The sequence below is a fragment of the Crocuta crocuta genome, unplaced genomic scaffold (assembly GCF_008692635.1).
Source record: "Crocuta crocuta isolate KB4526 unplaced genomic scaffold, BGI_CrCroc_1.0 scaffold132, whole genome shotgun sequence".
Taxonomy (NCBI): Eukaryota; Metazoa; Chordata; class Mammalia; order Carnivora; family Hyaenidae; genus Crocuta; species Crocuta crocuta.
This window is the reverse complement of record NW_027528611.1, coordinates 5,164,440-5,231,899: the sequence shown is the minus strand read 5'-3', so window position 1 is coordinate 5,231,899 and position 67,460 is coordinate 5,164,440. Positions and strand designations below refer to the sequence as shown.

The 67,460-nt window shown below is 43.7% G+C and overlaps 2 protein-coding genes and 1 non-coding gene across 3 annotated transcripts in view; 1 reads left to right on the top strand and 2 right to left on the bottom strand.

The window, feature by feature from the left end:
- Window positions 1–8,708: 8,708 nt before the first annotated feature.
- Window positions 8,709–34,195, bottom strand: LOC144224021 (HLA class II histocompatibility antigen, DP alpha 1 chain-like). Its single transcript, XM_077754828.1, is given in 7 exon segments — window positions 8,709–9,152; window positions 9,253–9,393; window positions 30,035–30,046; window positions 30,049–30,167; window positions 30,388–30,669; window positions 31,049–31,294; window positions 34,132–34,195. Coding segments are annotated over 7 exon segments (1,308 nt in total).
- On the top strand, window positions 11,875–12,005 carry LOC144224097 (small Cajal body-specific RNA 20). The gene has a single exon (XR_013332906.1).
- A 27,980-nt stretch (window positions 34,196–62,175) lies between the features above and the next one.
- Window positions 62,176–67,460, bottom strand: part of COL11A2 (collagen type XI alpha 2 chain) — a 28,654-nt gene continuing 23,369 nt past the window's right edge. Inside the window, exons 56-66 of the mRNA XM_077754791.1 lie at window positions 67,243–67,350; window positions 67,079–67,132; window positions 66,867–66,920; window positions 66,509–66,616; window positions 66,319–66,372; window positions 65,986–66,021; window positions 65,741–65,794; window positions 65,358–65,625; window positions 64,656–64,768; window positions 64,080–64,286; window positions 62,176–63,326 (exon numbers count right to left, since the gene is read on the bottom strand). Coding sequence (XP_077610917.1) covers window positions 63,186–63,326; window positions 64,080–64,286; window positions 64,656–64,768; window positions 65,358–65,625; window positions 65,741–65,794; window positions 65,986–66,021; window positions 66,319–66,372; window positions 66,509–66,616; window positions 66,867–66,920; window positions 67,079–67,132; window positions 67,243–67,350 — 1,197 coding nt within the window. The 3' untranslated portion in view covers window positions 62,176–63,185. The remainder of the gene's footprint in view (window positions 63,327–64,079; window positions 64,287–64,655; window positions 64,769–65,357; window positions 65,626–65,740; window positions 65,795–65,985; window positions 66,022–66,318; window positions 66,373–66,508; window positions 66,617–66,866; window positions 66,921–67,078; window positions 67,133–67,242; window positions 67,351–67,460) is intronic.

Here is a 67,460-nt window from a genome sequence, read left to right as displayed (position 1 = left end):
TATTATCTATATCTTACCTATCTTCCCTCTAACCAGATAAGAACTTTAGCATGCTTTAAAATTATTCATATACTCCCTCTCTTCCTCACCAAGGTGTTTGATCAATGTTACTACTTCTCATCCTTTTTGTGGTATCTCTTGACATCTTTTCTCTTATTGAAATAGAGAAACTTCACTTCTTCCAAAAGTGTTTTAAGCATGAGTATTTCTGTGGCAAATCTCCTGAAACATTGTATGCTTGAGAATATTTTTTATTATATCATCACTTTTGAATAATGTTTAACTATGTGTTAAATTCTAAGTTGGAAGATGTTCTTTTTTTCTTTTTTTTTTTTCAACGAAAACACACTTGGGGCACCTGGGTGGCTCAGTTGGTTAAGTGTCTGACCTCAGCTCAAGTCATGAACTCCCAGTTCCTGAGTTCAAGCCCCACATCGGGCTCTGTGCTGACAGCTCAGAGCCTGGAGCCTGTTTATAGATTCTGCGTCTNCTGTCTCTCTCTCTCTCTCCTAGAAATAAATAAAACATTTAAAAAAAAATTTTTTTTTAAATAAATAAAACACACTTAAAAAAAAAAAACTTGATTGAAAGCCTTATGGTACACACAGGTTTAATGGAGCTGACCTCAGTTTTGTTCACACGGACTCCAGTGTTATATTTGGGTTTCCTATCCTTGACACTATTCAATTGCTACTGTTGCCCTTAGTTGGTTTTCTTTCAGGATCAAGGTGAGTGCTTTTACGTAAAATCTTAGTTTTTTTTTTTTTAATAGTTTATTGTCAAATTAGTTTCCACATAACACTCAGTGCTCATCCCCACAAGTGTCCTCCTCCATGACCATCCCCCCTCCCCCCCACATCCATCAGTCCTCAGTTTTTGTCAGCTTTCAAGAGTCTCTCATGGTTTGCCTCTCTCCCTTTCCCCCACCATTTCCGCCCTTCTTCTCCCCCTTGTTCCTCCGTCAAGTTCCTCCTAATCCTGCTATACTTTTAATTCCTCCTCTGGCAGTTCTCTCCTGGCTTCTTAGCTTTGCATAATTATACTCACAGTGGAGCCAACATCATCAAGTCACCAAGATAAAGCCTCCTACACCAACATCACATGATCTTCTGCTAGCTAACAAAAAATGTCCAAGGCCAGCCACAACAGATCCTAATGAACCATACAATATTAAATCTCATGCATAGGGAATGTTTTCAACATTAAAAGTCCTAGAAGCTTAGGGACACATGGATGTCTCGGTCAATTGAGCACCTGACTCTTGATTTTGGCTCAGGTCATAATTCCGGGGTAGAAGGAAGAAGGATCTCTCTCCCTCTGCCCTTCTCCCCTGCTTGTGCATTCTCTCTTAAATAAATAAATAAATAAATAAATAACAAATAACATGACATAAATAACATAACAAACATAACATAAAAAATAAAATAAAACCCCTAGGAGTTTAAAGGGCTAGGATAAGCCCTTGCCCTTGCCCTTGCCCTTGGCAGGCTCACAGGGCTCAGGTCAGGCAGCCCTGGGCTCCAGGGAGTGTTTTCCTCTTTAATATCCCAATGTCTTTTTGCATTCATTGTTTCAGTTAAGAAATCTGTCAATCTTTCTCTCTGGAAGCTTTTAGAATTTTCTCATTACCTTTGATCTTTTAAATTTTTGTTACATTGTACGTAAAATGGGTTTTTCCTTCTCTTGCCATAGGACATTATGGAACCTCTGTATTTTTCATTCTGGAAATTCATCTCTTTATTTCTGTAACACTTTCCTCCTCTCTGTTTTAATTTTTTTTCTCTTTATGAAATTCCTTCCTATTATCCCTATTTAGGCACTTCTGTCCCCCATCTTTTTTCACATCTCTACTATTTTCTTTTTCTTTTTTCTTAAATTTTTTAATGTGTATTTATTTTTGAGAGAGAGAGACAGCGTGAGCAGAGGAGGGGCAGAGAGAGAGAGAGAGAGAGAGCGAGAGACAGAATCCGAAGTAGGCTCCAGACTCTGAGCTGCCAGCACAGAGCCCAAGGAGGGACTCAAACTCACAAACCATGAGATCATGACTTGAGCCAAAGTCGGAAGCTTAGCCAACTGAGCCACCCAGGTGCCCACTGACATCTCTATTTTCAATTTTGTTGATTCTAGGAGACTTCTTCAGTGTAGTGTTCCCACTTACTCATTTGTTTTTCCGTTGTATGTCTCCCACTATTTATTCCCATTGGCGGGGTTTTTATTTTGACTTTTACATTTTTTTTCAGGCCTAGAACTTTTTATAGGTTTCCCTGTATTCCCTATGTTTTTTCAAATTATAGCTTTTCTTATTTTTAATGCACTTTTCATGCTCATTTTACGTGGCCATTCTATATTTTCTAATACTTCTTTAAGGACACATATGGGCCTGTTTGTTTTCCTTGGTGTGGAAGTCCCCAAAGGGTGGGAGTTATTATTTTGGCCGGTGAGTGCCCATCAGTGTCAGTATCATGAATGTAAAGGAAAGGAAGGGCTAGAGTCCTAGGACAGCACAAAAGCAGTTATCACCCTTTTTTAAAAAAAATTTTTTACAAATAGTTTATTGTCAAGTTGGTTTCCATATAACAGCCAGTGGTCATCCCCACAAGTGCCCTCCTCCATGCCCATCTCACCCCTCCCCCACACACCCATCAGGACAAATACCATACGTTTGCACGTATAGGAGGATTAGGAGGAACTTAACGGAGGACCATGGGGCAGTTATCACCCTTTTAATGTCACCTTGCTGGTGACAGTTCAGGTCAGGGCTTCAGGATAAGGAACATTGGGAGAGGCCAGTCCTCTCTCTCAGTGACCCAGCCCTGGGGCAGGTAGATAGAGTACTGAGGAGTGAATGACTATGGCGTCAGGGGCACCTATTGTCCTAGCCCCTCCCCACCCCAGCAGGGATTTCAACCTAGACTTTCTCCCCAACCCTCTACAGCAATATGAGCAATCAAGAATCTTACCACTGTTTTTTGCATTATGGGGCAAGCAATAATTATTCAAGGTCAATGCTGGGGGAAAGCAAGAGCAGTTTGCTTCTAATGAATCTCGTCACAACAAGAAACCCATCCTAAAACAATTGACAGTGTCACATAGTTTCCCTTCACAGTTTCTCCGGGGTTGGTTTTTAAGAGTTGCGAGCCAAGAACGCATGCAAATGTATCATGGCAGGAAGCAAGTCTCTCCATTATTCCCTATAATATTTATGTATGAACTACATTCCCCCCATATAGAAATGTCAAAGGGTCATGGTTCATTGACTCTTTGTTATATAAACCCCTCTCTTCCTGGAGATGCTAACACGGTATTAAATAAATGCTTGTCAAATGAACTAATAGGTGATAGCAAATAAAAATCAATGAGGTGAGGGGTGCCTGGGTGGCTCAGTCGGTTAAACGTTCGACTTCAGCTCAGGTCATGATCTCATGGTTTGTGGGTTTGAGCCCCATGTCGGGCTCTGTGCTGGCCGCTAGCTCAGAGCCTGGAGCCTGTTTCAGATTCTGTGTCTCCCTCTCTCTCTGACCCTCCCCTGCTCATGCTCTCTCTCTCTCAGAGATAAATAAAACATTAAAAAAAAAATCAAAGAGGTGAATACCAGTGGTCCTAGAGAGAGACATTCCAGTACTGGAAGCAAATTCTGAAAATAAAACACAGGCTTAACATCTGAGTAAAGGGTCTGCTCTTTGAATGTGACATAAATTCAGTTACTCTAAATTGTCTACAACGTTGACTTTGAAGTACACATAGTTGTATCCACCATGTTCTCTGGAGCATAAGTTGAAGTAAGTGTTAGGAGATATTAGTCATTAAACACATGTCTATGGAACACCGGCTGTGTCCTGTGGACACAGGGAAGAGCAGGACATGGCCTCTTCCCCCTAGGATTAGGGGAATCCTAATCCAATATAGTCACCACCCACCACGTTTGGTCATTGAGCCCTTACAATATGGCCGTCCTGAGATATACTACAAATAGAAACCATTGGATTTCAAAGACTTTGTAAAAAATACATGTATTATATTTTTTAAATTATATATAAAGGAGAGTCTGGGTGACTCAGTTGGTTAAGCATCTGACTTCAGTTCACACCATGGTCTCACAGTCGGTGAGTTCAAGCCCTACATTGGGCTCTGTGCTAACAGCGCAGAGCCTGGAGCCTGCTTCAGATCCTCTGTCTCCCTCTCTCTCTCTCTCTCTCTGCCCCTCCCCCAATCGCGCTCTTTCTCTCTGTCAAAAATAAACATTAAAAAAATTAATTATATACAAGTAATATAATCTCACCATTAGTTTTTATATTAATCAATGTTTAATTGGCAATATTTTGAATGTATTTTTTTAAATACATTTTTAAATGTTTATTTATTTTTGAGAGAGCGCAAGTGGGAGAGGAGCAGACAGAGGGGGACAGAGGATCCGAAGAAGGCTCTGCCCTCACAGCAGAGAGCCCACTGCAGGACTTGAACTCATAAACCAAACCGGGAAATCATGACCTGAGCTGAAGTCAGCCACTCAACCAACTGAGCCATCCAGTGCCCCTAAAATATATTACTAATTTCGTTCTTTCTTATTACCTTTTTAAAGTGGCTCCTATAAAATCTGATACTGAATATTAACTCATTATATTTCTACCGGACAGTGCTGCTCTGGTTACTCATGGTTGGCTACCAGTTAGCCAATCAATTATTTTCTTAGATTCTTCCATTTCAGCCGCTTCCTTGCCAGGGGCTGGGGGTCTTTTCCTGTGACCACCCAGAGATTCCACCAGAGGGCGATCTTATTTTTCACTGTTTCAGTTTTAGACCTTAGATCTATTTTATGTATGTATATATGTATTTAACTACTTTTGGTCTGTTTTGCTTCAGGCACTGTGCTAGGCTCTAGGACCACAGTTATGGTTCCTACCATCCCGGATATTTCAATTTATCAAGAAGGTAATAAACAACTAATTATGATGTGGAAAGCAAGAAGAATCAAAGCCTTTATATTAATGTGTAACAACATGAATGTTCATCTGGTTTTCAACTTTATGGGGTGATCCTTTCTTAGTAATTAACTAAATAGTTCCAGTCCAGATAATTTCAGGAATTCAAGTAGTCTAGTTCTCTGCCCAGAATTTCCTAGAAAGAGAAGTGACACAAATGTGTGCTTCCAATATGCCAGGTGCTCAGTATCTCTTGCTCCAACTCCTGCTCCAGGCACACTGTGTCAGCCATTTTGAGGCTGCTCCCTACCCTAGCAGGTCGCGTACTGGCCATGTTTTCAGGCTCTGAACTTCTGTCGTGTTGCTGGAAGCTGCTTGCTTCCCCTAGAACTTTCCCCTCCCATTTCCTGACTTCTCTAAATGCCAGAGCCCCAGCCTCTTATCTCCTGGGAAGAAATTGAAAATTTTAAGCCCAAATCATTCTTCTTTTGTATCTGCACATAGTTTGGAATATAAAATTAAAACTCATATGTGGAAAAAAACTTTAAAAAAGATATATATTTCTTTCACTTTTGATTATGCTGTTAGGTATGGGATTCATGGCTTTTACTATTTTGGGGTCATTTCCTTCTGCTCTTAGTTTGGTGAGTGTCAAAATTTTGTCAAATGCTTTTCTGTATCAATTGAAATGATCATTGGGGTTTTCTCTCCATTCTGTTAATATCATATATAACATTGATTAATTTTTATATTTTGAACCATGGCTGCATAACAAGAATAATTCCTAATTGGAGTGTAATTCTTCTAATATGCTGCTGGATTCAGTTTGCTAGTATTTTGATGAGGATTTTTGCTTCAATATTCCTAAGGGATATTAGCCTGTAGTTTTCTTTTCTTGTAGTGCCTTCTTCTGGCTTTGGTATCAAGACAACAATAGCTTCATTGAATAAGTTAGGATGTGTTCCCTCCTTTTCAATTATTTTTTTTAACGTTTATTTATTTTAAAGAGAGACAGACAGACAGAGCGTGAGTGGGGGAAGGGCAGACAGAGAGGGAGACACAGAATTTGAAGCAGGCTCCAGGCTCCAAGCTGTCAGCACAGAGCCTGATGCAGGGATCGAACTCACAAACTGTGAAATCATGACCTGAGCCGAAGTTGGATGCTTAACCTACTGAACCACCCAGAAGCCCTGCTCCTTTTCAATTCTTTGAGTAGGATTGGTACTAGTTCTTTACATTTAGTAGAATTTACTAATGAAGCCATCAGCTGTAGGGCTTTCCTTTGTCCAAAGATTTTTTATTACTGACTAAAACTTACTAGTTATAGTTCTCAGATTTTCTATTTCTTGTTGATTCACTTTAGGTAGGTTTTGTGTTTCCAGGTGTTTGTCCATTCTATACAGGGTATCTAATTTTTAGTCATCCAATTCATTGTTCATGATACTCTGTTTTAATCTTTGTTTCTGTGGAATCAGTAGTAATGTCCCCAGTTTGTCTCCAACTTGTAATTTAAATCTTCTCTCTGTCTCTTTTTTTCAGTCAATCTATATAATGGTTTCTCAATTTTTTTGAAAAGGCAACGTTTGGTTTTATTTATTTTCAGTATATTTGTCTATTCTCTATTTTCTTTATCTCTGCTTTAGTCTTTATTGTTTCCTTCCATCTGCCAGCTTTGGGTTATTTGTTCTTCTTTCACTAGTTCCTAAGGTTGTGAAGTAGGTGATTGACTTGAGGTCTTCCTTTTTTTTAAATGTTTATTTTTATTTAATTTTAATTTTTTTAATGTTTTATTTATTTCTGAGAGAGAGAGAGACAGCGTGAGCAGGAGAGGGTCAGAGAGAGAGGGAGACACAGAATCTGCAGCAGGCTCCAGGCTCTGAGCTAGCTGTCAGCACTGAGCCTGACGCGGGGCCCGAACCCACAAACCGTGAGATCATGACCTGAGCCAAAGTCGGATGCTTAACCAACTGAGCCACCCAGGTGCCCCTGAGGTCTTCCTTTTTAATGTGTTTACAAATATAAATTTCCCCCTTACTGCTGTTCTTAACGTACATTGCACTGTATGTTATGTATTAGTTTTTGTTTACCTAAATATCTTCTAATTTGCCTTATGATTTCTTCTTTGATCTTAGTTGTTTGCGTGTTTTAGTTAATTTCCACAAACTTTTTGCATTTTCCAGTTTGCCTTCCGTTGTCTCTAAATGGTATTTTAAATCAATGCATCACATTTTTAAAAATAGTCTGCTGGTATTTAGGTTAAATGCTTTCTGGAGGTTGTGATCATTTTCATTGATCAAGGTACGTTCCACATCTTTTGAGGTCAAGTCTCTCTACAGCAGTGCTTGAAAAGTGAAAGATATGTTAACTTTCAAGCTAAGAAGACTTTCCTACACCAGGCTTTAAGAAAGCTTTACAAAATTTACTTCTACATTTCCAGCATGCAACACACGCAAACAAAACAAAACAGAGGTATATTTAAGATGTAATACTGGCATAGAAGAGAGAACCTAACTGTGGAAAAGAGAAGGAAATAAGGGAAGGCTTCCTGGAGGAGGTGATATGTGGGCCAAGATTGCACTGGCACAGCATGAAGGGAGTCAGAGAGAACAGCATCATTCCCCATTTCCCCAACTCTTTCCGTCCCCGCTATGCCTCCTCCTGAGGCCTTTTCCCATTAGTGAGATTTTGCTCCTCACAGGACCCCATAGGAAATATCACCTCCCCCTCCTCCTCCAGCTGCCAGCAGAACTGATTGCTTTCTCCTTAGTATGACCACCCCTCTCTAAAGATCACTGAACCACCCTTTAGCATTGAGTCACATTTTATATATTTATGTATGTGTATGCGTGTTTATTTACTTAACTTTCTTCTGTTCCCTGTGAAGGACGTCTTGTTCAAAGCTAGAAAGAGCTTCAAAAATCATTAAGTCCTATCCTTTTATAAGTGAGAATACGAAGGCCTAGAAAGCTTCTGTGACTAAGGTCACCTAACTCACTATTTTAAAAGATGCTTTTTAAAAATCCAGCCCTGGGGCACCTGGGTGGCTCTGTCGGTTGAGGGCTGAGCATCTGACTTCGGCTCAGGTCATGATCTCACACTCTGTGAGTTCGAGCCCTGTGTCCAGCCCTATGCTGATAGCTCAGAGCCAGGAGCCTACTTTGGATTCTGTGTCTCCCTCTCTCTCTGCCGCTCCCCCACTCATGCTCTGTCTCTGTCTCAAAAATGAATAAACGTTAAAAAAAAAAATTAAAAACCCAGAGACTTTTGAGGAGGATGGCTAGAAAGGTGCACATTACATATAGCATGCTGTCAAAGGTTCAAAATAGTCAAAGTAAAAAACAATGAATCACTAAAGTAATTAGTAAAAATTTATTGTGTACACACCAAAAATGCAGTTTGCAGACCGCGAGCTCTCAGACCAGAGCATGGAAAGAGGCTCGAGAGTATATTTTTCTAAAGCAGCTTGCGCTGTGAGAAAGCAGTGACTGTTTATTCTTGACAAATTGGCTACAATATGAGAATTTTCAGTGGTTCCCTCGTATCAACCTTGAGACACAGTTCAAGTTTTGTTTATCATTTCCAGAAGCATAAGTCCAAAATGATCTAGGTCAAGTTAGCCATGTAAAATAAGCTAAATTAAGCTTTGTATGATCAAACTGGTTTGTCCGTTTAGAATTTTTAAGGCTGGCCTCCGTTCGGTTTTTATTTTAACAGGCCATCTCCCTCAATAAATGCAACACAGACCCTGCGAAAGCTCAAGGAATACAAAGCAGCGCTATCTGGACGGCACTAGGACCCCGGGGGCGCCGGGTCAGCGCTCTCCGCCGGCGGGAGGTGGCGCCAGTTTGCAGTGGGGCGGGAGCTGCTAGCAAAGGGTTGGGGGGAGGCGGGAGGATCGGGAAAGGCGGTCCTGACCGCCCTGCTCCGCCCGGGGGACCGCGCGGGGCCGACGGGTTTTCGGGGAGTGGGGGTCGGGCGCCCCCGGCTCTGCGTCTCTGCTGTTCGCAGCGCACTTCCCGTCGCGGGGCGGCTGAGGGCGCCGGCCGTCTCCCGGGGCGCGGCGTCCCGACGGGCACGTCGTAGCCGGGAGGAGAGAGCGCGCTTCCGCGGGGCACCGGGGAGGACACGCCGGGGACCGAGCTGGTGCGGCGGCGACGCCCGGAACGGGGCGAAGCGGGTCCCGGCGCGGACGCAGCCCGAGGGTCGGGGCGTGCAGACTGAGTGTGCGGACGCCTACNAAGCACAGCACCGCCTCCAGGCGCTGCAGGAAGAAACGCTGGAGGGGAAAGACCTGTGGGTCCCACATGCTTGAGGGACACAGGTGAACAGTTACTCTAAAATAGGGTCTGGAGCCCATGAGAAGGCTCTGGCTTTCGTCAGATATTCGAGGAGAGCGGATCCCGGGAGAGGAGAGCAAAGGACTGAACCTCAGGAACCTGGACAGCTGTTTGTGGTGTTGGCTAACCGGAAAAGCCTGGAAAGGAAACCGGAAAACGGAGAGCAGGTGTTAGAGGAGAGTGGGACAGAGAAATGTGCCAGAAGCTGAGATTAAGAGGGTGACTAAACCAATGGTAGCAATGACTTGCGAAAATGAAGTGAAGACAGGTTGCAGTGTGGGCTTGGAAATAGGGAGGCTTGGGGAGAGCAGGCAGCCAGGGAAAAGGACAGGCCCAGGGCCGGCTGAGAAGTAAAGCGGGTGAGGGCAAGTGTGGAGCCTAAGACCCCATGGGGGCTGAGATGGCATTTTAGTTGTCTTTGACTTCCCACAGCTGGCACAGGGTAGTTTGGGGGCTCAATTGTGCTGTTCTTTTAGGAATCGGTATAAAGAGAAGGGGAGAGCTGAGCTTCTTTCTGTCAACTTGTACAGACAGAGTAGACCAGAGAGAATAGCACTGAGGGATGGAGGAGTGAGCTGTGAACAAAAACAAGACCCTTGCAACAGAGACAAAGGAAAGGATGAAGGGTGGGAGAAGGGACAGGTTGTGGGTGTCCCACCTTTTGTTTCCTCTTGGGAAAGTGGAAAACAAGGTCATCTGCTAGAATGAGATGGTGGACAAATCGGGTGGGAATTAAGAGAATGACATCTTTTTTTTTTTTGATGTTTGTTCATTTTTGAGAGACAGAGTGTGAGTGGGAGAGGGGCAGAGAGAAAAAGGGAGACACAATCTGAAACAAGCCCCAGGCTCTGAGCTGTCAGCACAGAGCCCAACGCGGGGCTTGAACTCACTGACCACAGCATCATGACCTGAGCTGAAGTCGGAGGTTTAACCAACTGAACCATCCAAGTGCCCCCAAAAGAGTGACATCTTTTAAAAGTCAAATTGCTGGGGCACCTGGGTGGCACAGTAGGTTGAGCCTCCAACTTCGGCTCAGGTAATGATCCTGTGGTTTGTGAGATCAAACCCCACATCAGGCTCACTGCTGTCCGCCTGTCAGCACAGAGCCCGCTTCGGATCCTCTGTCCCCCTCTCTTTGCCCCTCCCCAGCTTGGGCTCTCCCAAAAACGAAATAAATTTTTTAAAAGGCAAGTTGCTAAGGTAATTAGGTGAGAGAAATGTGCAAAGACAAGTAATAGAAATGGCAAATTATTGAAAGTCATACAGATTTTGTAGGGTTGCAGATCTGCTGAATGACATTATTTTCTCTAGCAGTGATCAGCTGCCAGATAGCAGAGAGTGCTGAATGCCACCCTAAGGAGTTTGGGTTTATCTTCAAAGGCCAAAGGGTCCCAAGCCCTGCTCACTGGAATTTCCTACACATCTTCCCTAAAGCACAGATCTCCCAGAATCTCTGCCCAGAGATTTAGTGGGTGGTGAGGTCTGGAAATTTAATTTTAATTAGCTTCCTACTAATTCCCAAGTAGCCAGTTAAGTGATGGCAGACCCTGAAGATTTTTTTTTCAGTTTTATTGAGGTATAATTGACAAATAGGAATTATATAGATTTAAGGTGTCCAACTTGATATTTTGATGTATACGTTGTGAAATGATCACTACAACCAAGCTAATTAACATATTCATCACTTCACATGGTAGCCATTGTCTTTCTGCATGTGTGTGTTGAGAACAATTGAAATCTACCCTCAACAAATTTCAGGTATGCAATATGGTATTGTTAGCTGTAATTACCACACTGTACATAAGATCTCCAGAACCTATTCATCTTATATAACTGAAAATGTAAACCCTTTGACCAACATCTCCCCTTTCCACCTCCCCTTAGCCCCTAGTTACCACCATTCTACTCCCTACCTCTGAGTTTGACTATCTTAGATTACATATGTAAGTGAGATCATGCAGTATTTGTCTGTGTCTGCCTTATTTTAGCATAGTGTTAGCTATATAGCTAATTAGCATGTGTATTATGTATAATTATATATACAATATATATATTCATACATATATACAGTAGGTATATACTCAGAAATGAGGTTACTGGATCATATGGTAGTTCTATTTTTAATTTCTTGAGGACACTCCTTACTGTTTTCCATAATGGCTGTACCAATTTCCATCCCCACTCCCAGTGTACAAGAATTGCCTTTTGTCCACATCCTTGGCAACACATATCTTTTGTCTTTTGATAATAGCCCTTCTAACAGGTATGAGATGATATCTCTTCTCATTGTGAAGGAGCTTTCCTCCTATATTTTCTTCTGGGATTTTATGGTTTCAGCCTATGTGTAAGTCTTTAATCCGTTTTGAGTTGATTTTTATATATGGTGTGAGACAAGGGGCCAATTTCATTTTTCTGCATGTAGATACCCGATTTTCCCAGTAATATTTATTGAAGAGACTCTCCCCTGCTTTTGAAACTCCTGTTGAAGACCAATTGAACACAGATGCACTGATTTATTTCTGGACCCCGTATTCTGTTCCATTCACCTATATGTCGGTTTTTATACCAGTACCATTACTGTTTTTGATTACTTTGTAATCTGTTTTGAAATTAGGCAGGGCCTCTCTCCCATGGGGCTGCAGGGGGTCCCTTTTCTCCTCAGCCGGGGCTGGAGGACAAGCTCAGCCCTTGAGGATCATTGTGAGGGCTGCCACAAGCTGGCAGCCTTGTTTTCCTGCCTCAGACATCTGTGGTTGCTGGGAGCCTCCACTTGTTCTATACCAGACATGCCAGTCCCATAGCCAGACTAGGGTCTGAAGTGACAGCACTGGGCATGGGGCCTCTGGCTCTCATTAGAGAGTGCTAGGTTCTCATGAGCTGAACCTGGCCTGTGTTGCCCCAAAAATAGCTTGGCCCTTTGCCCCATAGGCAACACCTAACAAACACCTAAACAGGCAGTTATGTACAACAAAGATGCCTGTGAAGGAGTGGGGCCTCTCCCCTGGTCTCCTACTATACAACTGTTTTGGCCCCAGGGGATATTACTGGGAGAATAGAGGGTGCCCAAAAGTGGGGACTTCTGTTGTAGAAGGAGCATCTGAGGCTACCTAACTCAGAGAGAATCACCATTTTTCCCTACATGGATTAGCTTGGGTGCCAGCCAGGCTGTTCCATCCATCCACTCAGAGCTGTGTCTCCTGCCATAAGGTCCTGTACAAGATTGTGAGAGGTGGGGTGGTGAGGAAGAGCCATGAGTGGGTGCTGGAGAGTAAGGAGCAACACGGGTGTCAGGGCAAGGAGGTCAGACCTGGCACTGCCCATAAGCATAAGCCCCACTTGTAAGCAGTAACCTCTATCTAATTGAACAGTTCGGGCTCCACACAGTTGCAAGTGGGAAGTTTTCTGTGTTGAAGTGCCTACTTAATCAACTGACAAAATAATGTTTTAGAGAAGTTTTCAAGTTCTAACAGTTTTTCTTCACTAACAAAAGTTCTGAAAGCATCTTTTTTTGTCCTAAAAGCAAGAAACCACTTTCTGTGGAGAAAAATTAGGAAATGTGATGTTCTTGCTCAAAATTGTTTTGGCTACTTCGGGTCTTCTGTGTTTCCTGTGATGAAGATTATTTTTATTTCTTTTTTTTTTTTTAATGTTTTATTTTTTGAGAGAGAGAGAGACAGGGGAGGGTCAGAGAGAGAGGGAGACACAGAACCAAAGACAGGCTCCAGGCTCTGAGCTGTCAGCACAGAGCCCAACGTGGGGCTCGAACCCACGAACCGTGAGATCATGACCTGAGCCAAAGTCGGACGCTTAACCGACTGAGCCACCCAGGTGCCCTATTTTTTTATTTCTATAAAGAATTTCATTGGAATTGCATTGGAATTGCATTGAATCTGTATATCACCTTGAGTAGTGTGGACATTTTAACAATATCCTTCCAGACAAATATCATATGTTTGCACGTATAGGAGGATTAGGAGGAACTTAACGGAGGACCATGGGGGAGAAAAAGGGGGGAAATAGTGGGGGAGAGAGAGAGAGACAAACCATGAGAGAATCTTGAATACTGAGAACAAACTGAGGACTGATGGGTGTGGGGGGAGGAGGGGAGAAATGGGCATGGAGGAGGGCCCTTGTGGGGATGACCACTGGGTGTTATATGGAAACCAACTTGACAATAAACTATTTGTAAAATAAATACATAAATAAATAAATAAATAAATAAATAAATAAATAAATAACAATATCCTTCCAGTCCATGAGTATTGAGATCTTTTAACTTATCCGTGTCTGTTTGGATTTCTTTCATCAATGTTTTATAATTTTTGGTGTACAATTTTTTTTATCTTTTTGGTTAAGTTTATTCCTAGGTATTTTAGTTTTCTTTGTTGCCATGTGATTGTTTCCTTAATTTTCTTTTCAGAATAGTCTTGTTAGTATATGAAAACACCACTGGTTTTCATATGTTGATTTTGTGTCCTGCAACCTTCCTGGATTCATTTATTGGTTCTAACAGTTTTGTTGTTGTTGTTGAATCTTTGGAGTTTTCTACATACATAATCATGTCATCTGCAAACAAAGATAAATTTACTTCTTCCATTCTGTTTTGGATCATTTCTTTTTCTTGTCTAATTGCTCAGGCTAGGGTTTCCAGTACTAAACTGAATAGAAGTGGTAAGAGTGGGCATTGTTGCCTTACATCAGATCTTAAAAGTTTTCAGGGTTTCCTCATTGATCATGGTATAGGTTGTGGGCTTTTGCTATATGACCTTTATTGTGCTAAGTTCCTCCACCTCTATTTTGTTGATAGTATTTATCTCAAATGGATATTGTCAAGTGCTTTTTCTATATTCATCTATCATGAGATAATCGTGTTTATCTTTCATTCTTTTTTTAATGTTTATTTTTGAGAGAGAGAGAGACAGAGTGCGAGTTGGAGAGGGCAGAGAGAGGAGAAGACACAGAATCTGAAGCAGGCTCCAGGCTCTGAGCTGTCAGCACAGGCCCAACACAGAGCTTGAACTCTCAGACCATGAGATCATGACCCTAGCCAAAATCAGATGTTCAACCAACTGAGCCACCCAGGTACCCCTCTTTCACTCTGTTAATATGGTGTGTCATATTGATTGATTTGCCAATATGGAGCCATTTTTTTCATCCCACAGATAAATCCCACTTGATCATGGTGTGTAATCCTTTTAATGTGCTGTTGCATTAGTTTACTAATATTATATTGAGGATTTTAACATCAGTGTTCATTAGGGATATTGGCCTGTGGGTTTTCTTTTCTTGCATTGTCTTTGACTTTGGTATCAGGGTGATGCTAGGTTCATAAATGGTTTGAAAATGTTTCCTCTTCTATTTTTCAGAAGAGCTTTAGAAGGATTGGTATTAATTCTTCTTTGAGTGTTTGATAAAATTCACCCATGAAGCCTTCTGGTCCCAGTCTTTTTTTTTGTTGGGAGGTTCTTAATTATTCCTTCAGTTTTCTTATTTGTTATTGGTCTTTTCAGGCTTTCTATTTCTTCTTGATTCTATCTTGTTATTATCTAGTCGCTTTTCCATTTCTTCTAGGCTACCCAATTTGTTGGCATATAATTGTTCATAAAGTTCTCTATGATCTTGTTTATTTCTGTGGCATCCATTTAATGTTTCCTCTTTCACTTCTGATTTTATTTATTTCAGTCTTCTCTCTTTTTTCTTACTCTATTAAGGGCTTATCAATTTTTTAAATCTTTTCAAAAAATCAACTCTCAGTTTTGTTGATATCTATTCTATTATCTATTTGATTTATTTCCGCTCGAATCTTTATTATTTCTTTCTGCTAACTTGGAGTGTCATTAGTTCTTTTGTAGTTCCTTAAATTGTAAACTTAGGTTGTTTATTTGAGATCTTTCTTCTTTCTTCTTCGTCTTCTTCATCTCCTTCATCTTCTCCTTCTTCTCCATCTTCTTCTCCTTCTGCTAAAAATGTCCTTCTTAGTACTACTTTGGCTGCATCCCATAAGTTTTAGTACATTGTGTTTGCATTTTCCTTTTCTCAAGATATTTTTTTAATTCCCTTTTGACCAATTGTTGAAGAATGTGGTCTTTAATTTCCACATATTTGTGAATTTTCCCATTTTCTCACTGTTATTCAGTTCTAGTTTTATTCCATCATGATTGCAAAAGATACTTGATATGATTTTGATCTTCTTAAATTTGTTAAAACCTGTTTTTTGACCTAATATGTGGTTTGTTCTGGAGAATGTTCTGTGTATGCTTGAGAAGAATATATATTCTTATGCTGTTGGATGGAAAATACTGTGTGTATGTTTTAGGTCCATTTATTCTACACTGTTGTTTAACTCCACTGTTTATCGATTTTCTGTCTGGAAGTGCCACCCATTGAAAGTGTATTGAAGTCTCCTACAATTATTTATTGCCATCAATTTCTCCTTTCAGATCTGTCAGTACTTGTTATGTATACTTAGGTGCTCTGGTGTTGGGTACATTTATATTCACATGATATCTTCCTATTGGACTGGCCCTTTTATCTTAATGTAATGACCTTCTTTGTCTCTAAAGACAGTTTTTTACTTAAAGTCTGTTTAGTCTGCTGTATTTATAGCCATCCTTATTTTCTTTTGGTTATTATTTGCACAGAATATCTTCTTTTAATTCCTTCATTTCATCTTATGTGTATCTTTAAATCTAGAGTAAGTTTCTTATAGACAGCATATAGTTAGATCTTGGATTTTTTTTTATCCACTCAGTCATTCTATGTCTTTTCACTGAGGACTTAAGCAACTTGCATTTACAGTAACTATTGATTGGGAAGGATTTTTTAATTTTTATTTATGTATTTATTTACTTATTTATTTATTTTGAGAAAGAAACAGCACAAGTGGTGGAGGGACAGAGGGAGGGCAAGAGAGAGAATACCAAGTAGGCTCTTTGCTGTCAGCACAGAACCCAGTGCAGGGTTCGAACCCACTAACTGTGAAATCGTGACCTGAGCCAAAACTAAGAGTCTGATGCTTAACTGACAGAGTCACCCAGGCACACCAGGAAGGATTTAAATATTGCCATTTTGTTAACTGTTTTCTGTTTATCTTATAGTTCTTTGTTCCTCATTTTTTTTCTTTCTTTGTGTTCTTTTTTTTTTTTATTGATTGGCTTTAATTCTTTTCTCTTTTGTGTGGCTTCTGTAGGTATTCTCTTTGTAGTTACAATGGGGGTTATACAAAATATCTTCCAGTTATAACACTCTGTTTTAAGCTAATGACAACTCACCTTCACTTGCATACAAGTACTCTACACTTTTATCTCTCCCCTTTCCCCCACATTAGATGTTATTGATGTCACAATTTACATATATTTATATTGTATATCCATTAATGCAATTTTAGTTATAGTTACATTTAATGCTTTTGTCTCTTAATTTTTATACTACAATTAAGTGATTTGCTCACCATTGTTACAGTGATACAGCATTTCATATGTCTATATTTTCACCTTTACCAATATATTTCATACTTTAAGTTATTTTGCTGTTAGCATCCTTTCATTTCACCTCCTTCTAACATTTCTTATAAGGCAGATCTAGTGATGAAATCCCTCAGCATTTGTTTACCTGAGAAGGTCTTTATCTTCCCTTTATTTTTGAAGGACAGTTTTGCTGGATATAGCATTCTTAGTTGTCAGGGTTTGTTTTCTTTCAGCACTTTAAATTTATCATATCCCACTCTTTTTTGGCCTGTGGTGTTTCTGCTGAAAAATCTGATAGTTTTATTGAAATCAGTTTTTCTTCCTGCTGCTCTCAAAATTCTCTTTGCCTTTGCCTTTAATAATTTAATTATAATAGGCCTCAGCGTGGGTTTCTTTGTGTTCAACGTCTTTAATATTCTTTAGGCTTCTTGGATCTGAATCCCTATTTCCTTCCCCAGATTGGAAATTTTTAGCATTATTTCTTTGAATAAACTTTCTGCCTCTCCCTCTCTCACTCTCTCTCTTTCTTCTTCTTTGTCTTCATCTTCATCTTTGTCTTCTCCTCCTCCTCCTCCTTCTCCTCTTCCTCTTCCTTATCCTTTTTCTCCTCCTCCTCCTCTTCTTCTTCTCCTCTTCTTCCTCCCCTCCCTTCCTCCTCGTCCTCCATCTTCTTCCTCTGGAATTCCCATAATGCATGTATTGGTCCATTTGATGATATCTCAAGTCCCTTAAGCTATCTTCACTCTTTTCACTACTTTTTCTTTTGGCTCCCCTGACTAGATTATTTCCACTAACCCATTTTCAAGTTCATTGATTCTTTATTCTACTTGATCTAGTCTGCTATTGAACACCACTATTGAATTTTTCAGTTCAGTTATTATATTCTTCAGTTCTATGATTTGCATTTGGTAGTTTCAAATTTTTCTTTTTGTTGAAATTCTCACTTTGTTCATGCATTGCTCTCAATCTCAGTGATCTTAATCTTAATGACCATTATTTTGAATTCTTTGTGGGGTAAATCACATATCTCCATTTCATTAAGGTTGATTTCAAGAGATTTATCTGTTTTGTTTGAGACACATTTCTCTGTTTCTTCATTTTCCTTGACTCTGTGTCATGTCTGTGTATTAGACCAAACATTCACCTCTCCTAATCTTCATGGATTGGCCTCATACAGGACAAGACCCTTACCAATCAGCCCAGCCAAATATTCTGGGTGCTTTTCAAATTGTTATGTGTTTCCAAACCACTGTCTGTGTTCTTAGCAGCCATGAGGCTGTGACAAATGCCTGTATTCTCACTCAGATCACACACTGTCTGTTTGTTTGTTTTTAAGAAAGAGAGAAAGTGAGCAAGTATGAGCAGGAGAGAAGAGAGAGAGAGAGAGAGAGAGAGAGAGAGAGAATCCCAAGCAGGCTCTGCACTGCCAGCTCAGAACCTGATGTGGAACTGAAACCCATGAACCATGAGATCATGACCTGAGCTGAAATCAAGAGTCAGATGCTTAACTGACTGAGCCTTCCAGGTGTCCCCTAAGACCACACACTATTATGTCATTGTTTTTCTTTTTTTTTTTTAAGTATATAAGGAAGTTATATATATGTTTTTATGTTTTTTATTTCTGAGAGAGAGACAGCATGAGCAGGGGAGGATCAGAGAGAGAGAGAGACACAGAATCTGAAGTAGGCTCCAGGCTCCGATCTGGCTGTCAGCACAGAGCCCAACGTGGGGCTCAAACCCACAAACCATGAGATCATGACCTGAGCCAAAGTCATATACTTAACCGACAGAGCCACCCAGGTGCCCCTACATCATTGTTTTTCTCTCTGTGGTCCCTTGGGGCCTAATGAATGTCAAGCCCTGTCGTTCAAGGGACAGCCAAGCTCTCAGAGACTGGTGAGTTGGAAGCCAGTGTCTCCAGTAGCACCTGGAAAAGTTGGGAGGCTAGATATATAGTTCAGCTCCTTCTAGGGAGAGGCTGGAAGCTTCATTCCACTGTTGGAACAAGTCAGGGGAGGAGTTGTGGAAAGTGCCCACACCCCCATTCATGCTCCCAGGGAACTAGTGATTGCCTGCCCCATCAGCTCCTAGAAACAAGTAAGTTAAAGGCTAGACCCTTGGGCAGTAGTGAGAAAAGTCAGGATGCTGGTTGTGCAGTCTCACTCCTTCTGGGAGGAGCTAGGTGCTGGGCTTTATCACCAAAGTGAACTGGGGAAAAGGAACCATAGAAGGAGCCCATAGATGTATTTGAAACCACCACTTATTCTCTATAGTCCCCAGGATACTAGCAAATTCCAGACCCTGTCCTATGGACAGGCTAGTTAGGAGCCAGACCCTTACTCAACGTCTAAAAAAGCCAGTGTTATAGATGTCCAATCTAATTCCTTCCAGAGGGAAGTTAGGAGCTGGGTTTTATCAGATGCTCACTCTGTGCTGAGCCAGGAGAGGAACCACAGGAAGTGCTTATACACCCATTCAGTTTAGTTTTGTTATGATATTTTCTCACCCAGTATGCACAAAGCAAAAGTATCACACGGAACAATGGGCATAGGTATATTTACTGTACCTTTACCTGACCTGGATGCACCCTAGGATGTTTGTGCACAAAGTAGAAAAGAAGGAATTAAATTATTAAGGACATAGAAGCTCTGATTTGGGAAATTGCTCTGAATAGATTATTCTCTAGGGACACATGGACATTTTCTGCCCTCTGGAGGAAGGAAGGGTACTGGTGGCAGATGTCCAAAAGAAGTAACTGTACTGGACATCTGGAGGTCACAGGAAGTAGACATCAGCTTGGAAACTGACCTATGAACAGCACAGAAGATGAAGAAGGAAAAGATGGGACATCATAGAGAAATGCAGAGGCCCAGATACCACCTGATTATTTGTGGGATTCTTCAAGGAACCTGAGACGACATATTGCAGAAGAGGAAGTTAAAAACTAGAATTCCTACTGATGTAGCATATAGGGTCTCAGAATACTGAGTTTGGAGCTATCACTATAAATATGAAGATTTTTGATTTTTGTAGGGAAGACCAAAATATTTAAGTTATTTGAAGAATGAGTCATATCAAACTTGCTTAATTTCCTTTATTTTTTAATAAAATAAAGTTATTAGATTCGTATAACAAGATAATACCATTGCCTGTGTATTTAATTTTCAGAAATTATTTGAGCAAATTTTGTATCCTTTTCATCAAGATAAACATTGAAAAGGTAGGTCACCTCACAGCTTGTTATATATTCTTTTTCCAAAGACTATTATTACTCAGTGACTTACAGTTAAATTTTTTTTCTTTACAGTTAAAATTTCAGCTAAATGTGCGACAAAGTGCTGCCTTGTCTTTCTCCTATCCTTCTCAATCCTTATTATATAATTCAAGGTCATGAATATTCCATTTAGAGGTTTATTTCCATCTGTTCCACCTTTATCTATGAGCCTAATTATGTCATTTATATTTTAAACATCTAGAAATCAACTCTATGATGAAAATGTCTAAGAAATAATCTCACATGCCATTACCTTTTTTTTCTCTCTTTCCAATTCTTAGTCAAGCCTAAAGTGAACATCTCCCCCTTTGAAGAATGGATCCCTCCAGCACTTTGTCTACCACATGACAGATTTCTATCCAGGCCACATTCAACCCCACTAGTTCCTGAATGGACAGGAGAATAGCTAGAGTTATGTCCACCAACCTCTTCCATAATAAAGACTGGATCTTCCAGATCTTGGTGATGCTGGCAATGACCCTTCAGCAGGGAGATGTCTATACTCACCAAGTGGAGCATCCCAGCCTGGTTGGTCCTGTCACTGGAGTGGAGTGAGATTCCCTGATAACCATGTAGACCCTAAATTCTGGAAACAGGGTATGTTCTAGCACTGGGGTCCATTCATCTTGTCTTATGTGTCTATACACTGGGGTCATATCTTCTCCCATCTTTTTCTTAGAGAAACCCCTGCTAATAGTTCAGAGCTGGAGCAGCAGAGACTTGCCTGCTCTGACCTAGGGGATACTAAAGATTCATAGATCTCTGCTTTTGTCAGAAAACCTAGGAAACTCAGACACCTTCCTGAATTACCCTCACACATGGGAACTGTTCTCTGCTTTCAGCCTTTTAGCTTATCTGAGTGAGAGAGGCAACTACCAGAATTAGCATGTGTGCCCTTTTTGAAGTCACAGCCTAATTTCCAGAATTTGGAGGTCCTTTCTAAATTTCCTTCTTCTGAGTGCTGATGCATAGGGGCACATGTACCCCAATGTTCACAGCAGCACTTCCAACAATAGCCAAATCATGGAAAGAGCCTAAATGTCCATCAACTGATAAATGGATCAAGAAGATGTGGTTTATATATACAACGGAATACTACATGGCAATGAGAAAGAATGAAATCTGGCCATGTGTAGCAACATGGATGGAACTCGAGGGTGTTATGTTGAGTGAAATAAGTCAGGCAGAGGACAGATACCATATGATTTCACTTATAAGTGAAACAGGAGAAACTTAACAGACAACCATTGGGGAGGAGAAGGGGAGAAAATAGTTGGGGAGAGGGAGGGAGACAAACCATGAGAGACTCTTGAATACTGAGAACAAACTGAGGGCTGATGGGAGTGGAGGAGAGAGGAAGGGAAGGTGATGGGCATGGAGGAGGACACTTGTTGGGATGAGCACTGGGTGTTATATGGAGACCAATTTGACAATAAACTATAAAAAATAATAAAATAATAAATTTTTTAAAAATTAAAAAAATAAATTTCCTTCTTCTGCAAGGTGTGTACCTCTTGTGGCCCTCATATTGGTTCTACATATCAGGCTCCAGAATCTCAGTACCTGAAGGGGCTGCAGCAGGTAGAGGTGAGACTGCCACTGGGCCTCTGTTTCCCCAAGGCACACACATTCTGCCTAGAGAAACACTGGCTGGAACCTCGGGCTTGGTGCTGGGGCTCATCTCCCTTGTAGTAGGTAGCTTAGTGCATGTGGGGAACAAGAAAGGTAAGAAAACTTGAGAGGTGCCTGAGGTTTGGCTTTCCCCTGACTTATCCATTTTCCATGATAAGGAGCTGACACAGAAAAGCAATGCCAGAGAATTCTAGAGGCCCCTGAAATCAAATTGTCATGGAGGAAAAAAAATGGCCTGTGGGGAGAGAGAAATCTCCAGGCTGGAATCTTATCCCAACCAGGCACATGGGGTCTCCATGTACTTAGGTCATGCCTGAGTTCATTTAGTAATGGGTTAGTCTTCAACCAGCCAATGCCTTGATTTTCAGTGATGGGATCATGGTAATGGAGAGGAGATGGGAAAGTTCTTCTAATTGTCTAAGGTGCTTTTAATGGCTGAATTCATTCCCTCTTCTCCTTTCATTTTAATGTAATGAAGATCTTGAAAACTAGGTAATACTCTGCTTTGTTTTTCTTGATGGGTGGGTTGCAGAAAGTCCTTTCATTGCATTGTGACTCTGAGGTACCTACTAGGAAGAGGGTCTTCAACTTCATTCCTTCAATGAGTGTGGAAAATGAATGTTTCTTTGTTCCATTGATGCAGGAAGCCCAGAAAATCTTATTTTTCATCAGGCTAAGACTCAGTCTCTCACCAAAGTTTTCTTTCCTGAGACTTAGAGGAAGAGAGATAAGCAACCTGAGATAACTTTTCCTTTTACCTCAACAGGGTTCCTGATCTGACCCAAAGACCTGTATGTGCCCTGGAACAAGTATTTTTCCAGGTTTCCTCCATCCCAGAGGCTGGTTCTGGGACAGACTTCAGTCTCCGAAGAGGATGAAACTAATTTCTACAGTTATTCTCTTTGATTCCATGTACGCTTTCTCTCAGGAGGTACCTATCCAAGTTCCCTTCTTGTAGTTCCATAAGAAATAAAAAGCCAATGTTATTGTCTGTTTTCTCTTAAGAATATGCACACCAAATCATCTCTGCTGTTGCTTTTTTTGAGGATTTTGGTAAACAGTATGAGTTAGTGAAGAAGTTCATTGTTATGTATATATAAGGCAAGAAGGAAAACATGAAAAGGGGTATTCTAACTGCTGGGAAAGGCACCAAATTGGATATAGACCACCTCTGAATTCACGCTCTCTTTGCGCTGCCCCATATTTATGTTTTCCACCTTCATCCCTGTAGATCTGGGACCATCCTTAGTTACTCAAGGATGAGCCCACAGTGGATTTTGTGTTATACAACCTATGCTCATGCAGCACTGATTCAGCATATGATTCCAAAGAGCGTGTTTTACCATTACCACTCAGAAATCAAATTAGGATCAGAATTTTAAATTAGAAATATAATGTAATAAATGTAAGCCCTTTTGTTTGCATACCGTGATAAATAGTCCTTGACCAAACAAGGCTTAGCTTCTTTAATGCAGCTACATATCAAAGATACAGATTTATCTTTTAAATAAGTCTGTAGTCATCAGACTGACCAGGCCTCCCGTCCTAGTAATTTACTTGTGTTAAAATGTTCAAATCAATAGATGCAGTTCTCAATAGATGCAGTTCTCTTTTTTTAAACATAGATCTGCTTTTACAATCCAAAATGATTATGGGTTTTCTGTTTCATATGAAAATTATCCTGAACATCAAGATAGGGTCTAAGTGTTCCTTCTTGCATAAAGTATGGAGTATTACCTCCTGAGGCACATACTGAGCTCTCAGAAGATCTAGGACACAACAAGATGGAACCTCCTCTCTCCCTGGGTCCTTACAAGTAGCTCCGGCATCTTGTTTGCCAGTGGACCCCTGCCCCGTCAGTTCCCACTGCCTGTTCCTCTCACGCTGCTCCCTTCCCATCATGCCCTGCATAAGACCAGCTTCTCCCATTTCCAAGAGATTCGGAGGCTGAAAGTGCAGACCAAGGAGTGCTTGCTGGGGTCTGCAGAAAGGATGGGATGATTCAATGAGGGAGCCCAGAAAGAGCTGCCCTAGGCGTGATAAACCAATCGCGACTCTGATAACCCGTTAGGTGAGCGCACTGCTTCGTTTAGTCCTCATAAATCAGGGATGAATTTTTCTTTTCCTTATCTACTTCAGATGTATCTGCAGTGGCCACTGTGAGCCAGACAATAAGGAGAAAATGAGGCCGTGCAGGGCAGGGTGGAGCTCTGAATCCAGGACTTATATCCCTAGCTGGTGGAGGGAGAGGAGGTGGAAGTGAAATGGCTCAGTGGGGCTCCGCCAACCAGAAAAAAGGAGAAGGGACATCTTGGTGGCTGGGAAAGAGGCTAGAACCGACATTGCCCTGAAAGTCCCAACCAGGGTGGGGGTCAGGAATAAGAGGAAGAAAATCAAAATGGAGACATCATAATCACTTTCCTAGGGTTAATTGGAAATATGTCTTGGGAATTGATCCTTGAGTATTTTTTATTTGTAGTGACTTCTGTGAATGGGTAATTTTTTTCATGTGCAAGGCTCTGTTTCAAGAGATTCACAAATAAGTGAGTATTATCCCAATTAGATTTCCCAATAAACCAGTGACATAGGCTCCATAATAATCTCCATTCTACCTGAGAGGGAACTAGTAACAGTGGGCTAAAAAAAAAGAGGAACACATATCAGGAACCACATATAAATTTGTTTGTAGGGGATCATTTGGTGTTTGTTTAAAAGTTCACTACCACTACTCCCCCCCCAAAAATATTGAAGCAGTGCAGGGCAGGGTGCATTTCAAAATATTGAAATGCAGAGAAAGGATGGACCATGGGGTTTAATGGTAGGGAATCTAATCCCTCTAGATCTTCAACACACTGCTTAGGACTTGCTCCATCCCAAAACACATCCATGCAAGGGGGATGGTGTTCCATAGTGTTCCATGGTTCTCCAACTGAAACACATACATCCATAGTCCCATATTTTGCTCCAGCCCCAAGGACCTGGTAGGTGACGTGACCTTAATTGACAATTGAGATTCAGATATCAATAAACTGGCTAACATACTGGGATCTGTAAAGGTGTTTGCAGATGCCCCTGAAAAAATATGGGGGGAATAAAATAAAGCCTGGTGTATCAGAAGGTGCAGGTGTATCAGAAGGGCGGGTATATCAGAAGACTTTATACCATGTATGACTTGATATAAAGACATTGAGTCACAAAGGCCTTAACAGCTTTATTATGGGAAACTCCTGCAAAACAGTGTGTCTACTGGAAGATGGGTCTTTTTGTATGCCTAGAGGAAGACAGGAGTGCTGAAGGTCAGAGTCCAGAAGTGGTCAGAATCCTGGGTGAAGTAAAAGGAGGGTGATCAAAGGAGATTAGCAATGGGATGGACATGAGAGGAATAGTTCAGGGTAAATCAGCCCCACAGTGACACCAACCATATTCTGCCCTCTACTCCATGCTATAGGCTAGGGAAGTACATTCTCTAGTCCTGACAGGCTCAGAAACCGCAGTAACTACGTCCACATTACAGGACCAGGATATGTGCTCCTAGGGAATTAAAGATAGAGAGACCAGGGGAAGGCCCTAGAATCATAAAGAAGGTACCAGAGATGTCTAGCACACTCAGGTATTTCTTAGTCCTTGGGATTACTCTGACAGGATGCTCTATAGGGAGGAGTCTATAGACCAGGGCCTATAGACTATCCCATGTGGGAACCAAATTGTCACCATATGTCAAATTTCAGCATTTATTGAGTACTTCCTATACTTCAGGCCCTTTTCAGGGGCTGAGTGCAAGTAGAATCACAGACAAGCAGGAATTGGAAGGGTGTTTGGGGACATCCATCATTGGTGCTGAGGAACACAGAGATTCATAGACACTGGAGCTTTAAAGTAGATCTGATGATGGGGACTCTCCTATGTCCTCTTCTGCCACATAAAGGTTGTCACCTGCAATAGAACAAGCAATGGGGTTAGGACTCCTGGTTTAGCACTGAATTCTCCATCCCTTTACTCCTGACTCTTTCATTTTCTTTCTTCATCAGCCTCTCAGGAGAAGGTGGTCTTCCCAGCAGATGTTGCAGCTACCAGAGGGGGACCAATGAGAAGTCAAAGGACACCCTGAGAAGATGTCATTTCACTCTCTCCAGCTCTCCGCAGTCCACATTCTCTGAAACTCCTGAGACAGTGAGGCCCAGCAATGAGATGATGAAAGTCGGAGGTAGGAGTTGGGCACGGCATGTAAAGCTGCTCTTTAAAGGGGCCCCAATAGGGGCACCTGGGTGGCTTAGTTGGTTAAGCGTCCAACTTTCGCTTAGGTCATGATCTCGCGGTTCGTGGGTTCGAGCCCCGCATCGGGCTCTGTGCTGACTGCCAGCTCAGAGCCTGGAGCCTGTTTCAGTCTGTGTCTCCCTCTCTCTCCGACCCTCCCCTGCTCACGCTGTCTCTCTCTCTCTCTCTCTCTCTCCTAGAAATAAATAAAAAACATTAAAAAATTAAAAAAAAACACAACAAAGGGGCGCCAATAATCCTTCAATACCGGCCGGGTGGATACTTACCTTAGTTGCCAGATTATAAACATCTAACATCATTAGCTACTTCCTCCTTTCTGAAACTTCTGCTCCCTTGACTTAGGTGATGAAATATTCTTCTAACCTTCCTGCCACTCTGCTTCTTTGAAGTCTCTCTGAACACTTTCTTACATTTTTTGTAATCAAAATAAGATAGGAGGTGCTGATGTACATATCATGGGGTATCTAGCTTTCACTCATGCTACATGTCCAGTGTGCCATCAGGGTAGCTCTGCTAATTATAGTTACTCAGGGAGATGGACTAAGAGACCTTCTTCGACACCTGCCCCCATAAGTTCCCAAGCAGAGTGAAGGACCATAGTGAATCATACACTGGCTCTTAATGATCCTTCCTGGAAATAACATGTCACTTCTCACATTTTGTTATCCAAAGCGAATCACATGGCTGCATCTAATTTCAAAAGAGTTGGAATCTTTGGAGGTAGCAAAGTATTCAATAAGTACACATTAAATAAATAATATATTACTCACGTACCAGACACCTGTATAGAGGACCTACTTTGTACAAGCAACTATGCTAAGCCCTGTGAGTAAAAGGAGCTTCCAGCTCCTAAAAGGTTTACAAACTACCTACTGACCTAAAGAGGGCGTCTGGGGTGTTGGCAATGTTCTGTCTTAACCTAGGTACTAGTTACATGGGTGTTCACTTGATAATCATTGGCTGTGCCTTACTGTTTTGTGTATTTCTTACATATGTCTGCCAGTTCACAAGAAAAGGGTTTAAAAAGAGAGGTAAAGGAGAATATTGATAATTTGAGGCAAAATCAAGAAACCAATGAATCAAACAGAACTATTGAGTTTTAAGAATGGTTAGAATAAAGAATATTTAGATGAAACAACTGGTGTCATGTCTGCAACTGGAGAATAATTAATAAAGAAGAGGCCCAACAAAGGAATGCTCTCAAGGACAATATGAAAGATTAGGGGCGCCTGGGTGGCTCAGTAGGTTAAGCATCCGACTTCGGCTTAGGTCATGATCTCACGGTTCGTGGGTTCGAGCCCCGCATTGGGCTCTGTGCTGACAGCCAGCTCAGAGCCTGGAGCCTGTTTCAGATTCTGTGTCTCCCTCTCTCTCTGGCCCTCGCCTGATCACACTGTCTCTATCTCTCTCTCAAAAATAAATAAAACATTAAAAAAATTAAAGACAATATGAAAGATTAAACAATAGGAAATCTAAAATAAAAACGATGAGACATGAAATATAGAAACTAACATTCTGGCATCTGGATAATTAGACACCTAGAAAGTAGGGGAAATAGTAAAGAGAGATGAAATGTCTGAATAAAATATTTCTAGGCTTTATAGAAAGATGAAATCACTTTGACATGGTGCATTGATGACAAATAGATTTTTAAAAAACACATCTCTTTTAAAAACACACATATCTAAATACATTATAAGGCAACTGTAAGAACTTCAAAGACAAAAAGAAAATTCTCAACACTTGCAGAGAGAGAAGTTGCACCTATAGAAGAACAAGAGCAGAGGCACCTGGGTGGCTCAGTCAATTAAGTGTCCGACTTTGGCTCAGGTCATGATCTCACAGTCTGAGTTTGAGCCCCTGCATCAGGCTCTGTTCTGACAGTTCAGAGCCTGGAGTCTGGTTCAGATTCAGGTTCTGTGTGCCTCTCTCTCTGCCTCCTCCGCTCATGCGCGCTCTCTCTCAAAAATAAATAAATAAATATTTTAAAAAAAATTTTTTTAAGTAGTACCTAGGAAAAAATGTCTAGCTTTTAAACAAATGTTACCAGGAAAGAAATCCTGAAAACAAATGTGCTAATCATTTGCATTAAGAGAATGGAAAAGTAGAAAAACAGCAAAAGAAAAAAAAAATGTAAATGATAGAGACAAGGGCAGAATTCAGTGTGCTAGAAAAAAAAAACAGGGAAGATAAACAAAATCAAAGTTTGATTCAACAGAAAGTTTAAAGAGGTTGGTAAAGCCATTTGGCAACACCGTTAATGAAAATGTAGGAGATTCACAGTGAAAAGGAGAAACAACTCTCTATACACATTTTTAAATGAAAAGGACTTGTTATGATCAACTCTATTCCAATAAATCTGAAAATTTAGGTTAGATGGATACATTTCTAGAAAGACATAAATGTCAAAACTACAGGCAGGAATAGAAACCTGAAAATAGAGTAATGAGCATCAAAGATGGGCTTGGGAAGCAAAGAATACCTTCCCAACTTCCCTGTCCTAATGTGCCAGCTAGGGCATTTCAAAAACAAATCATTCCTCTCTTATACATGTTGTTCTAGAACACAGAAAAGGAGCAAAACTTTCCAAATCATTTTCTGAAGCTGGTGCATCTTTATTTTCAGAACCAGCTAAGGGAAGTACATGAGAAGAAAATTATGGATTAATGTCAACCATGTCATTGAATCCAACAGTGTACTACAAGCATCATTCATTTTGATCAAATAAGATTTATCCCAAGATAGTGTCAAATGTCTGACCATTAGATTATTTTATTGTAATCTAAGTGCCAGACATTAAGCTTTTGATTGCCAAGGCATTCATGTCAAAGACATCCATCAAAAAGACACATGTTGTCTGATACACAACTAGATAAAGAGCCAGGTGGCCCCTGCCCTAAGATTCCCCTTTTATAAATCCATAGGTGACCTAGATAATGCACCACTTGTGTGACCCTGCTTTTCCCTTCCTGCACTTTAATTCCAGCTCTTATTATGTATTAAATTCACCAATAGAGTGAGCCTGTGAAATCAGAGGCACCACTTCCTCAACTCCAGTAATGGCAGATCCCCAGGTCTCTCCTTCTCCCCAAACCTCACTGTGTGGCTCTGGGCTGCCAAGTGCCTTCCAGGACTTGTGAGTAATAAATTAATAAATCTTGGGTTGTTTTCAAAGTTTCATGATGGTTGTTGCTGAGGAGTGTCTTGCAGTCATAAGAACCACAAGGGCCAGTTGAGCCACAACATTGGTTCCTGTTTGGGGAAAGTCTGTGGGGACTTGCTACAGGTAGTAGGGACCCAGGCAAGTGCCCCTAGGCATTCCTAGCTGATCACCATCATTACTTTATATCAATAGGCTGAGACCACACAAAACACCTAGGAATGCCACGTGAAGTTTCAATATCAGAAAATCTATAATATGACCCAAAAGTCAATAAACCAAAAAAGAACATTCATATTAATTTCAAATGACTTCAACTCAGTAATTGCACAAACAGAATTTGATCAATTTTACCACATAGGAAAGATTATAAACCAAAAATCTATAGCAAATATATCTATGGAGAAATAAAATGCATTTCCTTTGAGATTATGCAAAAGGTAGGATGTCCTTTATTATTACAAATGTTTAACATAGTATTGAAGGTTCTAGCTATCACTAAGACAGCAGAAGAAAATCAAGGCTATGAAGATTGTAAGGGAGAGATAAAATGGCTGTAAATGACATAATCTACATATTGCAAAAGACTGAGCCTCTGGAACCCCAATGCCCAAGTTCAAATCCAGACTCTGTACCTATAAAGCTGTGTGACTTTGGACAGATTCCTTCACCCTCCTCATGTCTGCTTCCCACTCTATATGATGGAGAAATAATGGTACCAACCTCTAAACATAAGTGAAAACATAAAAAGCTTATAGAATAGCGCTTAGTAAATAGTAAGCAACTCAACTGATGTTCTTTATCATTGTATTGTTTTAATCTAGGTCAGTGATTCTGAAATGCAAAGTTTTCAAGGAACTCCTGTTAAAGTGTTTTTCCTTCCCTCCCACTACCCATACCATGTTGCCTCCTCTTTTGCACTGTGTCCCTAGTACCCCCAGCTCTGGGATGACTCACCAGGGCCTCTGCACCCAGGGATGCTGTAGGGCCACCTGGTCTTCAGAATTATGGTGCCAGTGATGATGCCCACCACGCCCACCACCAGGCCCAGGGCACAGACCACAGTCTCCATTGTCCCAGGCATCTCAATCGGCTCCTGGGCCTCTGGTGCACAGAGGAAAACTGGAGTTAGAAAGTGCAGAGAGCAGGAGCTGGCCTCAGGTTTGGGGGTATGAAGAATTAGAAACAATGAGATCACCGGTGAAATTTGGATAAAGTGGAAATAAAACACATGGAATTAAGGAAAGCAGATACTGTGGAAAGATGGATCCTAGATATAAAGATGGTGTCAGTACAATGCTGGCAAAGGGTGGGGGCTCCATACCCCAGTGCTGAAGGAGAGGCTGGTCCAGACCCCAGTGTCCCACCTTGCAGTCATAGACATCTTCGGCCATGGGAATGAAGGTCAAGTAGTGGAACTTGTGGAACCTGAATTCTGTGCTGGGCAGGAAGATGCTCTCAGCTATACCTCTGGTGACTATCTGCCCATTATGCAGCCATGTGACATTGAGCACAGGCGGGAAGAACTTGTCCACATGGCAGATGAAGGTGTTGGGCTGTCCAAGCTCCACAGGCTCCTTGGGAAACACAGCCACCTCAGGAGGCTCTGAGAAGGGACAGGACCTGGTGAATCTGCTGCCTTTGACTGAATCTCAAAGGACCCCACCACTCCAGCACCTATATTCTCCCAGTTAGGGGCCACCTCCCTCAGGCTGACCCTTTGCTCCCCCCACACACAGGCTTCCAGGTCAGTCATAGCTTCCCAACTCTTGACTGGCCTCCCTCAGCCCAGCCTTTTTCTTGAATAAGAAGAAAGTGTCTCCTTTGATGACATAAGCACCCAGCTTTGTAAGCTGAATATTGCTTGCTCATGGGGAGAGGTTCATTCATGAGTGGGCATCTAGGTCTCCCATTCTCTATGCAGCATATGGGCCCTCCCATCCCTGCAGTTGGGCAGTAGAGAAATAAGCAAGAGCAAGCAGTACCATTTGTGGCCCTGGTGTGGTTGGACCGTTGAATCAGGGTGTTCAAGTTCTTCTTTGCCATGACAATGTTGCCAATACCCCTCCAAGCATCAAAGTTGAAGGCATGAATAAACTCTGGCAAATGCCAGATGGTCTCCTTCTTATCCAGGTCCACATAGAACTGCTCATCTTCATCAAACTCAAACATATACTCCCCAGAGGGTGTGAGTGTCTGGACAAACTCGACATACGTTGACACGTGGCCCACTGCATGAAGAGGAAGAAGCGAGATCGGAGAACAGGTGACTATGTAAGGCAGTAAACAGAACACAGGAAGCAAGGAGATAAGGAAATAGTAATAACATGAATGAAGAACACAGAAAATGAGAACTGCAAACTGAAAGAAAAGAAATAGGAAGAAACAATGAGAGAAATGACTTACTGAAAATTCAGTTTGTTTCCCTTTATTCTCAAAAATTTAAGCATCTATCACTCCAGTACAAGAATCATGACACTGGACATAATAATAAGGTAATATTTATGGAGGACTTATTATGCATTCAATTTATTCTTTGCAACTTCATGCCCCAGGTAAAGCATTCTTTTGTATATTAGGGACCTGTCCATAGAGGTTAAATAACAAGCCCAAGGTAGCACGATTCCTGGTAGAAGAAAGATTGGATTGAATCATCCTCTCCACTCACACCCACAACATCTCAGAATCCTTGCAGGAGCAGACATATAAAGTTAATGATAAAGTCCCAGAAGGGAGAGTGGAATAAAAATCTTCCAGAGTGGAAAGTTTTTTAAATTGTGAAGGAAATGAAAAGATGTCCAGAGTCTTAGTGTTACTTACAGACTTTTAGTTACTTTTTTGGCTTTAGAATAAAATGGTAGGTCATGTAACTTTGTCCACAATGCTTTTATTTAAGGCATATTAAATTTTCAAGTATCATTCACACAACATTCACAAATGTCCTTGTTGACTTTATGTTTTTAAGGGTAGTTTCCACTGGAAATAGAAGTTGTTGCATTTGAAACACCTATGGGATAGCATCTTAGTTTCACCTGATGTGTAAGAAAGAGCAAAAGATTGACAACAACAAAAAATATATTAGTATTACAGTAGAACAATAAAAATGAGGCAGTTTGGGGCTGAGAAAAGGAAAGGAATTAGGAGGAAGTGACACTCTGGGGCTCACTGGTCTAACTCCAGAATCAAAGATTCAAAGATTTGCCCTCCAGCTCCAACATGAGAAGAACTAATCCTCTTCTTATATGCTTCTAGTGACAGGATCCACTGTGCATTGTGAAGTAAATTATACTCTTACAGATGTTTCCTTTCATTCAGTCAAAAAGGACTTTACTGTGAATTTTCACTTTCTAGGCACTAAAGCTATAACTCAAATGACATGGTCTTTGTCCTCAAGTTGTTTGAGATCCAAAGAATGAGAGAGACAAAGACAATTAGTATATATGTGGTCATCACTATGTGTTATCACAGGGTATACACAGGTGCTGCTTGGGAGCAAATGGAGAGCATTAAAATGCGATTGAAGTAAGGCTTCCTAAAGATGGTCTTTATATGAGGTTAGCCAAGCAGAGACGGAGAGAAGCGGTGTCTCTAGCAGGAAACATAGGAGCAGAGAGGCATGGGACTTCTTGGAGGACTGTAGGTCCTTGGATATGACTAGAGCTCAGAGGGTGTGGAGGGCTATGTTGGGATCTGACTTGTATGATAATTGCAGGTGTTTGAATTTGATCCAGAGACCCTGGAAAATAATTAAAGGGTCTTAAGAGAGTAACACAATCAGATTTGTACTTGAAAGTGGCAGCCGGAGAGATGATGGGTTGGAGGAGGCTCATTTGTAAGCAAGACAAGTAGGACTCTTCAGCAATTGGGTGACAAGTGATGAAGGTGTAGATGGGGCAGTAACATAGGGTAAGAATAAGAGAGGATGAGTGCGAATGGCATTGAAGAGATGAGAAGCCACAGGAATCTGTAAATGCTGTGGTGGAAACAGGGATACGAAGGAGTCCAGAATACCCAAGCAATATGGAGAATTGTGGCATCAGTGACTGAAAAAGTAACGAAGGACAAGAAAGTGATTGAGAGAAGATAAAATGTTCTTCTGGGGACATAATGGGTTTGAATTTCTGGGTGACCAAGTGGAGTTGATTTGAGGGCAGTTAAAATAATGGATGGATCTCAGGCTAGACTGGGCTAGTGACCTAGACTAGGAGTCCTCATGGTAGATGAAGTTATAAGCTTGGATTGGGTCACCCAAGATGTGTACAAAGTCATCATAGCAGGGTCAGAGTGTGTGATCTTGTGTCCTAGCAAATACGACATTCAAAAAGGGGGCTGGAGGCACCTGGCTGGCTCAGTCAAAGGAGCATGTGACTCTTGATCTCGGGGTCATGAGTTCAAGCCCCATGTTGGGTGTAGAGATCACTTAAATAAATGTTTTTAAAAAGAAGCTGCAAAGGAGAGGACTAATGAGTAGGAAGAAAACAAAGAGGAAGTGTGCACCTCAAGACAAAGAACAAGAGAAAAATTCCAGGAAGGAGGAAGTGGTCACATTACAAATATTACTAATGACACAGGTAAGATACACATGGAGAAGTGACCACTGGTTTTGGTTGTAGGGAGGCTACTAATGGCCTCACTGAGAGCAGCATCAGAGATGTGAGGAGACAAAAGAGAGAATGCAGTGGGCTGAGGACTGAGAGAAACAGAGGAAAGTCCAAAGCAGACATTGCAGACTCCAATTTCAAGAAGTTTACCTCTGAAATTTAAAACAGAGAGAGATTCTTCACACTGTGACATGGGGCTCATGAGACGTCTCTTATATCTCAGCCTTTTCATTTCCAGAATGAGAATAATAAATGCACTCCTGTAAAAGTTGTTGTGAAAATGAAATGAGAGTTGGCATTTGCTCAGTATTCAATAAACAAAGGTTCTTACTGCTGTCAGAAAGAAAAAAAGCAAAAGACCTCATATAGTAGGAAGAAGAAGGAAGAGAAATAGGAGAGAAAACAGCACCTGTGGGCTACAAATCTCCTTATAGTCTACACCCTCTCTGGCCCACCAGAGCACTCACCCCTGATGGCCCCAGTTCCATGGGAGCTCAGAAGGCCAGCCAGGGAGATGACTTGCAGGATCATGACTTGGGTCTGTCTCCTTATGTCTTTAAGGTGCATCTGCAGTGACTGTTGTGAGCCAGACAGTGAGGAGAAAATGAGGCAGTGCACGGCAAGGTGGAGCTCTGAATCCAGAACTTATTTCCCTATTCTGTTGAGGACGAAAGGGTGGAGGTGAAACAACTCAACCAAAAAATGTCATAAGGGGCATCTCTGGCTGGGGAAGAAAATGAGAGAACCACTGGGAGAGGAAGTGGGAGAGCTGTCAGATCCAAGGTGGCTCGGAAAGTCCCAACCTATGTGGGATTTGGGAATAAGAGAAAGAAAACTATAAAAGAGACATCATAACCATCTTCCTCTTTGCCTGGATGGCTCAGTCAATACAGCATGCTACTCTTAATCTCAGAGTTGTGAGTTCAAGCCCCTCGTTGGACATGGGATCCTACTTAAAGCTCTCTCCACGGTGAACACCCTCCCCCTTGCATGGACATGTTCCGGAACAGTACAAGTCCTAAGCAGTGTGTTAACCATTTAGAGGGTTAGACTATCCATCGCAGAACTCAGAATTAGTCCTGGGAGCTGTACAAGCAGTCACACAAAGCGTGTGGTGTGTATTTTCTCCTCTCAGCGGTTCTGTAGATCTTAGAAGCAGAAAGAGGATTGACTAAGGGTCTCTGGGTTATAGTAGCAGATAAAGCATGGAAGTAACTGTACCACTTTATACAAATTATTTGGCCTTTCTGGGCCACAGTTTCTTCATTTTTGAAATGGAGATGGTGGCACTGTGTATCAGTAATTAATTCTGTGAGGGTGACATGGAAGCATCCATATAAAATGCTTTAGAAACTTACAGATCTGAGAGCTTTGAATAGACCAATGAAGTTATCAAAGGCCATCCTCTTTTTTCTCAGTTCAATATGCGTATATATTTTGGTAACTTTTAAACACCAAACAATCCAACAACCAATACAGCTGGTTCCTGAAATACACTCCCTCAGAACACACAACCTAAAAAGACAATGACAAAACAAATATAATTTCCAATAAATGTATTAAGTACTTAAAGTATTGATGAACTGAGTAAAAGCAGATAAAATTATTTAAGTTTTCTATTAGGAAATTGTTTCTGATGCATTATAGCAAAATGGTCAGGCACAGGCTTCAAAAACCTGTTTCTGCTACTTCCTGCCTTTTTTTAAAGCCCACTGTGACTTATTTCTTCTCATGAAGAATGGAAATTATTATGCCATTGGCTTATTGTGAAATCTAATTGGGACGTGATACTCAGAATTTGTGAATCTCTTAAAACAGGCTTGCATGTAGTCAGGGATCAAGAAATGTTAATTATTATAATGCAGGACTGGTTCAAAGCTCATGAGATTCTTTATCAAATACAATGTATTATTTGATCCACTAGTATAAATTCTTTAGTTTTACCAATAACACCAGAGTAACTTTCTGTAGCACTCTCCTTTAGTGTGGTTCCAAACCCCTCTATAAAAAAAAAAAACAGCACATCAGGGAAAGATGTAATGTAATTAGACTTACTGTGAAATGATTAGGGAAATTGTCAGTAACAGCAACATTTAAATAAAGCTGCCTTATATTACCACATTCTATATGAAGAAGAAATAAAAGAGTAATAATTAGAAATGAAACAATTAAGGGGTGCTTGGGTGGCTCAGTAGGTTAAGCATCCAACTTCAGCTCAGGTCATGATCTCACGATTTGTGTGTTCAAGCCCCTCACTGGGCTCTGTGCTGACAGCCTGCTTAGAGCTTGGAGCCTCCTTCAGATTCTGTATCTCCCTCTCTCTCTGATCCTTGCCTGTTCACCCAGTCTCTCTCTCTCAGAAATAAATTTTAAAAAAAACATTAAAAGAAAGAAATAAAACAATTAAGTGTTTTTTGCTTTCTGCTTATCTGCCTGGAAACATCAAAGAATTCCTCTAAAATTATCAAAGGTATATATAAAAATTATCAAAAGCATAACATGGTAAATATAATATCAATTATAACAAATAAATTCCTGTATGATACTAAGAATCATCATGAAGTTTTGAAGAAAGGTTATCCATTCACAAAAGTCACTACCTATAAAAAAATACAAGATCAACTTCAATGACATATTTCAAAACAATATCATTAAGAGAAAGATGATTTGACTTTTTAATTTAATAAGGAATGGTGTTCACCATGGAGGAGGGACGATGTTCCTAGGGAGGAAAATATATAAAATAATCAAGCCTTATGACTTAGCCTGTTGCTCAAAATGAGACTCTCTTCCCTTATACTGTCTTCAGTGAATCTTACACCCTAAAGAATCATGTGCTTTGCCCCAAACTTCTGCCTGGTAAGTGACAATTCCTGCTTATTGGTTCCTTTTTCAGATTCTGGTCACACCCAGGGACTATGGAAGGTTTGCCAAGCTCTCTATATTTTAGGAGTGAGGCCCACTGACTGAGAGACGCTCTGACTGCAAGTCTCTCAGCCCCCGTCCTTTCCCAGGCTCCAGGATGGTGGTCCTGAGGATCACCTGGGCCTCAGGGATGGCAACTCTCATGATGTCCTTGGTGATGCTGAGCTCCCTTTTGGTTCAGAGCAGAGACACCCCAGGTAAGTGGAGAGCTGCTATTCTTGGAGAATCTACCTCAGGGAAATGATCTTAGGGGGCCTTCCATGTGGGCCCACTCTGTGAGAAAGGATATGGGGCTCTGACATCATGCAGGGGCTGCTAGTCTCACCAGAGAGAGAAGGAAATCAAGGCGTGTGTATGATGAGGACGATGGTACTTGGTGCTCTGGAGTGATTTGGAGGGATATGTTTCTCACAGAGGGGTCATCAAAATGGCATTTCAACATCAAAGATCAGAAAGGGGAAATTATGGTTAGTTTGCATTGTCCAGGATTTGAAGATCTCTCTATAGAATCAGTGCTCTAGGTAGGCACCCCTTCCGCAGAACCCTCATTCCATGATCAGTGATGGCCAGACCAACAGAGGAGGGTGACAAGCACAAGCTGTGGTTAAGGCCAGCAGGATACCAGTTGCAGCTGTCCCTCACATCAGACATCAAGAGTCGGATCAGGGCAGATCAGGACAGGGCCAGAGAAGAAGTGAGAAACAGGAAATGACGTCTTCTAGTTCCCATTCACCTCCAAGAAGACCATGTGTGACAGAATGGTGAATTTGCTTACGCTAATTCCTCAGCCTCGGGGTGCCTGGGTGGCTCAGTTGTTTAAGTGTCTGACGGCTCAGGTTATGATCTCGCGGTTGGTGGGTTCGAGCCCCGCATCAGTCTCTGTGCTGAAAGCTAGCTCAGAGCCTGGAGCCTGTTTCAGATTCTGTGTCTCCCTCTCTCTGTGACCCTCCCCTGCTCACGCTGTCTCCCTCTCTCTCTCTCAGAAAAAAAAATTTTTAATTAAAAAAAATTTCTCAGCCTCTTCATCCCCATCCATAAGGCCAGCCCCATTTCTTCCTAAGTATCAGGTACTATGGGGCTTTTTCCTCAATTTCCAGGTGTAGTAGCATCTGAAACTCCCAAATCCATCTGCTCAGACTCCATCCCAATATACCCATTTCTCAGATAGAGAGAAGAGAAAATTTCAGACATCTATGACTCAGATGGGCAGAGAGTTGGACAGGGCAGCTCAGCCATGCACGTGTGCTTACACATGAGAGAAGAAATGAAGAAGCGAGAGTCCTAGACAGCTGGAGGGGCTGTGGAAGTAGCTGGTGAGGTGGGATAGTGTCCCACAGGACATGAGAGGGGAGGCATTGCCGTTCTGATAGTGGTGAGTAGTGGTAGTGGCGGAGGTTCATATTAGTACATTGGAAATCAGGGCTAGGGTCTGCTTTGGAGTGAACAGAGAGTGGTGGGTGGTGGGAGGGGTGGGGTGAGGTGGAGAAGCCAGTGAGTTCAGATGTAAGAGGAACGAGTGGAGACTCCCTGCCCTGTGAGAGAGACACCTGGGGGTGGGGGTGAGTGGACCCAGAGCTCTCTGCCCAGCTTTGATGCTGAAGAACTCATTGCTGGGTGAAATGTGGAGTCCAAGAAACTTGGACCCAATGGGCTAGGCACATTCCTCCATTTCCTTCTTATGCTTCCAACTCCTTGGGATTTCTTCAACTTCCAACAGAGCAGAAATAAAAAGAGAGAAAAAGGGAGAAGCTGGCTTAACAGGGCCTGGGCGACACTGAAACTGTTAAGAAAATACTAGTGACTATTGGGTCATGAAGAAAATTGTGGAGAAAGGAAGCATCCAACTCATGGATGAAACAGTAGCTCTTAGAGCTGCTTGAAACATCCTTTGTTCATGGCATTCTCCATCCTGGCATTTAGGCCCTGAGCCTAAAATGGCCCTATCACACACCTGCGGAGCAGAAGACATCTGGGGATTTAAACTTTTGTTTACCCCACGTCTTCTATCTCCCTTTCCCAAGTGAAAGAAGAGTGGAAAGAAAAACTATCAGTATTAAGTTAATAAAAGCTTCTTTTCAAGTATTAATGTCATGCTTCAAAGGGCAGCTCCTTTTGAGCCATTCTGAACAAACCATGCTCTGGCCTTCATTTCTTTCTGTCTCCACGTAATCTACCCCATCATAGCTTGACAAGGGGAAGGACTCTAGCCTCCAGGGACCAGGGCCAGACTCTACGCTCAAGGTCTTATTTTTTCCTTGTGTTTATTTGTTTTGTTTCTTAAATTCCACATATGACTGAAATCACATGGTAGTGTCTTGTCTTTCTCTGACTGACTTATTTCACTTAGCATTATACTGTCTAGCTCCACCCATGTTGTTGCAAATAGCATGATTTCATTCTTTTTTATGGCTGAATAGCATTCCACTGTATCTATACACTACATCTTCTCTATCCATTCATCTATTGATGGACACTTGGACTGCTTCCATAATTTGGCTATTGTAAATAATTCTTCATTAAACACAGGGGTGCACATATCCTTTAATTAGTGTTTTCATATTCTTTGGGTAAATAGCCAGTAGTGCAATTACTAAATTCTTATTTCTATTTTTAATTTTTTCTATTTCTGTTTTTAATTTTTTGAGGACCCTCCATACTGTTTTCCACAGTGGCTGCACCAGTTTGCATTCCTACTAACAGTCATAGCAAAATTTTTCTAGAGAAGTCTCCTGAGGCAAGGGAAATAAAAACAAATTATTGAGACTACATCAAAAAATTTTTTAAAGTGAATTGCTTTTAAAAAGAAAGCATTGCAACCACTATTGGGAACTAACAGAACTGTGTCTTGATTGAAAAACAGGTGGGGAACCTTCTTAGTGGAACAGGAAATGGAGTTTGATGTGGGAGGGTAGAGCAGGCAAGGCAGGTAGAAGATAGATATCACAGACTCCAAACTGGATGGGGCCAGGGGCTCAGAGGCTGGGGGGCAGAGCACAGAGCAAGAAAAACAGGCTCAGGAGATCTGAGAGAAATGAAGTGCTGCACAGCCCCTAAAAGTTGAATGGGGCTCCCTGAGGCTTCTGTGGTGGCTCCCGAGGTTACTCCTCCCCCTCCCTGCCTGAGCAACCAGTTAAGCAACTTCAGATGAGGCATATGGAGCCCTGAGGGAGGACAAGGACTCTGACAAGACCACCCACCCAAATCAACTCTAGTCATCTCTGCAGTGACAGAGACTATAGCCAGACCCCCTCACACCCTCCTCCGACTGTTAGGAGGGCCTGTTTAGGCCTCTTGACAGCCACCTGGAAAGGGTCCTGAGCAGCAGGTGGAGCTTCATCTGGAGCTGGGCTCCCCAAGCTCAACCCTGAACTGACATAGTGAGCCTCGTGTTGACATGCTCTTCAAACATCCTTTACTTCTGAGACTGTGCAGCGTTGCCCTCATTTCTGTGGTCTGGGAAGCTGTGCCATAAATTCATTCTGGAGTTTCTGTTTATGATACATTTTAAGTCACATAGAGAAGCTGCAAATTAAAGACTTTCAACAGACAATTGTGGACCCCTAATTAGATTCCAGGCAGCCAGTAATGTATAATCAATTCTTTGCTGGCCAGCATTACCCTGATAACAAAACCAGACAGACGATACAAGGAAAGAAACTGCAGACCAATATCCATAATGAATATATATTCAAGATGCTCAAAAGAGGGGCATCTGGGTGGCTCAGTGGGTTAAGCATCCACCTCTTGGTTTTGGCTCAGGTCATGATCTCACGGTTGGTGGGCTCGAGCCCATGTTGGGCTCTGCGCTGACAGCACAGAGCCTGATTGGGATTCTCTCTCTGCACCTCTCCCCATATGCTCATGCTCTCTCTCTCTCTTTCTCAAAATGAATAAATAAACATTTTTAAATGTTTTAAAGATCCTCAAAAGATTAACAAGTAAACCAAATTCAACAGCATATTAAAGGAATTATACACCATGACTAAGTGGGATATATCCCTGGGATGCAAGGACAAGTGACGTAAACAAATCAATCATGTGATACACCACATCAACAAAGTAAAAGGGAAAGCAATACATGATCATCTCAACAGACACAGAAAAAGCATTTGAGAAAGTTCGACATCTATTCGTGATTAGACTCTCAACAAAATAAGTATAGAAGAAACTTAAACTCAAAGCAATAAAGATCATATGTGAAAAGCCCACAGCTTACCTTATCAATGCAGAAAAACTGAGAGTTTTTCAAGATCTGATTTAAGCAAGGATGTCCACTCTTGCCTCTTTTCCATAGTTACGGAAGTTCTGGCCAGAACAATTAGACAAGAAAAAGACATAAAAGATAGCCAAACCAGAAAAGAAGTGGAATTATCTATGTTTGTGGATGATAAGCTATTATAGACAGAAAATCCTTAAAGACTAAAAAAAAAAAAAAAAAAAGGCAATTAGAATTCATCAACAAATTCAGTAAAGTTGCAGGATATTAAGTCAACATACAAACATCAAACACCTTTTTATACACAGACAATGAACTATCTGAATAGAAGTTAAGAAAACAATCACACTCACAATAGCAACAAAATAGTATAAAATACTTAGGAATAAACTTAACCAAAGAGGTGAAAGACATGTACACTGGAAATTATAAAACATTTGCAAAAGAAATCAAAGAAGACAGAGGTAAATGAAAAGACTGGACTGGAAGAATATTCATACTACCCAAAATGATATACAGAGTCCATGCCATCCTTTTCAAAACCCCAATGGTATTCTTTATGGACAAAGAACAAACAACTAAAGTTCATATGGAATCACAAAAGACTCTGAATGATCAAAACAATCTTGAGCAAGAAGAGCAAAGCCTCACATTTCCTGATTTCAAAATATATTACAAAGCTCTAGTGATTAAAACAGTATAATACTGGGGTACCTGGGTGGCTCAGTTGGTTAAGTGTCCAACTCTTGATTTGGGCTCAGGTCATGCATGATCTTAGAGTTTGTGGATTCGAGCACTATGTCAAGCTCTGTGCTGTTAGCGTTTAGGATTCTCTCTCTCCCTTGTTCTCTCTGCCCCTCCCTTGTTCTCTCTCTCTCAAAATAAATAAATAAACTTAAAAAAAAAACCCACTATGCTACTGACATAAATACAGACATATAGAGCACTGGAACATAATAGCCCAGAAGTAAATCCACACATCTACAGTTAACTTATACTCAACAAGAATGCCAAGAACATACAATGGGGGAAGATAATCTTCAATAAATGATGCTGAGAAAACTGGATATCCACATGCAGAATAATAAAATAGGATGCTTATCTCATACCATATGTAAAAATCAACTCAAAAATTATTAGCGACTTCAATGTAAAATATGAAATTATAAAACTCCTAGAAGAAAACCTTCTTGACATTGGTCTGAGCAATAATTTTTTGGATATGACATCAAAAGCACAGGCAATAAGCAAAAACAAATAAAATTGCATTAAACTAACAAGCAATTTACTAAATTTATTTTCAAAATACAGGAACTCATGCAACTCAATAGGAAAAAAAAAAACTGATTAGAAAACCAGCAAAGGACCTAAATAGACATTCCTCCAAAGAAGACATACATTTGGCCAAGATGTATATGAAAAGATACTCAGCTTTACTAATTATCAGGGAAATGCAAATCAAAACCACAATAAGATACCATCTCACACCTATGGGTACTCAACTTTACTAATCATCAGGGAAATGCAAATTAAAACCACATTAAGATACCATCTCACACCTGTTAGAATGGCTAGTATCACAAAGATGGAAGAAGATTAATGATTCTAGGATGTGGAGAAAAGATAACCCTGCACACCGCTGGTGGGGATATAAGTTGGCGCAGCCATTATGGAAAACAGAATGAAGGTTCCTCAAAAATAAGTTAAAAATAGATGTGCATGGGTGGCTCTGTTGGTTGAATGTCCAACTCTTGATTTCAGCTCAGGTCATGATCCCAGGGGCCGCTGAGTGTGGAGCCTGCTTAAAATTCTCCCTCTCTCTGTCTCCCTCTGCCCCTCTCTCCTGATTACACTTTCTTGCTCTCTAAAAAAAAATAAGAAGAAGAAGAAGTAAAATTAGAACTACCATATGGTCCAAGATCCAACAATCCCACTTCTGGGCATATCTCCAAAAGAAATGAAATCTGGATTTTGAAGAGATATCTGAACTTCCATGTTCATTTCAGCATTATTCACATAGCCAATATATGGACACAACTTAAATGTCCATGGACAGATAAATGAATAAAGAAAATGTGGCATATATACACAACAAAATACTCTTCAGCCTTTAGCAAGAAGGAAATCCTTACATTGCAACAACATAGATGAACCTGTAGGATATTATGCTCGGTGAAATGGACCGGATGTAAAAAAGAAAAAAAACAAAAAACAAAAAAACAAGTACTGCATGATCTTACTTGTATGTGAAATCTAAAATAGTCAAATTCGTAGAAATGGTACCAGGGACTGGGTGAGGTGGAAAATGGGGAGATATTTTTCAAGGAGTACTACGTTTCAGTTATGCAAGATGAATAAGTTCTAGAGAACTATGTACAGCAATGTGACTGTCAACAATAGTTGACAATATTGTATTGTGTACTTGAAATTTAAGAAGGTAGATTTTGGGTGTTTTCGCTACAAAAAAAGAAAAAAAGGCAATTGGTAACTGTATGAGATGGTGAATATGCCATTTGGCTTGTGAATATTTCAAAATGTATACATGTGTCAAGCAATCAGTTTTTATACCTTCAATACGCATGGTTTCTTAAATTTTATTTTAGAGAAAGAGAGATAACGTGCACGAGCAGGGGAGGGAGAGAGGAGGATTGAGAGAGAGAGAGAGAGAGAATCCCAAGCAAGCCCCATGCTCAGCATGGAGCCCAGTGTGGGGCTTGATCCCACAATCTTGTGATCATGACCTGAGCCAAAATCGAGTCAGACTTTCAACCGACTGAGCCACCCAGGCGCCCCTATATGATGTTTTATTATCAAATACATGTCAATAAAACTGGAAACATTTTTTTAAAAACAAAATCAATTATCTGCTCATTCTCTGACTCATAAGTATTTTCTAAGGCCACTGTTAGATGCTGTATACAGATATAAACAAAAGAATAACTTGCTTTAAAATGTTCAAGTGTAAAGAACAGCACAAGACATGGGGGGAAAAATCATATTGTCTGTGTGTCCCTAATGTGATCACTGTGATAAGATTCTAGAACACACAGAGAATGCACCACCCTTTTTTTTTTTTAATAGTTTATTGTCAAATTAGTTTCCACATAACACTCAGTGCTCATCCCCAAACCATGAGAGACTCTTGAATGCTGACAAAAACTGAGGACTGATGGATGTGGGGGGAGGGGGGGATGGGCATGGAGGAGGACACTTGTGGGGAGGGCACCACCCTTTTTTTTTAAGTTTATTTATTTATTTTGAGAGAGAAAGAGAGCAAGCATGAGTGGAGGAGGGGCAGAGAGTGAAGGAGAGAGAATATCCCAAGAAGGCTCCCCACATGGAGCTCGAACTAATGAACATGAGATCATGACAGGAGCTGAAATACAGACTCAGATACTTAACTGACTGAGCCACCCAGGCGCCCCACACTTACCCATTCTAATGGGTTTCCCACATAGTTTTTGTTCCTATGCATTCTCCCAAAATATATATTTCTCATGTGCCTATATGTTTAACATTCCTACTTGATGTTATAAAGTATATTGTTTTCTTTTTCTGTCATTCAGCATAATAACAATAAGATCTGTCAAGGGAGTGAAGAGTACCATCATTTGGTTTCTTCTAAGGGTTGAGTAATATTCCATGGTGCACATGGACAAAAGTAGTATTTGCTGTCCCAGGGATGATCACACTGACTGATTTCTGCCAACTCATCAATTTCACAAATACAAAATCAATTTCACAGCCAGCAGCAATGTGTAACAAGTTGTGGGAGTGCTGGGTCATATGACATGTATCTCTTCAATTTGACCGAGTGTCCCCTGAATGCTATTCTGACCATCTGAGGTGGCTCCACTCCACCAAGCAATATGTGAGCTTTCTTCATACTCCCAGGCACCAGTCTGGGAGAATCCAGCTCTCTACATGTTCTGAGTCTGATAGATTTCAGCCTCATTTCCTTCTAAATTTTCGATTTTCTTTCCACTGATGAACCACAGTCTGCTTTGCAAGTTTCCTCTCCTATAAATCACCTCACTCCTTTCCTACTTCTCTATCACAGTCCTTTACTTTGCATGTGTTTTAGGAGTTGCTTATATATTTTAGATATGAATCCCATGTCAATTGTAGACATCGCAAGTCTACTTCTATTCCCTAGTAACTTCTTAGTGGTGGCCCTTGCTTAACTGAAGTATTAAAAATTACTGTAATTCCTTTCATTCTGTTTTTGCCTCGTGTTTCAAATTTGCTTAAGAAACCCTTCCTCACCCCCCCTATTCATTATCATATTCTCCTATCCATTCTGATATTAACCTCATAGTCTACTCCTCATAGAGCTTTACATCTACCAGAGGCGGAGTACTTGCTATGAGTTCAATGGGACGCACCGCTTCCTGGAGCAGTGTATCTACAACAGAGAGCTGTTCGTCCAGTTCGACAGTGACAGTGCTGCGGGGGTGTTTGTGGCAGTGTCTGAGCTGGGCCTCGTAACTGCCAAGAACCGGAACATCCGGAAAGAGTTCCTGGCGCTGAGGCAGAACGCAGTGGACACGGTGTGCAAGCACAACTTCGAGCTGGACGAGGGTTTCACGCTGCAGCACAGAGGTGAGGGTCAGGTGGGAAGGTGACGACTCTGGAAGGGGGTGGGCTTGGGCAGCAGAGGAGGAGGAAGGCCCCCCACCCGGTCTCAGAGCCCGTCACAATACAGAGGGGCCAAGATCAGCGTGAAAAGGGCCAGACTCCCTGCTAATCAAACATGAAAGAGCGAAAAACATTGGGTTTGTGAATCTTGTTACAGACTTTTTTTCCTGGTAGAAGAGGCTAGGAGACATATAGGTTAAAATGAAANTGGACTTAATGGGCTGAATAAAATCAGCATTTGCCTCTGGTAGAAGTCATCACTCTGAAGCCCAAAACTCTAGAGTGCTTTCCACCTCTGCTCCTTCTCCGTAGTGGCTCCAAGCTTGGCCTTATCCTCTTCTTTTTCTCTCCGCGTGGATTAGATCAGAGTCCAGGCCTCAGACAGGGTTTTGGGATTGTGGCAGATGAAGGCGAGATTGACCCTGAGTTCTGTTCTTCCCAGAGGCACAGTCTGATGCTGGCTGGAGTCGGAGGCTTCATGCTAGGGCTCATGGCCATCGGAGTGAGCTTCATTCTCTGTTTTAGAAGCCAGTGAGGTAATAAGAAACGTCTGGAAAGTGGTTTTTACTGTCTTTCCACTGTCTCACTCTCCTATTCTTCAGTGATGAAGTTATGACAAAAAAACAAAACAACATAGCAAAAGAGGCCACTGAAATCAGATTCTGTTAAGGCAAAGACAGCCTGTAGGGAGGAAGATGGCTACACTGAATCTGACCCAGTAAGATACCTGAGGCTGCTGGTTACCCTATTCCGCAGGGTGTTCTCTGAAGCCTGGGGTAGACTCACACCCATAGAGTGGGTCCTGCTTTCATTCCCAGTGACATGGGGACCATGGTGCACACATTTGGATAATTTTCCAATGTGTTGATGTTCTTTATTCTTTCAATGACCAAATTCATCTTCCCTCTTACTTTCATTTCAGGATAACAGAGACTTCAGCCAACAGGTGGTAGCTCTGCTCCCTTCTTCCTTCTTGGGATGGAAATCATTTAATTGCAACATAAGTTTGGGAGCATTCAGTGAGGATGCTACATTTAGGCCATGTCATAGGCAGTGCCCTGAGACTGAGGAGAAACTCTCAGACGCTGCTCCTTTTTTTCAAGTTGAGTCAAATTGCCCCCAACTCTTGGTCCCATTTTCATCTGTAGGTGGATGTGGCCACAAAGCATGACTTTGCCCCATTGCTGAAAGAAGCTCCAGAAACTCTTCAGTTTTTCTTAGGCCAACATTCAGCCACTCTCTATAATATTTTTCTCTCCTGGGACTCTAGAGGCAAAAGGAATATAGTCTTTGAGCTTAGGTTGTTTTACATTCTTCTTCTTCTTTTTACATTTATCTCTTTATTTTGAAAGAGAGTGAGCACAATGGGGGTGGGGCAGAGAGAGAAGGAGAGAGAGAATCCCAAGCAGGCTCCACACCATCAGCACAGAGCCCGCCATAGGGCTCTAACTCACAAGCTGTGAGATCATTGCCTGAGCAGAAATAAAAAGTTGGACACTCAACCAACTGAGCCTCCCAGACACCCCTTAAATTCTTCTTCTTCTTCACAGGAATCCTGAACTGATCTCAAATATCACACGTAGCCTTGGAACAAGCGGTTCTGACACTCCTGTTGTCCAGCAACCTCCCACTTCCAGAAAGGATATTACGGCTAAATTGCGTCACTTGATGCCAGTTTCTGAGTGTCCACATTTTAATTCAATGTACTTACTCTTTCTCAGGTTCTTCCAGTCTATTGAGGGACTTTTCCTGAGGAACATAAACCATCTAAATCCAATAGTGTTGTTCTTTCTTTTTGAGAAGAAAGAGATGGTCATGTGGCCATCCTTATGGTTGAAGGGTTTGGTGATCACTGGACAGGTCATTGTTGTTTTACCCAGGCATGGAGAAATAAACTTCTTGGTGGTGATTAATTCTCCTTCTTCAGTAAGAGAGCAACTGATAGAGGACCTCCTGAAATTTGCTTTACTTCATTGTAGATGACCAAATTCATTCTGCATTTTCACCAGTTGAGGGGTGGAACCGTTATTCCTAGAAACCCCAGATGGAGCAGACACTGAGCCTGGATTTTGCCATTGCCATTCATATAGGACTGATAAAGCATGTCAACCATTAAGCATATGCTTCCCAATGGGGCACCTGGGTGGCTCAGTTGGTTAGGCATCTGACTCCAGCTCAGGTCATGGTCTCGCAGTTCATGGGTTCAAGCCCTGTGCCTGGTTCTGTGCTGATGGCTTGGAACCTGGAGGCTGCTTTGGATTCTGTGTGTGTCCCTCTCCCTGCCCCTGCCCAGCTCATGCTCTGTCTCTCTCTTTCAAAAATAAACATTAAAAGAATATGCTTTGCAAGTGTAAAAACCAACAAAGATCAGAATGATAAATAACAGGTGCAGTACGTTCTTTTTTGTTTTTATATTATTCATATCAAGGTATAGAAACAGACTTACCCCATCCCATGACTCCATGTTTATCAGATCACCTAAACTCCTTTCCCTCTGAGTCATGCTGTAGGAGGTACATCTCTAGTTTCAAAAGCGTCAAAGATATGTGCATACCAGGTTTTTCAGACATAGGCCTGCTTTATAGAATACAGTTTATTATGATTTTTATAAATATTTTTAGTTAGTGTTTGAAACCAAGACAGATATCATATTTGCTTCAGTCATTTCATGGCATGGTGTGCCACCTAAGCCCAAACTTTATATAATAGTAATCAGCAAACCTCTAAGTCCTGTAATATTCATAGATTAGTATCATTTTTCAAAAATGACAGGGCCTTAACCAAGCTTAAACAATTTTCCTTTCTTAACTGACCTTCTTGCATGTGACTATGTAAAACCAGTTTTTTTAATGTTTATTTATTTTTGAGAGAGAGATTGACGGCGGGGGGGGAGGGGCAGAGAGTGGGAGACACAGAATCCAAAGCAGGCTGTAGGCTCCAAGCTGTCAGCACAGAGCCCAAAGTGGGGCTCAAACTCACAAACTGCAAGATCATGACCCCAGCCAAAGTCAGACGGCCAGCATACTCAGCCATCTGGGTGTCCCCAGTCTGATCAAATATCATCAAAAACTATGACTATAAGTCAGTTTTTGGTGATCTTAAATACGACAAGATAGCCATCTTGTGATCAAATAAGGGGCCTTTTCAGGGGTCTCCAAGACCACCCAGATTAGGTGATTCACTAGGAGGACTCATATAATTGTACTTATGGCTGTGATTTAGTACAGTCTAAATTTACGAAGCAAAGTCAGTCAAGGGAAAGGCAAATGGGACAAAGCCCAGAAAAACCAGGTGCAAGCTTCCAAAAGTCCTCTCCCATTGGAGCCACAGGATGCACTTAATTCCTGAAGCCGTGAGCTGTGACCACACGTGTGAAATACTGTCTGCCAGGAAAGTTCAGCGCTTGGCACTCAGGACTTTTACTGGGGCCTGGTCATGGAGGCACCCTCTGCCTAGCACATTCCAAAATTCCAGATTTGTAGAAGGAAAACAGGTGTTCGGCATAAACCATATTTTTATACAGTTTAGACACAATTTAGGCATATTCTTAACGAGTCTGGGAATGGTGGGAACCCTTTCAAAATCCAAGTTCCCGGATGCCAGGCAGGGGCCAACCTTGTAAGCAGATCTTTCAAAGGATGGAGGCGGGCCTACTATGTTACTGCTTTTCTGCACAAGGACAAACCATCCATTTTGCTGACAATTTTCAAAGTAGCAGAAGTCTCCATTTTTATCAAGAAAGACATACACTGATAACAGAAAACACCCTTAAATCCTAGTTTCCTGGAAACATGGGTTACTGCAGAAGACATACACCCAAATTCATATAATTATTTTTCATTCTTGTTATTATGATGTGAGATTATTATTACAAATGTTTCACAAATCCCATTAACATTTAAGCAGTTTTTAAATAGTAATCCCTGTGCCCAACATGCAGCCTGAACTCATGACCCCAAGATCAACAGTCACACGCTCCACTAATTGAGCCAGCCAAGGGCCCCTGGACTTAACAGTTTTTGAAAAGCTGAAGTATAAACAAAGGATGAAGATGAAAGTATTCTTTTCTCTGAAGTTTTTTGGTTTTTGTTTTCAAAACAAAACATTGTTTTCAATGCCATGAGAAATGACACGTGCCTTCTAGTCTGTGATATTTCTAGCAGAGAGTATAGGTTTCCCAACTCTCTGTCCTAAATGAGAAAGTGAGGTTGTAATTCAGTATATCCACTGTCAATCATCTTGGAAAACAGAGGAAGAAATCCAAAGAATTGCACACCCAAAGAGTTTGATTCTGAATGAGACTCTCATTGTCTGCACCTGCCTAAAACAAGAGACACTTCTCTATTTGAAATTTTTTTTTTTAATATTTTTATTTATTTCTAGGAGAGAGAGAGAGAGCGTGAGCAGGGGAGGGTCAGAGAGAGAGGGAGTCACAGACTCCGAAACAGGCTCCAGGCTCTGAGCTGGCAGTCAGCACAGAGCCCGACGCGCGGCTCGAACCCACGAACCGCGAGATCATGACCTAAGCGAAAGTCGGACGCTTAACCGACTAAGCCACCCAGGCGCCCCTGAAGTTTGCCCTCTTGAGGGTAGAGGATTGTCATGTGGAAACATAATAGGTAATTTTTTTTATAACAAGTAAATTACTTAGTACTTCTGTCCTTTCCTCTTTTTTTTCCCTCTTTTTATCTACATTGATGCTTTATTTGAACAGTTCTTCTGAGTTTAAGGGTTCTTTCTTGCATCAAATGAGTGAGGACTCAAAGCAGGGAGTGGGGGAAAGGTACTTCTTAGTTTGAAAATCACAGACAGGGGTGCCTGGGTGGCTCAGTCAGTTAACCATCTGACTGGCTCAGGTCATGATCTCATGGTTCATGAGTTCAAGCCCCACATCAGGCTCTGTGGTCAGCACGAAACCCACTTCGGTCCCCCTCTCTCCACCCTTCCCCTGCTTTCTCTTTCTCTATCTCTCAAAAATAAACATTAAAAATATTTTTAAAAGAAGAATAAAAGAATATAACATACAGCTTATCTTTCTAAAATTAAATTAGGAGGGAAAAAAAAATGAAGAACCCACTGGTAGCAAGTAGAAAGAAGCAAGAGGCTTCTAGGGTCTGGCATTTGATGAGATAGATATTCAGTCACTGTGCATTTCCACTGCTTTTCCATGTCACTACGTATGGCAGAGACTTGGGATTTTTAATCCTGATGAGTAATGTTCTAAGTTTTTTTGAGGAAAAAGCCAGATTACCCATTCCAAGGATCTGAATGTTAAATGTTCTTTAAAGCTCGAGTATTAAATAGGATCCCATCGCCACCTAGTGGCCAACAGTGGAATCTACACTTGGAGCAAGAAGTGAGGGAATTTGTCGATTTGGGAATACTCCAACATTTTTAACAAAAAAGTTAGAGGAAAAGTTAGGCATACAAAAACCCAAATAAATGTGGCCAAGTGTAGATGCTTTGGCAGCGACAGCGCTTCTGTGCTTTGGCTACGCCTTTAACAGCAGCTGTGAAAATATGCTAATCGTTGCTCTGTCACTAAACAAACCCCAATCACATTTTTACATAACTGAATATAAAGAAAACATATCAACAGAAGGAAACCCTTCAACATCAACTTTGGAAAGAAGGACTACATAACTAGAGAGTGCTAGTATCTGTACAGTTAGTGTGATCATCGGAAAACATTTAGAGCAGTGCCCTCCAATAGAACTTTCTGTTATGGTGGAAGTGTTCTGTGTCTGAGCTGTCCGATAAAGTAGCCACTAGCCATATGTACTCTTGAGCATTGAAAATGCTAACGGCTGGTGCAAATAAGGAGTTGGATTTTTCATTTAATTTTAAATTATTTAAATTTAAATGATCATAGCCACATGTGACCAGTAACTACGATACTGGACTGGCCANTCTCTCTCTCTCTCCTAGAAATAAATAAAAATATTTTAAAAATAAATAAATAAGTAAAAATAAAAATATGCAGACTCTCTCTTAGTACCAAGCTTTCAGTGATGGCAGGGCAACCTACAGGCAAAACTGCTAGAAAATTGAAAAAAGAGGGGCGCCTGGGGGGCTTCGTCGGTTAAGCGTCCGACTTTCGCTTAGGTCATGATCTCGCGGTTCGTGGGTTCGAGCTCCGCGTCGGGCTCTGTGCTGACTGCCAGCTCAGAGCCTGGAGCCTGTTTCAGTCTGTGACTCCCTCTCTCTCTGACCCTCCCCTGCTCACGCTGTTTCTCTCTCTCTCTCTCCTAGAAGTAAATAGAAACATTTAAAAAATTTAAAAAAAAAAAAGAAAATTGAAAAAAGAAAGGAATTTGAGAAGCAAGGGAAGATGGAAATAAAGTGCCTGGTCACGTCACAGCTCATTAGGTTTGGAGATATCAGAATTCCAAAAACATAACAGACCCACCAGCAAGTTAAAAAAAAAATCACAAAGAGGTTAAGGGAGCATCAACAGTCCAATTCTACCACATACAGACGCTACAGACATAGAAATAATCTTGGCAAACCTTCAACTCATGTGGTTTAAAAGTGCTGGGAACCAAGCCAAAGGGAATCATGAAGACAAAGGGCTCATAAACTTTCCGAACACATTTCTCCTGGTACCTATGGAAAGGGGGCACTTCAACACACCTCCGCTGATTCGTCCTGTGGGTTTAAAGAGCTTTGTCTTAAAGATCAAGCTAGATCCTCTGGTAGGACAGTACAAATAGCCCTGAGGTCTGTCCCTCCAGACCGGTTGCAAGGTTAAATCTGTCTGGAGACACCCTAGACTCTATTAAAATACTTTTGAACTAAGGAAAAGACCCTAGAATTCTAGGAACCTTGGGATACCGGATCAGGAGCAACCTTTAATTAGGAAAACCTAATCTAGTAAGAGGGCTATTTTGAATATTGAGGCACGTGGAGGAGAAAGTATCTAAGATGATGGGTTGAAGTACTATTAAGGGAGATACAGAAAACCCAAAAGATTTCAGTGGTGACTTTACCCTTTCCTGGGTGTGTTATTTCAATTCACTAACGCAGTTCTGGAAATGGGAAAAGCTTTGGGGCGCCTGGGTGGCTCAGTTGACTAGGCGTCCGACTTTGGCTCAGGTCAGATCTCATGGTTCATGGGTTGGAGCCCCGCATCAGGCTCTGTGCTGACAGCTCAGAGCCTGGAGCCTGCTTCAGATTCTGTGTCTTCCTCTTTCTCTGCCCCTCCCCCACACATGCTCTGTCTCTCTCTGTCTCAAAAATAAATAAACTATAAAAAATTAAAAAAAAAAAAGAAATGGGAAAAGCTTTCACTTCGAACCTCTGGGATCACACTTTCCACCAAAAATATAGATATATATGTAAATATAAAAGTGTTAAGTCTCTAGGAGAATATTTAAAATATAAATCATGATAAAATAGTTGGAGAAACTGGAGATACCCATCCTACCAATACAACTCATTGACAGCTTATTCCAGACAGTCAGAAGGTAGGTGGATCTTGGGTTAACTGTGATTATAGCAATATTAGGAAGATTAGCTTATTCTTCTTTTTTTTAATTTTTATTTATTTCTGAGAGAGAGAGAGTGAGGCAGCATGAGCTGGGGAGGGTCAGAGAGAGAGGGAGACACAGAATCTGAAGCAGGGTCCAGGCTCTGAGCTAGCTGTCAGCACAGAGCCCGACGCGGGGCTCGAACCCACGAACCGTGAGATCATAACCTGAGCTGAAGTCAGAAGCCCAACCGACTGAGCCACCCAGGTGCCCCAAGATTAGCTAATTCTTAAGTAGTACTTACCAAGTGCCAGGGACTATTCTAAGTCCATATATTTAACTTATCTAGTTGTAAAAATAAATAAAATGTGTTTAGCACTGTACCTTACATCATTTCCTCAGTAAAGCATCTTGCTAAATCAGTCCCTGATTAGCATGCATGTATCCATCTGGCTGATGTATTCTTTTTAATACCAATAGATTATGTTCACCGCCAGCCATTTGCTTTCACTTGGCTGCCCCAGCAAGCCACACTGGCTATATTACCACAGTAAATTCTTCTACCCTGAAGCATAATCCAATAAAACAGAATTTAAACAGATGACCTAAATCCACCTCTAGTATTAAAGTTGTTCATTATACTAATGACATGTTAACCAGAGTTCACAATTGGAAACAATTGTGCCCGTGAGGAACTTTTTTTGAGGGGGAGAAAGGATATCTTTTATCTTGATTATGGTGGCAATTACACAAATAACGTTTGTCAAAACTCATAGAACAGGGGCACCTGGGTGGCTCAGGTGGGTGAGCGTCCAACTTCAGCTCAGGTCCAGGATCTCGTGGTTCATGAGTTTGAGTCCCACATTGGGCTCACTGCTGTCAGCACAGAGCCCGCCTCAGATCCTCTGTCCCCCTCTCTCTCTGCCCCTCCCCCACTTGTGCTAGCTTAACAACAACAACAAAAAATGTTTTTTTAAAAAATCATAAAACAATTTAGTTAAGAAGGATAACTTTTACTGTGCATAAATTATATCTCAGTAATCCTGATTTTTAAAAAGCACTGCACCCAAAAACTCTGTCTTTCCCTGTTGATTTTATGATTAAAACTTGTGGGCAGAAAAATTCTTCCCAAGATCAGGCAAAAGCCTTTGTTTTGAAACTCCCTACTCAAAAAAAAAAAGAAAGAAAGAAACGAATTAATTGGTATGTTTGAATTCTGAAAACTGCATATCCCACATCTGTATTAAACTTGGGTCTCTTCACCAAATTCATAAAAATGGATCCAAATTTAGATGAGTCCTTAAACAGCAAGATACCTTCAAGCTGTGCTCTCTAATACAGTAGCCACTAACCACGTTGGCTATTTAGATTAATTAAAATTAAATAAAATTAAAAATAAAGTTCCTTAGCGGCACTAACCACATTTCAAGTGCTCAATAACCACATGGGGCTAGTGGCCACAGTATTGGAATGCACAGATGTAGATTGTTTCCAACATCACAGAAAGTTCTATTGGATAGTACTGCCTTAGGGGCCAGAAAGGTGTATAGATCACTGGAGTTTTGAGCAAGGAACACATAACTATATGGCATATATCTCTGAGAATTCGACTGGCTGGCACTGCAAACAAATTAAAATCAACTTGAATGGAAACATAGTGTAGCTACTCTACTGATGTTCCAGTAAGGCCAATGACCTCAGATGCTCAGAGGTAACTGATGGTGGAGACACGGAGGAAAGCGTGTTGCTGTGACATGGATACAAGCTCTAGGGGCCTCCAAACCAGCTTCCAAAGACTTTAAGAAATCCGCAGTGTGAAGTTTGCCAGCAAAACAAGATAGGCAGCCTATTTGTTTTTAAACTCCTGCTTAATAGCTTTGCCTAGAATCAGTAGGTAGATTTCATTGGAATGTCCTTCCCTCGAAGTAAAGGCAAAAAAACATGTTTTTAAACTATTGATTCTTATGGAAATTATGATACTACTTTACTGGTAAAAGCCCCTGCAAATCCGCTGTTTAGAGACAATGGCATGACAGAGGATGCTAATTGTTCCCCAATATCCATAATCCCTGATTCCTTGATAGAACTTTCCATTTTAAGAGGGCACATGGACTTCAAGAATAAGTACCAGTTTCCCATCCTCCCCTCCAGTTAGGTACAGCCACACACAAATTCTGTCCAGTAAACTGTAAGTGGAACTGCTGTGTGCAACTTCTAGAAAGTGGCCTTATCAAAAGGGAGAATGGGTCCTTCTTTGCCATTCCCCCTTTCTGCTGATTGGAATAAAAGCTGGAACTCAAGTGGCGCACCTGGGTGGCTCAGTCGGTTAAGCATCCGACTTCGACTCAGGTCATGATTTCACGGTTTGTGGGTTCGAGCCCCGCGTCGGGCTCTGTGCTGACAGCTAGCTCAGAGCCTGGAGCCTGCTTCTGGTTCTGTGTCTCCCTCTCTCTCTGACCCTCCCCTACTCACTCTGCCTCTCTCTCTCAGAAATAAATAAAATATTTAAAAAAAAAAAAAAAGCTGGAACTCAAGCAGTCACATTGGACCTGAGCAGCAAGAGTATGGTGAGGCTGGCAGAACAAGAGAGGAGGACTCTGAATCCCTGACAATGTTAAAGACCATACTAGCCCTGGGGTTCTACATGAGAAAGAGATAAACGTTTATCTTGGTTAAGCCATTGCTGCTCTCAGGGTTTTCTGTTTCTCCCCACTCAACCTAATCCTAAGCAATAGACACAGCATCTCTGGTCCGCAGCCAAAACGTAACAAGACTAGACTCCCAGAAATATTAAATGGCGCTCTCACTGTGTGCATCTCCCTCAAGCATCAGATACAGTAAAATGATGGAATGGTTTCCTCCAGTCCTGGCAGAGGACTTTCACTGACAGCTTGCTCAGAAGCTGTTTATCTTCTTGGTAATCACGTCTTGTCCAACATCACACACCACCATGGTGCTTGTTAGTAAGGAGCGAATGAGATCCTGTGAGCCTCAGAAATGGCTTAGGAAAGGATATCAGATACTGCTGTGTATGCCGGTGGGCAGGCGTTGAGTGTGGAGCCATCCTTAATGATTTCAGACAGGACCTGCTACAGATTTATTTGTAGTAATAAATCAATATCACACTTCAGTGGCAGTTATGCTTTTCAATTTCCTGTGTCGCATCTTATTGCGCCGGATATGAGACTCAGTATCTTCAAAATACTTGCAATACCCTAAAGCTGCTCTTTAAAGACACAGCAGTGTGGTATTGGGCATCTCTACAGCTGAATGGTGTCAGATATTTCTAACACATCTTTTCTTCGTTGAGGAGTGTCGTGTTTGGCAGTGACGTGAAGCAGAACAGCAGCTATAATCAAAAAACAAACGTGCTTATAGTTTAGCCAAGAAAATATGTAAGAGTTCACCCAGCGGTGCCATACTTTGCTGATCTAATGGTTCACTTGGTCTAAAATTAACACTATTGTTCAGCTTTGCAAGTCCTGTCCGGGGAAGGAAGTTGGATATTGACTTCCCACATGCTGATTCAACTACTGTGCGGCAGCCACTGTGGTTTGGCTGACCCCACACCACACTTGTCCTGACCCCTCATTCCTTTTCCCAGACTTCCTTGCAATTAGGGATGGCTGTGTGACCCAAAAGCAGAAGTTTGCTAAACAGATAGATGTGGCTGTCACTATGACTTATTTCTTCCACCTTGAATGGTGAAATGATAGCTAGAGAGGTAGCAACCACTTTGGGGACACGAGGTGACAAGCATATGGAAGGAAAGGTAACGCTGTGAGATGGTGGAGTACAAAGACACAGTCCGGGGGCCTGGCAGCATCGATCGACAGTGGTCAAACCAGCACCAGCAGATGTCTTCCTCAGATTTCTGGTTATATGAGAAAAATTAATTCCTACGTGCTTTTAGCCACTGCCATTTGGGTTTTCTGTGCCTGCTCTTGCAGGCATTTCTACTGGATGCAGCAGGTCCCAGGAGGCCCTTTCAGACCTAGGGTGTCTGATGGCCTTTCTCAGTCTGTCCCTTTGTTTATCTCTTACATACAAGTCTCTAAACAGAGGTTTGCAACCCAGGCTGCACTTTGCAAAAGTACCTTTGCCCAGGCCCCGTGCCGGATTAATTGAATTCACATCTCTGAGGGTGGGGACAAGGCATGAGTAATCTTTAAGAGTTCTTTTAGATTAGTGATTTTCCATTTTTCCCCCTGAGGATTCTCTTATACTCTTAAAAATTATTGAGAACCCCAGAAGGTTTTCCTTGTGTGTATAGTATGTTATAGATATTTACAGTATTCAAAATGGGAACTGAAAAAAATAATGTTTAAAAATATTTTTAGGGGCGCTTGGGTGGCTCAGTGGGTTAAGTGTCCAACTTTGGCTCAGGTTAGGATCTCATGGTTTGTGAGTTTGAGCCCTGTGTCGGGCTCTGCACTGACAGCACAGATTTTCTCTGCTTGGGATTCTTTCTCTCTCCCTCTCTCGCTGCCCCTCCCCCACTTGTGCTTTCTCTCTCAAAATAAATAAACTTTAAAAAAGAAAAATAACTTTTAGGGGCGCCTGGATGGTTCAGTCAGTTAAGCGTCAGACTTCAGCTCAGGTCATGATCTCACGGTTCATGGGTTCAAGCCCCGCGTCGGGCTCTGTGCTGACAGCCTGCTTGAGATTCTCTCTCTCTCCCTCTCTCTCTGCCCCTGCCCCGCTTGTTCTCTCTCTCTTCTCTCAAAAAAGAAATAAACTTTTTAAAAAAATCATTAAAAAAAAAAGAAATCTCCTCTGGGGCTTAAGCTGTTCTGAATCAGATTTTACGTTGGGAACAAAAAGAAACCTTAGAAGTACGAGGTCTTGACAGCACTAAGATCAGAAGTTGAAAGGGGAGGGGGAGCACTGTGCCCCAGACACCAGTGTATCAGCAGTAACCAAGGCACAGAGTTTGAACCGAGGCAGTGTGGCCAGTTCCCCTTCCTTGTCACTAAAGGGGAGATTATTCCCTTGTGGAACAAGTGCTAGCCCTCTTTACAGATGGGAAACTGATGCTCATAGTAAATAAGCACCCCAGTTAAAAGCAAAACACCACTGGGAAACTAAAAGCAGGAAGAGCCCTCGTTAGGACTGCAGAGAGGGGCACCTGGTGGCTCAGTTGGTTAAGCGTCCGACTTCAGCTCTGGTCATGATCTCACAGTTTGTGAGTTTGAGCCCTGCATTGGGTTTGCTGTTATGGGCACAAAGCTTGCTTTGGATTCTCTGCACCGGCTCCCACCCGCCCCTTCCCTGCTTATGCTCTCTCACTCAAGATTTTTTTTAAAAAAAGGAATGCCGAGAGATCTCCTGCCGGCTAGCATCAGCACCACCCTCAGCCCTAAGTTGGTTCAACTCTACCCAGCGTGGGCCATCTGCCGCTGCAGACTTTTCTGTCTTACTCCCTCTGTCACCAGGGCTCCAGTTAAAAGTACGGTGCCATTTCCCATCCTCTGTGCAACCCTAATACGTCTGAAGCCTGTTTTTTAGTTTGTAATTTTTACTTATTTGTTTTTATAGATTGTCAATTCTGAAAAGTAGGGAAAGTATGGAGGTATTAATGAAAAGACGGGGAAGTTGCAGAGCGATAAGAAATCTCCACCAGCAGGTACAGGTGTACGTGAGTTAGTGAGAACTTACCCACCACGTGACCTGCCAACATAGCCCAGGCCGTGCGGAGACATGAACACACCTAGTTCATGGGATTCACAAGGCCTTCGGTGCAGAAGTAAGATGTTACTGATAGAGAAGCCAGAGCAAAGTAAACAAATGGATTGTCACAGCCCGTCACCTGACGGAAGGCGGTGTGGTGGGCTGGCTCTCACTGAGGCTTGTTCTACCGTCTTGGTTGCGTGAGGATAGCTCTACAGGAGGTGTCCCTGAAGAACCCAAGTAACGTCATTTTGAGATTAAGGCCTCCTTTAAGAGCAACCTCGGGCTACATGTAGCCCCTGTTCCAGAAAAAGCCTCAGATTGTTCAAGGCTAAAGCCACCCTCGGACCGCTCTCAGATCAGCTCAACATTTCTGTGGTCTGAATCAAGGCTGGGAACTGCAGACAAATTAACCAATTACTCACCACTTGCCTAAACCTCACGTAGGCCCTTTGAGCTCAGCTCATAATTAGTCATTTTCAAAAGATATTCAAAGGTCATGTTTGGGTCCCCGCCAAAAGTAACGGACACCTCACAGATACTGAATAGTCAAAACTATTACCTTGGATGCTGTACAATTGTAATTGGAGCTTATGTAATGATGTCACACGTACAACGTGTAACACCCCTGTCCCTTACCCCATAAAAACCCTGCTCACTATTGTTCGGGGCTTCACCTTGCTGCCACTACATCGGTAGGTGTGTGAGCGCCTGCTCGAGCTTGTAATAAAGACCCTTATGTACTTGCATCGGTGTCGGCTCCTTGGTGGTCTCTGGGGACTCGCGAATCGGGCACAACATCCCTATAGATGTCCCTGGTTTTCTTTCAAGGACCAGGGGGCAGGCCTTCCCTACTGAGATGGCAGTCACCTAGCAGTGCCAGCTCCCATGACACTACCCTGAAGGTGAGCAGGAAAAAAATAGCAAAAGAAAACCCATCTGCTTGAGCAGATTTGGGCTGGGAAATGTGATCATGACCTCTGAACTGCATAGCTGGTTAGGAAAAAATTAGGATGTGGCCCTGCCACTCCCTGCTGACCACACCAAACTTGCAGGAATCGGGGCCACATAGTCACAAAACTGGGTGTCCACCCCCTACCGAGGCAATTACAGCCTTGTTTTGACCCACTCCCTTCCTTACTGGTCTCTACTCCTACCTATCCTGATCCATGTAGAAACTACAAATCCCAGCATGCAACACAACCAAGGAGGGGGAAGCCTTCTGGGATATTAGTGCTCTCAGGTGCAGTGATCTAAGTGGTCCAAATTTTACAAGTTGTTTTTTTGGCCATAAGTTAGGATGCCAAAAATATCAGCCCAAGGCTAAGAAGTAGCTCCAAGGGTTGTGACAGCCTAGAGTATCCATCCCCACAGCCTTCCCACTAACTCTCACTACACCCTGTGGTTGGCTGTGTGCCTGTGTCCAGGCCCTTCGCAGCCTCATCCAACCTGGGTGGGGCCTCGCTAATGCACAAATCTGTCATATCATTTGTCTGTCCAAACATCATCCGTGACTCCTTTCTCCCTATTGGGTTCAAGTTAGACTTGTTTGAGGGGCAGTCAAGAATTTCAGAACCCAGCCCTTCCTGCAAGAGTTCGTCTTCTGACCCAATCAAACCCAAAGTAGCTCCCCAGAGTCTCTGTCTCTCTCTTCTTTATCTACTCCCCACCCCACCCAGAAGCCTCCCCAGCCCACAAGCCGCTGAGCCAGCACCTGCACTTTTAGATACCAGGGTACCTGGGCTACCCACACCCAGCCCCTCCCCCAAACTCCCACCTCTGGAGCCCAGCCCTGCAACTCTTCCCACTTTTCCTTAAAGCCAGGCCTCGGCTTGCCCCCGGGGGAGGCGGGAGTCCTGCTGCCAGGAGAGGGGTGGTCCTGGCATCCTCCGCTGCAACTTGGCACAGAATCACTGGTAAAACGGTTGTCCGGGGTTGGTTAGCATTCTAGCTAAATAGGCTTTTGTGGATTGGCCTGGAAACCAACTGCCGTGTATAAATGTTATTTGAGTGAATGTATAGCATTGTTTCATGGAGAAAAGCCCTCTAAGCTCAGAGCATCTGACCCAAAGTGACCTTTGGGAACACTCCCCTTTGGGTTCTGGGGGTAACCTCTGTGGGTTTTGGCTCCAATTGCAGAGAAAGTACGGGGAAGCCTCAGCGCTGGCCCAGCTTAGCTGAGAGTGGGTACGGGCAAGATCTATTTCGGTCTGCTCTTCCTAGGAGGTCTAGGAGGAAGCTTCCAGAAGGGGGTCGTCTGAAGCCTTCAGGACTTGGAGATTGAGTCTGAGGGCAAGTGATCCCAAAAACCCATCCACCGCCTCGCCCTGTAAAGATAGAATCAGGGGGCTTCCGCTTGGCCTCTTGGGTTAGGGAAATGAGGAGCGATTGGTGGGTGAGGAAGAAAGGGACAGCGTGTTAGGAAGGTCTTACTCCGCTTGCCCTTCAAGCGGCCGGAGGTCTTGGCGGCAGCACCAGGGGGCAGCAGAGGCGGAGAGATGCCCCCAGGGGTTTTTCACCCGCAAACGGTTTTCCTGCCCAGGGCCTCTGCCAGGCTGGGCTTCTAGGCCCCATAGGAGAGCTTCCTTGGATGGAGAATGAGCTAGCTCCACCACTCCAGGGTTTCAAAGAGCGGGATTCTGTCCTTGCGGGATGGGGATGATCAAGCTGTGCAGTCCAGGATCCTCCAGGAGGGGTGGGGGGCTGCCTACCGGGACTTTGGGTCCCTCCCAGGCCTGCCCCAGGGCTCTGCCGCCAGCGGGACACGCGTGCACATGCTCAGACACCTGCAGCCAGCCGGGCGTCAAGCGAGGAAGGGGTGTCCCAATTGGGATGAGGCCCTGGAATAAGTTTTATTCTACTGCCAGGACGGGCAGGAGCCAGGAGATGCTGCGTGAGGATGAGCAGCCCCGGGAGAGGTGGGGAGGCCAGCCAGCGCTGCCTGGCTGAGCGGCTGCCCTGGACTGAAGGGACTCACCCAGACACCTGACCCGGAGGGCACAGAGCTGCTGAATAAGCCCTAAGAGGGGCCTCTGGGGAAGGGGGGAGCGGGGCCAGCACAGCATGCGATGAGACTAGGACTGTGCACCTTGACCCAGAGAGCAGCCTGGAATGACGACGCAGGCGGGAAGGCACGCAGGTAGGGGTAGGACATGGCAAACTTGAGGGATGAGGTGACCAGAGGTCCAGGGGCAGGAAATGCTGTCTTGGAAGTGGGCCCCCGTGTCCGCATTTGCAACGAGTTTGGACCAGACATTCTAAGGCCCCCTTCCAGCCCTGAGGTCCTAAAAATGGGGAATTGGGGTACCGGGGAGGTTGTGCTGGACCTGGAAACAACCCAGCACCTCTGCGGGACAGAACCCTGGGCTCCCACCTGATGTCGCCGGGAGGTCAGTTTGGGAGTCCACCCTTGTCACCCAGGTTTTATGAACTCTTTCTGGGCCCTGACACTGCAAAAGGACAGGCCCTCTGGGGATAGGGATTAAGACTTCCATTTCTGGTAACGGCTCAGCAGGCAAAGAGGGGTATTGGATGGGGGCCCGGGTGGGGATTGAAATAACAACACAAGCACCACACACATACACCCAGGAGGGGACAATCACATTATTTAACCGCTGGTCAGAAAGGACACTGGGCATTGGGCTAGACAAGGTCCTGGGAGTCAGTCACTTCCATCCATATGCCACACGTTAACCCTTCCATTGCGGGATCAGGGAAGGTGGGCGGGTGCTCAGGGGTGGGACCAGGGTGGCTGGGTGGGGGGGGGGAGGCTCAGAGTCATGGCGATTTACCAACTGATGAGGAAGAAGAATTTCAATATTTCACCAGTGCTGACTTGCTGAATACAGGCCCTGCACTCACCCCTCACTCTCCCATTTCTTCCCTGGGGGCTCAGCCTGTTCCCCAAGTAGCAGGCAGTTCCTGCAAGCCCCAGACCAAGTGAGAGACAGCCAGTGTGGGGGTCAGGGAGCCGAACACCCGGTAGGCGGAGAGGAGAAAGCCCCACCCTGGACAGAGAGAGTCAGACCCTGAGGCAAAGGAGACCATATATTCCAACATTCACAGTGGGTGCTACAGGGGGCTGTGAGGGAGGTGGGGTTTGGCCTGAAAACCTCCCCCCACAGTCACTGAGGAAAGCCCTGAGGCAAGGAGGAGGGTGCCAGGGCTCACCCCTGGAGAGCCCTGTCTCCAAAGTCCGCTGATTTTTGTTGGCATTTCTCTCTTTATCTCGTTTGTTCTTTTGTTTGCCACTCTTTAAATAATTAATATAATTACTTTTAAATACAAAATACACAGTGTCCTTTCTCTTCTCTTCTGCTTGTTTGGGGTTATTGGGAGGTGAGTTTTAAATAAGGGTCTCGGCTGTCTAACGGGTCACAGGCTCCAAGTGGGAGGACCAAGAGCCCCAGATGCCACCCCTCCCCTGGGGCGTCCAGGCACCCGCTTCGCCCCTCCCCTGCTCTGCCCCTGGCTGCGGGCTCCCGGTGCCCTGGCCCAAAGCCGCCTAGATGGTGAGGAGCCCTCTTGGGAGGTGGCACAGAGCTGATGCTGTGGGATTCCAGGTGGGCCTGGTTTCAACGGACAGGGTCGGACAGAGAAGGACCTAGCCCATGAAGCAGACAGGCCCCAGCAGCACCCCTCCCCGCTTCGGGGGGGCCCCCAGGTCTGAGAAGGAGGCGTCCAGCACTGGTAGCTGCTCCAGCACAGGTGTCCGCACCTCCAGCACCGTCCGGCCTTGCTGTGTCTTGAGGGAGAGACGGACAGAGAGAGCAGTGAGCGTGGTGGAGGGTGCGCGCACACCCCGCGGCTCCCCCGGCCTCGCCTCTCCTCTGAGCGCCCTGAGCGCTATTCCCCGGTCCCTGTCACATGATCAAACTTGCTAGATTCTCTTCTTCAAACTTCTCCCTGAGCATCGGGATTGGGAATGCTAGGAAGATCGGATGTGTGGACGTGTGCGCGTTATCTGTGCACGCGCGCCCATGCCCATGAACCAGCCTGTCAGCTTTGGGTCCGTCCTTGAGATTGTCTACCTGTGGTGGTTGTGTGAGTGTGTGTGACTCCACAGGGATGTGTACACATGTGTTTGTGGTGTAACTGTGTGATAATATCTGACACTCCACACGTGTGTGTCCCCCTGTGACCCTGTCCAGACAATTCTGGGAATGTACGTGCAGACGATGGGTGTCTGTGTGCTCCTGTGCCTTCCTGGGGTGGGGGGTCATTTGCCCCCCCGCGTGCCTCTGTTGGGCAGCCTGTGTAAATGAGTGTACGAGCCTGCATGACTCACTCTCAGTGATGCTGGGGTGTGCACGCAGGTGAATGCCACCTTCCATTCTTCCCAGCCCCGCCCCCCCATCACCCCCGGCTGAGATCCCTCGGGCATATTTGACACCTAGAAGCTGGACTTCTCCTGCTCTTCCTAGTGACTCTGCCCAAAGGGTCTTCCTCCAGCCTGACTCTGGGATTCCCCCCCCACCCAGCTCTTCCCAGTTCCCACCTGACAGCCGTCTCTGAATTCCTTGACATAGGGGCTGGTCTCCAGGCTCAGCTCATCCTCATTGGCCCCCCGGAGCTTCAGGGGGCCATCTCGGGCCATCCCAGAGCACGGGTAGGAGACATCCTGGTGGGCTGAGACGCTGAGCAGCCGCAGGAAGGTGAGCTGGACCACACCTACCGGGGAGCCTTCTGAGTCCACGTAAGAGAACTGACAGGAGAGAGGGGCACAGTCGGGGGCAGAAGAGACAGGCCTGCACGGTGTCTACAGAAGCAGGGTAGCTGGGCCAGGGTCAAAGGCAGGGAATGGGTGGGCAGAAAGGGCTGGCGGAGAAATGAGAGGCCAGAGTGAGAGCCAGGGACTGACTGAGGGTAAACAAGAGGCAAACTTTGTCTTGGGTTGTCAAGGGAAGGAGACAAAGTGAGCGGCAGAGAGCTGGTGAGAAGGAAAGAGTCAAGGAAAGAAGCAGCAGCAGGCTCTGCAGGGGCGAGGGCACCTGTCACATAAACCCAGAAACCACTAGGCCCTGACGGGACTACGCTGTGGCACAGGGATGAGCAGTCAGGTGCCAGCTCTCACTTGTGTGACATCATCCCGGGGCGTCACACATGTTTCCCCTCCGGCTGTAAAGTTGCAGAAAACCCGGAAGGCATCCCGAGCACAGCCCTGGTTGGGGTCGACCCAGTACTCTCCTGTTGGGTGAGGGAGAAGGAAGGGTCAGCGCCCCAACAGGCGGGCCCCAGTGTGCTCCTTGCCTGCCTTCCCACTTCTCCACCCATGCTGCTCCAACNCGCTCTCCCCACCCTCCCCTCCCCACCATGCCCTCAGTCTCCTGGTCCCATTCTCCCCCAGAGCCCCACAACACCGCCCGCCCTGCTTCACATTCCATCATCACCTTACACCCCTGCCCGTCTGCGCACCCCTCCCCCAGCAGCACCCCCAGGCTCCCAACGGAGAAGGCAGGAGCACTGACATCCTCACATGGGTACAATATGTGATTGCAGACTCGCACACATGGCCGTCCGTGTAAATGTGTACATATGTACACATGTATATGTTTGTCACTTCCTGTAGGCAGCAGGCTAACAAAGAGCTGCCGTGCACGGAGAGGACCAGATCAACTGTGACATATGGCAATACTCCTGACCTGGTTGGCAAAGAGCTGCCCTTCCAAGCCCCTCAACCCTCACCCCCACCGCACACCTTCCCCAAGAACTTCCTACATCCATTCTGCTTTTCATGCCCACGCTGTGATTCTTGTTCCCTGAGGCCGGCACTGACCGTCAGGCAGCTCCGGGCGGCAGAGCTTCAGGTCCTGGCAGGTGCGAGCGGGGCTGTCCTGGGTCCCTGTCGGCCGCCTCATCTGCTCAATCTCCTCCCGCAGGGAGTCCAGTGAGCCAAAGATCTCCTCCAGCCCCCCAGTACTGCCCGGAGCCCCCCGAGTCGGCATGGCCTCATCCTCCTGCATCAGGCGGCTTCCGTCCACTGAGCGCCGAGTCTTTTTGGGCATCTGGATGGGCAGGGGCTGGATCACCTCGCCCGGCGGGCCCTGGGTGGAGAGACAGATGGAGAAGGTGACAGACAAGGTTGGTATGAGGGTGAAACCAAGAAACACTGGGACAGAGAGGGACAGTCCGAGAAGCAGGCCCTGACTTGTGACTTACCGGGTGTCCTGGAGGACCCTGGACACCCTTCTCTCCCTTGGGTCCAGCTGGGCCCTGCCAAAGGAGTAAATGAGGTCATGGAAGGGTCAAGGGGTCAAGCATGTGATCAAGGTCACAGAAGGGTCAAATCGGTCTCCAGGCCAGGGAGGAACTCCACTGGTGGGAACACAGTTGCCCCGGAGAGAAAGTGTCAAGTCCAGCTGGGGGAAGGGGGCAGAGCTCAGAGCTGGCTGGGGGTCACTCACTGCGGCTCCTTTGGCTCCTTTGGGGCCAGCAGGTCCCTGTGAAATGACAAGAAAGAGATGGTCAGCACAGGGGACGGTCAGGATAAGGAGGAGAGGGGAGGCCGAGTCATGAGTCCACAGGACCCTGGCTTCACTACAGGAGGGGCAGGCGTGAGGGGACACGGGGACATTTGGGAGGCCCCAGAGGGATGGGGGAGGAAACACCGCAGGACATACGGAGGCCGTGGGGCCGATGCTCATGAGGCTGCTGGTTGCCATGGAAGCCATGGCGGGATTATGGAGGGGGGAGCGGTGGGTTTAGGGGATCTGGTGAGGAACAGATGGAGTACTCACGGGGAGGCCAGGGGGCCCTCCAGGACCCATAGGCCCAGACGCTCCTGGGATACCCTAGGAAAGAGAGGGGCGTGGTTCAACTGGGTCCTCCTCCACACCCCCTCCCTCCGCCCTGTCTCCACCTCCACCCCCACCCCCAACATGAATCCCCACACTCATCCTCCCAGACCTTCCAGGACCATGTCCTCACCGTCTCCCCCTTCTGTCCAGCAGAGCCCTGGGGGCCAGGAAGCCCACGATCACCCTTCTCTCCCTGCTCCCCAGGGGGCCCGATCAGTCCGATGAGACCTGGGTGACCCTGGAAAAGCAACAGGCTGTCATGGGGGTGCAGAGAGGAGACACATGGGTCCAGAAGGACCCTACGGGGGTCAGAGCACAGAAGGCAAGAGAGCCTTAGGCACAAGGTCTGACAGAACAGGGCCTGTGAATGTGAGGACCCCCAAAGATGGTGCTGGAGCCCGAAGCATAGTGGTGGGCACTCAGGGTCCCCCTAGGCTGCAGGGGTGAGGCTGAGGGGAGACGCCTGGCCACATATCTGTGTTACTCACCTTCTCTCCCTTAGCTCCAACATCACCCCGGAGGCCAGGAAGCCCCGGAGGTCCCTGTGGGGAGACAGGAAGTCACTCTCTCCAGGGAGGGGTGGGACCAAGCTCTCCCCCCACCACTTCCCACTTCCTCCAGGGCTTCAACTGGATTCTACCCGCCCAAGGGCACCACCGTCTTCACCCCGACCCACCCCACACAATCCACAGTCACTCACCACAGGACCTGGAGGCCCAGCCTGGCCTGTGGCCCCAGGACGGCCTTGCTGACCCTGCAGATTCAAGGAGACCCCAGAGGTGAGGAAAAGTGTCCCCACACAAACACCCTTCAAGGCCTCTCGCCCCTCCTACCCCAGCCAAGCCTCTCCATTCCATGACTCACCACTGAGCCTGGGAGCCCTCTTAGACCATCAGGACCAGGTTTCCCTGCTGGGCCTGCGGGGCCCACAGGGCCTGTCTTCCCCGGGGCCCCCACAGCGCCAGGATCCCCCTGAAACACATACAAGGAATGAGTCTTAAAGGGCAGAAGAAGGGAATATGGGTGGTGGTAGGGGGTCCAAGGTGGGCTGGATGAAGCAGAGAGGAGGGACCAAACCCCAG